The following is a 72089-nucleotide window of genomic DNA, read 5'->3' as shown; positions in this document are numbered from 1 at the left end:
AGGTGCAGAGAGGCTGACATAGACAGGATGGGCAGAGAGGCTGGTGCAGACGGCAAGGTCAGAGATATTGTAACACACAATCGGGCTCAATGATAATTATTAATAAACAAAATTCACAGAATAAAGGTTGTGTATATACACATATATGTGTAAAAATACACAAACATATAGATAATTAGCAATATTTAGCCCCAGCTCAAATTACACTAAAATTAAATAAAGCAGCTCCCTCTTAGTACATGCAATACTAAAGTTCTCAAATATATTAGAAAAAATCAATAAAGAGAAATTATTACATCTATTAAAACAATTAACAATAAAATAATTATATGTATATACAATTATATTTATATCTATATGATGTTGTTGCCACAATGATAAGTCTCTTAATGCGAAATCCGCAGGCTTGAGGGCTATAGATTAGTTTGCATTAGGGACCAGCATCCTCAGTGTATGTTAGAAACCATAAAACAGTTCTTAGTAATAGGTATAGATGCAGATGTAGTTCAAGAGTATAATCACTTAAAGCGCTATGCTCTACCTCCAAAGTGAATGTCTCACCATGTGTTATTGCAAGTTCTTTAGTGCTGAGAGATATGTATACAGGAATAAGCAGCAGGCAGGCACAGTTCTCGGCACAGCTTTCAGTCCGTGGCTATTAGTGAGTATTATCCACGCTTAATAGTGGTAGATGTTTTCCCGGGGACCTCACCACCAATATAAGCCAGCAGGCAGCTGGCATCTAATGCAGCACTTTTTGAGCAAGTTGTCAATCATGGAGTGAGGGCGCTTTGTGAAGATTCTGCATGAACACTGTCCTTTACAAGGCATGGATCAATAAAGAGAAATAGAGTAAATTCCTTAATGCATTTCTCCACTGTTTGTTGTTAGTGGTTTCATAGTGGGCTGTATTTTGGGGGGCATAGGGGTGGTCTTTTTTGCATAACAAACATTTTTATTGGTTATTGCTCTAATACTGTACATAATTAATTTGCAACACATTTTTAACTAGAAAAGAATACAATGTTAATACAATAGCCAAGGATTACTGGCATGGGTTGAAGAGCAATGTTAATAGTTATGGATTCCTGACAAGGGTTGAAGAGAGCATAGGCTGATCAGCTGGCCTTGCTACTCCCCATCCTTCCTCATAAAATTTCTTAGTCAACCAAATAATAAAATGAAATTAACAAATCAATCCTTCCTTCCTTCCTTTACCTGCTTTCCACTACATATGTACATTCTCTACCTCCATTTATATGTACTGCCCTGGGGCATCTTCTTAACTTTCTTGGTTTCTATGGGATCATATACTGTAGTTTATTAAACTGCCATCCTGTGTGCCACAGCTGTATGGCAATGTTTCATATGTGCTGTAGTCTGAAATTATGCTGAGAATATGGGGCTGATACGGAGTTTGGAGGCATTTTTGTCTAAAACAAAGTAGACAAATAAATAAATCAATCAATTGCACTTATTCTGTATTCAAAGTTAGATGAATTTCAAGATGCATCACTTGTAACAAATGAGTATGGCCTCGTCTTACCTGTAGTTGCTAATAATCGTGGGTTGTTTGCCACAACTACAACAGGTTTGGTTTAAGCATATGCCAAATACTCGTACACCCAATTTCTTAAACATTTGTTTTGATGGTGAAATACACATTTGTTTTAGGATTGAATAAAATAAAAAACTCTAAAATACAACAGGTAAATGCTGCTTAAAAGGTGTTCTATTCTGCTGTGCACTAATAATTGCAAGCATAATAATTGGAACAAAAGTTGTTTTTGCTGTCTTAGTTTATTTAAATACATAGAACTATTTTCATATTATATATAGTTACTATGGCCTCAGCTGCAATAACATGTTTAGCTGGGGGGGTCATTCCATGTCAGTTCACCCAGGCATGACACTCAACGACCCATATTTTCATGATACTTTGCACACTTGATACTAACACATAGCTACTAACCTAAGTCAATTTTTTCTTCTCTAGGCCTTACAGTTTTTGAGATATAGGTGGTCAAAGTTTTGAAAAATTGCTTGGAAATGCCACTACTGATGCTCCATATTTTCTTGTTTGGAAAAAAATTAACATCTCAGTGCCTACTCCATGTTTCACTTTGAAATTTTGACCCTTACGTATTGAACCTTCTACAGTATAAAGAACAGTGACAATGTTACCCATTGCATCCAATCAGATGGTATTAGAGGCATCACAAGGGGGTTGTAGGCTGTACCCGGGGAGGAGCTGGAAGTGTATCCAGAGTTTCCTGGGGCAGCCCAGCATCTTATCTAGGAATGGTATGCATGCCCCTGGAGTGATTTAATGGTTGCTTCCCACGAGGCCATGCTCTCTTCCTGGATGCACATACAGAAGGGGGAATGTTCAATCACCTCGGTTCCTCCTCTGGATTGTAGCTATCATTTATTAAGTACTTTCTTTAAAATAATATCTGCTATCTGATTGGTCTCTATGGGCAACAACACCACTTGTTCTCTCCCCCTCAGTACAAATCTTCATGTATTTGCAGTTATGAACACATGGCCATAGTGTGCTGAGTGTCTACAGTAGACAGCTCTTTCCTTCTCCCTTTAAGCCTTTCTATTCATACGTACAGTCAGAATGTAGACTGCACAACACATTATTTGACTCCAATATAGGAGGAATACTCTTGAGAACCTTATGATCCATTGTATTTGAATGCAATTTCATTTCACCAATTTGGCAACGCCAAATCACTTTAATAATCAAGGACAGAGTTTATTAAACTACTAATTGAGGATGACATTGGTATAAAAAAAACTATGTCAAGGAGAAACTATCTGGATTCCAATTTGTCCATGTTATATCTTAATGTATCGAATACTAGTATGGACCTTAACAGTAACAATTAGATGTATTCTACTCTGAATGTTGCATATTGTGCCCACAGTGGTTGCGTACATATAAGCTGTAACAATTATAAAGACTTGGCGAGTGATAAATTGCACCATGATAAAGTAAGAGGGGGACGGTTTTCTTTAGCACCAGGACTTATTAACATCAGTAGTAGTTATACCCCTATAATAGTAATGTATTGCCAATAACATAAATTACAAGGGGTGCTGCCTCAGACCAATATTCACAATATAACAACATACAAGAAGAAAGCGTCTGAATCTGGTGCGCAAGGGAAACACAATTCTTAAAATTTACCTTTTATTATTTCATATTAAAATTCTGGATTTGTTCCAGAAACTCGAGACAAAGAATCAACAGCATAATATAGGTTAAAATCTTAGAGTGCATGAAAAGACTGAAAATAGTGTTAATAAAAATAGCTCAGCTGTGTACCATTTGTTGTGTCTGTATTTATATAGTATTGTTCTTATTATGTCGCCATTATAGTATCAGGGGCAAATGCAGGATTTACTGAGGGGGGTTTCCGTATGTAGTATAATATATATATATATATATACACACACACACACACACACACACACACACACACACACACATATATATTAGTGGTGAGCGGGTTCGGTTTCCGAGAAACCGAACCCACCCGAGCTTTACCTTTTTTACACGGGTCCGAGCAGACTCGGATCCTCCCGCCTTGCTCGGCTAACCCGAGCGCGCCCGAACGTCATCATCCCGCTGTCGGATTCTCGCGAGATTCGGATTCTATATAAGCAGCCGCGCGTCGCCGACATTTTCCACATGTGCATTGAGATTGATAGGGAGAGGACGTGGCTGGCGTCCTCTCCGTTTATATACTAGTTATATACTACACAGTTGATCTGATTGCTTAGCTTATTGTGGGGAGGATTGGGGAGCAGCTGTTAGGAGGAGTACAGTGCAGAGTTTTGCTAATAGTGACCACCAGTTTTTTATCCGTTCTCTGCCTGATAAAAACGCTCCATACCATATCTGTGCTCAGTGTGCAGTGCTGCATGATATATCTGTGCTGAGTGCTCACACTGCTTAATTGTGGGGACTGGGGAGCAGCTATAGCAGGAGTACAGTGCACAGTTTTGCTGACAGTGACCACCAGTATACGTTTGTCTGCCTGAAAAACACTCCTGTTGGGTCTTTTTTTTTTATACTATAAACGCAGTCTGCTGACAGTGTCCACCAGGTCCATTATACTGTATATAGCAGTACGGTAGGCCACTGCTGTACCTACCTCTGTGTCGTCACTCATCGTCCATAAGTATACTTGTATCCATCCATCTACATTGTATACCTGTGGTGTCTTTTTTTTTATACTATAAACGCAGTCTGCTGACAGTGTCCACCAGGTCCATTATACTGTATATAGCAGTACGGTAGGCCACTGCTGTACCTACCTCTGTGTCGTCACTCGTCGTCCATAAGTATACTAAGTATCCATCCATCTACATTGTATACCTGTGGTGCCTTTTAGTTGTGCGCATTAAAATATGGAGAACAAAAATGTGGAGGTTAAAAAAATAGGGAAAGATCAAGATCCACTTCCACCTCGTGCTGAAGCTGCTGCCACTAGTCATGGCCGAGACGATGAAATGCCATCAACGTTGTCTGCCAAGGCCGATGCCCAATGTCATAGTACAGAGCATGTAAAATCCAAAACACAAAAGATCAGTAAAATGACCCAAAAATCAAAATTAAAAGCGTCTGAGGAGAAGCGTAAACTTGCCAATATGCCATTTACGACACGGAGTGGCAAGGAACGGCTGAGGCCCTGGCCTATGTTCATGGCTAGTGGTTCAGCTTCACATGAGGATGGAAGCACTCATCCTCTCGCTAGAAAAAAGAAAAGACTTAAGCTGGCAAAAGCACAGCAAAGAACTGTGCGTTCTTCGAAATCACAAATCCCCAAAGAGAGTCCAATTGTGTCGGTTGCGATGCCTGACCTTCCCAACACTGGATGGGAAGAGCTTGCGCCTTCCACCATTTGCACGCCCCCTGCAAGTGCTGGAAGGAGCACCCGCAGTCCAGTTCCTGATAGTCAAATTGAAGATTGAAGATGTCAGTGTTGAAGTACACCAGGATGAGGATATATGTTGCTGGCGCTGGGGAGGAAATTGACAAGGAGGATTATGATGGTGAGGTGGTTTGTTTAAGTCAGGCACCCGGGGAGACGCCTGTTGTCCGTGGGAGGAATATGGCCATTGACATGCCTGGTCAAAATACAAAAAAAATCAGCTCTTCGGTGTGGAATTATTTCAACACAAATGCGGACAACAGGTGTCAAGCCGTGTGTTGCCTTTGTCAAGCTGTAATAAGTAGGGGTAAGGACGTTAACCACCTCGGAACATCCTCCCTTATACGTCACCTGCAGCGCATTCATCATGAGTCAGTGACAAGTTCAAAAACTTTGGGCGACAGCGGAAGCAGTCCACTGACCAGTAAATCCCTTCCTCTTGTAACCAAGCTCCTGCAAACCACACCACCAACTCCCTCAGTGTCAATTTCCTCCTTACCCAGGAAAGCCAATAGTCCTGCAGGCCATGTCACTGGCAAGTCTGACGAGTCCTCTCCTGCCTGGGATTCCTCCGATGCATCCTTGAGTGTAACACCTACTGCTGCTGGTGCTGCTGTTGTTGCTGCTGGGAGTCGATCGTCATCCCAGAGGGGAAGTCGGAAGACCACTTGTACTACTTCCAGTAAGCAATTGACTGTCCAACAGTCCTTTGCGAGGAAGATGAAATATCACAGCAGTCATCCTGCTGCAAAGCGGATAACTGAGGCCTTGGCAGCCTGGGCGGTGAGAAACGTGGTTCCGGTATCCATCGTTAATTCAGAGCCAACTATAGACTTGATTGAGGTACTGTGTCCCCGGTACCAAATACCACCTAGGTTCCATTTCTCTAGGCAGGCGATACCGAAAATGTACACAGACCTCAGAAAAAGACTCACCAGTGTCCTAAAAAATGCAGTTGTACCCAATGTCCACTTAACCACGAACATGTGGACAAGTGGAGCAGGGCAGACTCAGGACTATATGACTGTGACAGCCCACTGGGTAGATGTATTGCCTCCCGCTGCAAGAACAGCAGCGGCGGCACCAGTAGCAGCATCTCGCAAACGCCAAATCGTTCCTAGGCAGGCTACGCTTTGTATCACCGCTTTCCAGAATACGCACACAGCTGAAAACCTCTTACGGCAACTGAGGAAGATCATCGCAGAATGGCTTACCCCAATTGGACTCTCCTGGGGATTTGTGACATCGGACAACGCCAGCAATATTGTGCGTGCATTACATCTGGGCAAATTCCAGCACGTCCCATGTTTTGCACATACCTTGAATTTGGTGGTGCAGAATTATTTAAAAAACGACAGGGGCGTGCAAGAGATGCTGTCGGTGGCCCGAAGAATTGCGGGCCACTTTCGGCGTTCAGGCACCGCGTACAGAAGACTGGAGCACAACCAAACACACCTGAACCTGCCCTGCCATCATCTGAAGCAGGAGGTGGTAACGAGGTGGAATTCAACCCTCTATATGCTTCAGAGGATGGAGGAGCAGCAAAAGGCCATTCAAGCCTATACATCTGCCCACGATATAGGCAAAGGAGGTGGAATGCACCTGTCTCAAGCGCAGTGGAGAATGATTTCAACGTTGTGCAAGGTTCTGCAACCCTTTGAACTTGCCACACGTGGTCAATTCAGACACTGCCAGCCTGAGTCAGGTCATTCCCCTCATCAGGCTTTTGCAGAAGAAGCTGGAGACATTGAAGGAGGAGCTAAAACAGAGCGATTCCGCTAGGCATGTGGGACTTGTGGATGGAGCCCTTCATTCGCTTAACCAGGATTCACGGGTGGTCAATCTGTTGAAATCAGAGCACTACATTTTGGCCACCGTGCTCGATCCTAGATTTAAAACCTATGTTGTATCTCTCTTTCCGGCAGACACAAGACTGCAGGGGTTCAAAGACCTGCTGGTGAGAAAATTGTCAAGTCAAGCGGAACGTGACCCGTCAACAGCTCCTCCTTCACATTCTCCCGCAACTGGGGGTGCGAGGAAAAGGCTAAGAATTCCGAGTCCACCAGCTGGCGGTGATGCAGGGCAGTCTGGAGCGAGTGCTGACATCTGGTCCGGACTGAAGGACCTGCCAACGATTACTGACATGTCGTCTACTGTCACTGCATATGATTCTCTCACCATTGAAAGAATGGTGGAGGATTATATGAGTGACCGCATCCAAGTAGGCACGTCAGACAGTCCGTACGTATACTGGCAGGAAAAAGAGGCAATTTGGAGGCCCTTGCAGAAACTGGCTTTATTCTACCTAAGTTGCCCTCCCTCCAGTGTGTACTCCGAAAGAGTGTTTAGTGCAGCCGCTCACCTTGTCAGCAATCGGCGTACGAGGTTACTTCCAGAAAATGTGGAGAAGATGATGTTCATTAAAATGAATTATAATCAATTCCTCCGTGGAGACATTCACCAGCAGCAATTGCCTCCAGAAAGTACACGGGGACCTGAGATGGTGGATTCCAGTGGGGACGAATTAATAATCTGTGAGGAGGGGGATGTACACAGTGAAAGGGGTGATGAATCGGACGATGAGGAGGAGGTGGACATCTTGCCTCTGTAGAGCCAGTTTGTGCAAGGAGAGATTGATTGCTTCTTTTTTGGTGGGGGCCCAAACCAACCAGTCATTTCAGTCACAGTCGTGTGGCAGACCCTGTCACTGAAATGATGGGTTCGTTAAAGTGTGCATGTCCTGTTTATACAACATAAGGGTGGGTGGGAGGGCCCAAGGACAATTCCATCTTGCACCTCTTTTTTCTTTCATTTTTCTTTGCATCATGTGCGGTTTGGGGAGTATTTTTTTGAAGGGCCATCCTGTCTGACACTGCAGTGCCACTCCTAGATGGGCCAGATGTTTGTGTCGGCTACTTGGGTCGCTTATCTTAGTCACACAGCTACCTCATTGCGCCTCTTTTTTTCTTTGCATCATGTGCTGTTTGGGGAGTATTTTTTTTTCTTTCATTTTTCTTTGCATCATGTGCGGTTTGGGGAGTATTTTTTTGAAGGGCCATCCTGTCTGACACTGCAGTGCCACTCCTAGATGGGCCAGATGTTTGTGTCGGCTACTTGGGTCGCTTATCTTAGTCACACAGCTACCTCATTGCGCCTCTTTTTTTCTTTGCATCATGTGCTGTTTGGGGAGTATTTTTTTGAAGGGCCATCCTGCGTGACACTGCAGTGCCACTCCTAGATGGGCCAGATGTTTGTGTCGGCCACTTGGGTCGCTTATCTTAGTCACACAGCTACCTCATTGCGCCACTTTTTTTCATTGCATCATGTGCTGTTTGGGGAGTATTTTTTTGAAGGGCCATCCTGCGTGACACTGCAGTGCCACTCCTAGATGGGCCAGATGTTTGTGTCGGCCACATGGGTCGCTTATCTTAGTCACACAGCTACCTCATTGCGCCTCTTTTTTTCTTTGCATCATGTGCTGTTTGGGGAGTATTTTTTTGAAGGGCCATCCTGCGTGACACTGCAGTGCCACTCCTAGATGGGCCAGGTGTTTGTGTCGGCCACTTGTGTTGCTTAGCTTAGTCACACAGCGACCTTGGTGCACCTCTTTTTTTCTTTGCATCATGTGCTGTTTGGGGAGAATTTTTTTGAAGTGCCATCCTGTCTGACACTGCAGTGCCACTCCTAGATGGGCCAGATGTTTGTGTCGGCCACTTGGGTCGCTTATCTTAGTCACACAGCTACCTCATTGCGCCTCTTTTTTTCTTTGCATCATGTGCTGTTTGGGGAGTATTTTTTTGAAGGGCCATCCTGCGTGACACTGCAGTGCCACTCCTAGATGGGCCAGGTGTTTGTGTCGGCCACTTGTGTCGCTTAGCTTAGTCACACAGCGACCTTGGTGCGCCTCTTTTTTTCTTTGCATCATGTGCTGTTTGGGGAGTATTTTTTTGAAGTGCCATCCTGTCTGACACTGCAGTGTCACTCCTAGATGGGCCAGATGTTTGTGTCGGCCACTTGGGTCGCTTATCTTAGTCACACAGCTACCTCATTGCGCCTCTTTTTTTCTTTGCATCATGTGCTGTTTGGGGAGTATTTTTTTGAAGGGCCATCCTGCGTGACACTGCAGTGCCACTCCTAGATGGGCCAGGTATTTGTGTCGGCCACTTGTGTCGCTTAGCTTAGTCACACAGCGACCTTGGTGCGCCTCTTTTTTTCTTTGCATCATGTGCTGTTTGGGGAGTATTTTTTTGAAGTGCCATCCTGTCTGACACTGCAGTGCCACTCCTAGATGGGCCAGGTGTTTGTGTCGGCCACTTGGGTCGCTTAGCTTAGTCACACAGCCACCTCATTGCGCCTCTTTTTTTCTTTGCATCATGTGCTGTTTGGGGACAATTTTTTTGAAAGGCCATCCTGTCTGACACTGCAGTGCCACTCCTAGATGGGCCAGGTGTTTGTGTTGCCACTTGGGTCGCTTAGCTTAGCCATCCAGTGACCTCGGTGCAAATTTTAGGACTAAAAATAATATTGTGAGATGTGAGGTGTTCAGAATAGACTGAAAATGAGTGGAAATTATGGTTATTGAGGTTAATAATACTATGGGATCAAAATGACCCCCAAATTCTATGATTTAAGCTGTTTTTTAGGGTTTTTTTGAAAAAAACACCCGAATCCAAAACACACCCGAATCCGACAAAAAAATTTCGGTGAGGTTTTGCCAAAACGCGTCCGAACCCAAAACACGGCCGCGGAACCGAACCCAAAACCAAAACACAAAACCCGAAAAATTTCCGGTGCACATCACTAATATATATATATCTCTATATACTGCCAGCACTCACTGATATATCACAACCTGCTCCGGTGCCATATCTGATTCTCTATATATCCATGGGGGTCATTCCGAGTTGTTCGCTCGGTAAAAATCTTCGCATCGCAGCGATTTTCCGCTTAATGCGCATGCGCAATGTCCGCACTGCGACTGCGCCAAGTAAATTTTCTATGCACTTAGGATTTTTACTCACGGCTTTTTCATCGTTCTGGCGATCGTAATGTGATTGACAGGAAATGGGTGTTACTGGGCGGAAACAGGCCGTTTTATATGCGTGTGGGGAAAAACGCTACCGTTTCCGGAAAAAACGCAGGAGTGGCCGGAGAAACGGAGGAGTGTCTGGGCGAACGCTGGATGTGTTTGTGACGTCAAACCAGGAACGACAAGCACTGAACTGATCGCAGATGCCGAGTAAGTCTGGAGCTACTCAGAAACTGCTACGAGGTGTGTAATCGCAATATTGTGAATACATCGTTCGCAATTTTAAGATGCTAAGATTCACTCCCAGTAGGCGGCGGCTTAGCATGAGCAAATCTGCTAAAATCCGCTTGCGAGCGAACAACTCGGAATGACCCCCCATGTAAAGAAGACACTCAGGAGACATCAATAATGCAAAAATTATTCCATTGTATTAAGGTCGAGTACTTTCAGGGTCTGTGCCCCATCCTCAGGACCACACCAATACAGCAAGATAAAACAAACAGAACAATGTGCACACTTACCCACTTATACCCATCGCTATGTTGATTCCTCCTCCTCCACCGCCGCTCAGCTCCCGGGACCCGCAGGCCGGAAGTCGCTCACAGTGACGCACTTCTGGTAGTCACCGCGGCCATCACCATGGAAACTCACCTGCGTGCATTCCAATGACTGTGCCTTAGCATTCCATCTGTGCTGATCAGAGGGAACTTCCTGTACAGTGAGCCTGTGGAGATATGAGTGAAGCGGGCTTAGAGGCATGACAACAGTATATGTAAAAATACAACATATAAACATATCACATAAACAACAAATAAAATAGAAAACATCATTACATTATAGACCAAAACATATATAATCACGTACATATATATAATGCTCATATAAGATTTATCAGGGACACATACGTCTTCCACAGGGCAGCATAGTAAAACCAAATATATCCCTATACCATGGCAATCTAATTGATTTTGTCATTCAGACCTCCCGGTTTAATGGTCCCCAACCTCAAAATCCAGCGGGATTCCTTGATGAGCAGAGCTTTAGCTCTATCTCTACCCCTCAAAGATTCTGGGACATGGTCTATTATAAAATACGTAATGGAATCTAGTGGATGTTTACAATCCCTAAAATGGCATGGGGCTGGTTTATCAATATATTTTCCATTAAAGGATAAACGAATTGCCAATCTGTGTGCATTCATACGTTCCTTAAATTTCCGTGTGGTCTGCCCAACTTAGTACAGACCACATGGGCAAACCACCACATACACCACATAATAAGTGTTGCCGGTTAACACAAATCTAATAGCATACCTTTTTTCCACATGTGGATGTTTGAACTTCTTACAGGGGATTATAAACTTACACGTCGTGCAATCACTACATGAGTAACATCCCGCTGGTTTAATATATACATTAGGGGCCCTTGGAATGTTTCAACCTGAAATGTCAGTGTGTACCAATCGATCCCTCAAATTACTGCCTCGCCTAAATGCAGCAATAGGTCTCTCACGTTTGAAAATGGGCAGATCTTTGTCTGAGCCTACAATAGGCCAAAGAGCCGTAGTGGCTCTCTTAGCAATTGGACTGGCCACTGTGTAATCACTGCTCCATGGTAAGATATGTTCCTGGTCACGTTTTTTCGGTTCAATAAATCGACCCAAGACATACCAAGAACCTTCATTTTCTGGGCCTAAAGGAGCTTAGTATCATATCCTCTAGATGCAAATTTTGCTACTATCTTATCAATTTAATTTGGTACTTTGTCTATATTACTCGAGATACGTGCAACACGCATCATCTGCGACAAATGTAATCCCTTTTTCAGGGCAACAGGGTACTAAAGGTTAACATCCTCACCTGTGATCTGTTTGCTTGTAATCAGTGTGTGTATAAAAGGTCAGTGAGTTTCTGGACTCCTGAAAGACCCTTGCATCTTTCATCCAGTGCTGCACTGACGTGTCTGGATTCTGAGTCATGGGGAAAGCAAACGAATTGTCAAAGGATCTGCGGGAAAAGGTAATTGAACTGTATAAAACAGGAAAGGGATATAAAAAGATATCCAAGTTATTGAGAATGCCAATCAGCAGTTTTCAAACTCTAATGAAGAAGTAGAAAATGAGGGATTCTGTGGAAACCAAATCATGGTCAGGTAGACCAACAAAAATTTCAGCCACAACTGCCAGGAAAATTGTTCGGGATGCAAAGAAAAATCCACAAATAACTTCAGCTGAAATACAGGACTCTCTGAAAAAAAGTGGTGTGGTTGTTTCAAGATGCACAATAAGGAGGCATTTGAAGAAAAATGGGCTGCATGGTCGAGTCGCCAGAAGAAAGCCATTACTACGCAAATGCCACAAAGCATCCCACTTACAATACTCCAAACAGCACAGAGACAAGCCTCAAAACTTCTGGAACAAAGTCATTTGGAGTGATGAGACCAAAATTGAACTTTTTGGCCACAACCATAAATGTTACATTTGGAGAGGAGTCAACAAGGCCTATGATGAAAGGTACACCATTCCTACTGTGAAACACGGAGGTATATCGCTGATGTTTTGGGGATGTGTGAGCTACAAAGGCACTGGAAACTTGGCCAAAATTGATGGCAAGATTAATGCAGCATGTTATCAGAAAATACTGGAGGAAAATTTGCACTCATCAGCCCGGAAGCTGCACATGGGACGTACTTGGACGTTCCAACATGACAATGATCCAAAACACAAGGCCAAGTCAACCTGTCATTGGCTACAGCAGAATAAAGTGAAGGTTCTGGAGTGGCCATCTAAGTCTCCTGACCTCAATATCATTGAGCCACTCTGGGGAGATCTCAAACGTGTAGTTCATGCAAGACAGCCCAAGAATTTACAGGAACTGGAGGCTTTTTTCCAAGAAGAATGGGCAGCTTTACCATCTGAGAAAATAAAGAGGCTCATCCACAACTACCACAAAAGACTTCAGGCTGTCATTGATGTTAAAGGGGGCAATACACGGTATTCAGAACTGGGGTATGTAAACTTTTGATCAGTGTCATTTGGGTAGTTTCTGTTGTCATTATGATTTAAAAAGAGTAAACACAGTTGTTTGACAATAAATGGCTCCACCCAACCACTAACCATGAGTGAAAGAAAAGTTTGTGAGTTATCATTCATATTCTCTGACAAATGGCCAGAAAATCACAAATTCTGCTAGGGTATGTAAACTTATGAGCACAACTGTATATATACATGCACATATATATGTACATATATATGTACATATATATATATATATATATATATATATATACATGTATGAAATGCATATCCCTAATGATGGGGCTAGTCCCTGAAATGGCGTAGAATCGAATAAAATAAAAACACAGCGGAGCATACCCTGAGACGGTGATGTGTAACAAAGTAAATGGTGGCTGTCCAACAGTTTTTCAAACAAATTCCAGGACACACTCCTATGTGCAGAGACTGAACTCTGCCAACGAGAGATCCCTGCAGCAGCAGCTTCTGTGATCGCAGTAGCGGTCACGATCACAGTTTGTATTGAGATGGAGACACAGCTGTATCCGTCTCTGTTAAAAAGAATTCATCTGATCAGGGGGGTTTCTGGGTACTCAGAAACACCGCCCCAGCCCCCCCCACCCGTGCCACTGAGCATAGCCATAGAGATTAGAAGGCTTGGATTAGTAATAAGAAATTGAGACATACTGTAATAAAAATTATTTTCTGTCTTTTCACACACTTTAAGATTTTAACCTATATTTTGCTGTTGATTCTTTAGGGTCTATTCATGAAGCAGTGAAAAGTGTGGAGAAGTGAGACGGTGGAGAAGTTGCCCATGGCGACCAATCAGCTTTGATGTAACATTTATAATTTGCATATTATAAAATTATACAGAGCAGCTGGTTGGTCGCCATGGGCAACTTCTCCACTGGTTCACTTCTCCACACTTTTCACTGCTTCATGAATAGACCCCTTTGTCTCAAGTTTCAGGAACAAATCCGGAATTTTAATATGAAATAATAAAAGCTAAATTTTAAGAATTGTGTTTCCCTTGTGTGCCAGATTCAGACCCTTACTTCTTGTGTGTTGTTATACCATGATAAAGTATCAATCAATCAATCAATCAATCAATCAATCAATCAATCAGCTCCTAACTGTCATTTTTCAAACACAGCCTGTAACATGATAGTTAGGAGCTGATTGGCTGGTACTTTATCACTGTGCAATTTATCACCCTCCAATGCTTGATAAATCTAAGCTTTATTCTGTTGTAAATGTATACATAAAATTAACCTCTTGGAAAAAATGCAATTCAAAGACATTCAGTGATAAGGTATATAGGTCCAGGTTAATCAATCCTGGAAGAGTGATACATTTCACGGTGATAAAGTACCAACCAACCAGCTCCTGACTGCCATGTTACAGGTTGTGATCGAAAAATGACCATTAGTAGCTGATTGGTTTGGTACTTTGTCATTGTGCAGTTTATAGCTTTCCAAGGCTTGATAAATCTGGGCATTAAAATGATTGTTTCCTCCAATTACATTATACAGTACCTCTATATTGTTGCACAATACTACATTGTTCTTTAGTAGAGTGGATACATGTTTTGATTATCCAACAATTGTTATTATATTGCATCCATTTAAAACATATCAGTACTGTTCTATAGGATTCTACAGTATTTCAGTGCAGATAACCTATTTCTGTTCTCAGTGGGTGCTAATTTTATCTTGTGTGCAGAATATGACTTTGTTCCTTTTAGATGTGCACGGAACCTATATAACCCCTGGTATCTCAGTGATTGTTATATAGTCACATTCTATTGGACCTACATTTTTTTTCAGTGATGTATATTGCCTGATATCAGCTGGCTTTGAGCATGTGAATATACTGTATGTGTGCAGTGCTTTTACTTTACTTTTTATTTTAATTCCAGTTTCATCCCTTTCAGTATGTATGCTGTTAGATATAAAATCATATTTACCTTTATTCTTTTTCTATACAATGCATATGATTTTTTTTATGGCAAACTAAGGTCTTCTATTTTTAACTTTTACCGTTTGAATTTCTAATATTACACAATTAACTATTATGGGTGGGAGGTAATGGCACCAGAGATTGCGGGACGTGCGGGATGCTGGCCGATCTCTGACTTTTTTTTAAAGGGGTAATCACTTACAAGACATGGTTTTGATTGCCCCTTAAAAAAAATGTCAAAGATCGGCCTGTATCCCGCACCTCCAGGGATCTTAGACGCCATTACATATCGCCATATAAGTGACCAATAACACAATAGTTTATATTTGCTCCAGTAGTACAGTGTGTTGTGTCTACCTTAACGCTGTGAAAGTTTATCCTTGATATTTGTTATCATGACCGCTGTTCTTGCAGCAAATCATTGGTGCTCAAACTATAGGTCTATTCCTTCTCCGCTATTTCTTCTTTATCACTATGTGGTATAACATAATCTACATATAGATATTTCCTTTTGTTCTCTTTTGCAGTTTGATGTTTACATCCAGTGACAATGATAAAAGACTTTTGGATTTTCCCATTCATTCTGCTGCTGATATCAGCTGGATTTTTCTACAAAACAATCTACATAAAGGGCAGTGTTTCCTACTTGTCCTATATCTTCACATTGAACCAAAGCCATAAAGCCATGCATGAAAAGGTCACTAATGACAAAGGAGATATAAGTCAGGAGAATGCCAGCACAGGGTTAAACATCAAAGACAAGATACACTCTAATGGAGTTAATCTAGAAGCCATTCTGAGCCAAGGAAATGGTATCATATTTCTGGAGACCACCGACAGGATGAAACCACCATCATTGGTACTGTGTGCTATTGAGTCAGCAGCTCGTGTGTATCCGGACCGACCGGTGATCTTTTTCATGAAAGGGGTAACAGAAATGAAATCGGTAGATGATGTGAAGAGAGTACAGGGGCATTTCCCAACCTTTGCATCTCTGGATAATGTCCACATCTTTCCTCTTATAATGGAAGACATTTTCAATAGTACTCCACTTCTTCCCTGGTACAAGAAGGTAAGGTTTTGTACACTATTGCTTACAAACAGATACAGTACATCACATATATTCAGGAGTTTTCTTTGGGATTCCTTGAGAATATACTTTTCTGGGCTGTCTTTTCTACTTTTATTTCCTATATCAAGAACTCCATTTACATGCATTACTGCCATAAAGGTAAAGTCCATCTACAGAGAATCCCATTGTCCTTGCATATTTGGACCATGGGTTTATGGACATGATTCACATTGAATTACATCATCATAGTCCCAACCCAGTGCTGCATGCAGGGGGGGTTTCTGAGTATCCGGAAACAACCCCTGACAGATGTGAGAGCAGGCACCATATTATTAAGTCTCACACCTCTCTGCAAAATGCTAGGATTCGTGGGTCACTCTGGTGAACCAGCCAATGGAAGTCTAGGGCCGGGCTTATTGAAGATAGGCTGAGCACTGTGTTCCTCTGTCCCGTGCGTGCTGTGGCGGATGCTGATAACGTGCGGTGGGGTGATGCAGGTGAGGCAGAGACTTTCCTGTCATACTAACGTTTGTGCCAGAGATTTGACTGTACAAAGTAAATGAAAAATACAAAGAATATGTTTGATATATCTTCTTTGCATTATTCTAATAATTTTTATAGCCAAAACTCTGGAGTAAAAAGTCTATGGCAGGGGAGGCAGCAGGGCCGGTGCTAGGGTGTTCGGCGCCCCCCTGCAAACTATAAATTTGCGCCCTCCCATATTCGCGCCGGGAAAAGGGGTGTGGGCTCACAAGTAAGGGGCATGGCCACACAATAGTACCCCCATTTAAAATTACGCCACAATGTAGCACAATCTTATTCCTCTTATACATAATACCCCACCCGTAGTAGTAGCGTCATATGTAATGCACCCCAGTAGTAGTAGCATCCTTATACATAATGCCCCCCCAGTAGTAGTAGCATCCTTATACATAGTGCACCCCCAGTAGTAGTAGTGTCCTTATACATAATGCACCCCAGTAGTAGTAGCATCCTTATACATAATGCCCCCCAGTAGTAGTAGTATCCTTATACATAATGCACCCCAGTAGTAGTAGCATCCGTATACATAATGCCCCCCAGTAGTAGTAGTATCCTTATACATAATGCACCCCAGTAGTAGTAGCATCCTTATACATAATGCCCCCCAGTAGTAGTAGTATCCTTATACATAATGCACCCCAGTAGTAGTAGCATCCTTATACATAATGCCCCCCCAGTAGTAGTAGCATCCTTATACGTAATGCCCCCCCGTAGTAGTAGCGTCCTTATACGTAGTGCACCCCCAGTAGTAGAAGTGTCCTTATACGTAATTCCCCCCTAGTAGTAGTATCATCCTTATACGTAAAGCCCCCCCAGTAGTAGTAGCGTCATTACGCATAATGCCCCCCTGTAGTAGTAGCGTCCTTATACGTAGTGCACCCCCAGTAGTAGAAGCGTCCTTATACGTAATTCACCCCTAGTAGTAGTATCGTCCTTATACGTAATGGCCCCCCCAGTAGTAGCGTTGTTTCACAAAATGCCCCCCCAGTAGTAGTAGCGTCCTTACATGTAATGCCCCCCCCCCAGTAATAGCGTCATTATACGTAATGCCCCCCCAGTACTACCATCCATAAAGTGCGCGTACACAGACATACCTCACACACACACACACACAATTCACACATATATACACACACATACACACCCACCATATAAACACACACACCCACCATATACACACACACACACACCATATATACAAACACACACTTCTCTCTCACCCTCTACTTACCTAAGCCAGTCTCCCTCGGTACAGCAGCCTGGTCCGTGTAGCCCCGCCCCCTTCTGGACCGTTTAGCTCCGCCCCCTTCCGTCCCGTTTAGCTCCGCCCCCTTCCGTCCCGTACACAGCCGCTGCCACACAGGGGAGGGGAGGGAGGAGGCTTTTCACGCTGTAGACGCCGCTGCCAGTGACTGTCACAGTCATACAGTGACAGACACAGCAGCAGCAGCAGGGGACCAGGACGGCGCAGCAGGGAAGGAATGCAGAGCAGGGGGAGCGCCTCTCCGTCCCAGCGCCTCCCTGCCCTGCATCCCTTCGCTGAGCGGGTAGCGCCGGGCCTGGGAGGCAGACACATCTCTGATCAAAACTAACCAAATTTCCAGGAGTTTATACTGCTGCACCTGTGTATAATGCCCAGATGTACCATTTGGCTCATATATTGCATGTAAATCTGGCTCTGATGCTAGTCAGTGCCTCCTGAGCTATTTAGCTCACTGCATGTCCCTGACCAGAGTCAAGAAGCCAGCACATATGTTACATACAACATGACATGTATGCTTATATATGCTAGCCAGTTTCCCCCCCTGCAGCCGCGGCTGATTGTGAGAGATAGATTGTCAGGAAAGTTTGAGGATAGGTGTATGTGGACTAGTGATGAGCGGATTCGGTTTTACTCGGTTCTCAAAACCGAATCTTATTGGCTCACTGATGTCACGTGTTTTGGATAGCCAATAAGATTCGGTTTTGAGAACCGAGTAAAACCGAGTAAAACCGAATCCGCTCATCACTAATGAGGACACATCTGTAGTTTAATGTACTTGTTCCTGGACAATCTATTTCTTTTACTGCTGCTGTGCCACAAAAATCTAGCCATTGGATCCTTCTCTGCGAGATCATTATCTTCATGCTAAAGCATATACAGTATCTTAAAAAATTATCAAAGGCCAGTGAGAGAATATACTGTACAATATATCATGCCTCAGCACATACTTACTCAACCTCTCGTACATCAGAAGATAAAATCAGTCATGCAGGATTCTTTCTGTACAGTGATAATCCTGTTATGTTTGCCTTCAGTATATGGAATGCATCTAACACATTCATGAGAGGTGTGGTGGGAAATACCAGAACTCAGTTCTGTAAGTGATCACAATGATCTTTTTTTTAAATAAAGAGTTAAATAAATGTGTAGCAAAAAAATATTTATTTTGTAGCCAACAAACACAGCCAGTGAGAGGAACTGACTTCCTAGCGTTGGCTACTAAGAATCTCTGGAACCACCTAACAAATGCACTTCATGTCCAGTATATTTACTAAATATTGCTTGCACCCCATAAAGGTATGAGGCAAAATGAGTAAAGATTGTCTACTGTGATAGACAGCAATGTGCAGACATTTAGTACTATTGAACAGGGGTAGGACAGATGGTGTAGTGACTAGCAGAAGCGGATTCAGACATCATGGGGCCATAAGCAAGACACTGATTTGGGGATCCCCCTTCCTCAAACAATCCTTAGTGTGTGCCCCTCCTCCCATATGATTGTAGAAGGCAGACAGGCCCCCACCCAATCACTGTATGCCACCCCCAGTCAGTGTGTGAATCCTACCCCCCCTCCAACACCTCCCTCTCCGTCCCATTGTAGTAGGCAGTTTGTAATAGTACTAGTGTACTTAGAATCAGACTACAGGCACTTGGCACAGCAACTGGTGCACCAGAACATATACCTCACCCTCTTCACTCTTCTCTGGGCGCATCATGTGTCAGCTCCTCTCTAGGGCTATTCAGCCAGCCCAGTGCTCAGACATTTTTGAACGGAGCTTGCAATCCATTGTAAATCAAATATGTCTTCCCAGCTCCATGATTCAGCCCTGTCGGTGGGCCCCTGCCCCCTAGTACCCATTGTCAAAGGTGATTCTGGTGTATCTGGCTTGGGTTTATATACCATGTTAAGTGGTGCTATTGTTAGCACCTGTTGCTATGCAATCAATCCAATTAACATTAGTTGTTTCAAATTCATTCTAAAGCACAATTATTTTTTGTTTTTGGACACTTTTTATTTACAGGTGATGGGAACGGCCATGGGGACCAGATTTGCGCCAAGTTATGCTAACCTATATATGGGGGAAGTGGAGGACCATCTAATTTGGGGTGGTGACTTTGGCGTGAATCTGATCCTCTATGGCCATTATATTGATGATTAGTTATAATTTGGGATGGGGATTCATTTTCGGCATTATCGTTTGTTGATCACCTTAATACCAACCCATATAATTTGACTTTCACACATTCCCTTCACACCAGCCAGATGAACTTTCTGGACCTGACCCTAGAGGTGATAAACAATGTGATTGAAACAAATAATTATGTGAAAGAAGTGGGAACAAATGCCTACCTACATTATCAAAGCCAACATTATCCACAATGGAAAGCAAATATTCTGTAGGGGCAATTAACTCATTTAAGATGTAATTGTTCCAATCAAGAAAAATTTGAGGAGCAAGCAAGTAATATGCTGAACTCCTTTAGACAAAGGGGGTACCCTGAACCCCTATTGAAGAAAGCCTTTTCACAAACTTCACAGTTAGATAGAAGGGAACTTCTCCTTTCACAGAGGAAATTACCTATAGAAAAATTAGAAAGACCCATAGCTTTTATCTCCACCTATACTAATTATTATTGGCTATTAAATGCATTATTAAGAAAAATTACAATATCCTGAGACAAGATCCACTTTTGATAGATCATATACCCCTTAAACCTAATTTTATTTTTTAAAAACACCTCACTCAAAAATATTCTGGCACCCAGTCTTTTGAAGGTAGAACCTAAATTGAAAGAGGTAGATACATGTTTAAATTGTCTCCCCCCAAAACCAAATGTTTTTTTTAGGTGTGGGGGACATAATTGTATTACATGTAAACACATAGTAGATCTTAAAACACAGAGGGAAGCTAGGGAGAATAAAAAATATAAAATAAAAAGTTTTATAAACTGTAACACTACATATGTTATATATATTCTCAGTTGCACCTGCAACCTAATGTATGTGGGGAGAACAACTAGAAAATTAAGAATTGGGTTTTTGGAACATCACAGAAATGTTCAGAATCGTGTAATGACACACAGTGTGTCCAGACACTTTTCCGAACATCACAGAAGTGACCCCACAGGTCTTAAAATTGTGGGGGTAGAAACTATACAAACAATGAAAAGAGGAGGGATAGGTTTAAAAAAACTGTGCAAACAGGAGGTGTACTGGATGTATAAGGCGGGGCCTATGTACGTTACAGGTCTCAATGAAGCTATGGAATTAAATTCTGTTATCTGACATTCCCATCTAGTATCCCCCCTCCCAGCATCATTATATACTGCTCCCTCATACCCTTATATGTGAGATTTAGGTGTTTATATATGTTGTTTTGCCCTACATAGAGAAATTGGTTCATATTACAGTTATGCTGAGAATGGAAAAAGACCAAAAGCCAAGATTTTGAATTAGCCAAATGGTTTAATGGTAAATAATAATAGCGAAACATCTGGGACATCCTTTATATGTATGTAAAATGTATTAAATGTAGATTCCAGTATATTTCAGATATTGTGAATTGAATTATTAGAAAAAAAAAATTGGTTATTGGATTGGTTGCCATAACAACTGGATTGATATGGAAATGTGTTTTATGTAAGAGATGTATCCTCATATGAAAGGGTTTAGAAGAAATGTTGTAAATTGTATAATATTTGCTTAAATTATATTTTACCAGCTATTGTGGTAGTTAAAAGAAAGCCCAGCAATTGACATATCAACGCTATTTGCTTAGGTGTGCTAGCGCACATGCACACATATGTCCTGATAGAGGAGATGCGTTAACATCACTGGTTAATACGGCGCATGCGCAGGCGCTGTGGACACATGACCGGTGTCATCACAATCTGGTGATGTCGGGAACGTAGTCTCCGGAGGTCGCGCGCATGCACTGCATGTGGGTGATTGGTGACTGCAGTGTTCTGGGTGGACCCCATGCGGCTGGCGGTGGATACGGTGGGGCGGTTCTGCGCTGTCGGCGCCATCACATGGGGGATGACGCGGGCCACAGCGCCGATGATGCCACATATAGTGGGGATTACTAAGCCCACTTGGGTGCTAGTGCTTAATCATGTGACTAAACACATGACCGGACTAAAAATATATGATTGGGTGAACCAATGAGATGTGTGGATCAGCAGTTACTAAGCAACTGCTTTAAAAAAAACTGGTCCACCCATCTCAAAAAAAAAAAAAAAAAGGGAAGAAATGTGGTAATAATCTTTTGTATTCATTTGGAATTTTTTAATAAAACAGTGAGTAGTTGCATAGTATATTAATAGGTCTTCCTCCTACATTTTTACTAAGTATTTTTTAAACAACTAATGTTAATTGGATTGCATAGCAACAGGTGCGAACAATAGCACCACTTAACATGGTATATTATAAACCCAAGCCAGATACACCAGAATCACCTTTGACAAAGCTGCAATTTGGGGAAAAGTAGCGAAACATGTAAGGAAGACCCCACCAGCACCTTAAGAAGACTCCAAGGATTTTTACAAGAATCGTCCGAACCAGCACTGCATTTTATTCCAAATAGCTCCACTGCTTTGACAAATGGAATGAGGCTTGTGAAGCAATTTCCAGCAGATTCACATTCATCACCACGTTAATATACAAGCGGACACCTATGCTAATGGTGGACTGGTAAATATCATTGCTCATTTTACAACAGCCTGCCCGAGGAGAATAGAGCTTAAATTTAAGTGCAAAGCCCTTATAGGACCAGACTTTTACATTTAATCCTAGGAGCAGAGGTGCATAATACATGAATTTTTTATGTGTTTAAACTTTTATTCATTTTTATACTCTTATATTCATGGTGTATTAATAAAAACCTATTTTTACAGCTGTATTTTAATATTGTCCAGTGCTGCTAAATTGTGTTTATATATGTCAATGTATAAGGAGTAACTTTCCTTGTAGCAGCTGCTATTAGTGGATTACTCATTTATAGCGCCCATCCCATTTGTTTCCTTTTTTGACTCCAAGCACCGCCTGACCTCTTTATATACCGTATCTATTATTATTATGTGTGTGTGTATATATATATATATATATATTTATATATACACACACACACATTCATCCGCAGAATAATGGGCCACTCACCAATACAATAATGGTAATTTCTTCTTTATTAATCACGTCATAAAAGAGGCAGGTCGACGTTTTGGTTCTGTACGGACCTTTGTCAAGACAATCAAAGTCCAGGAGCAACAGCAGCAGCATATCTCACACTGCCTGTGGCACCATTAAATAGACTAAATAACTTTCGGACGCCACCGGAAATACCTGCATTCCACATACTGGAAGTATGCATTCCAACGGCCAGAAGTGCCCGTCAATAGCGCATAATCGCGGTCCTGGATCACAATATTAGAATAATAAATATCTATAAAATCAATCTATACAATCAACATGCACATATTAGTATCACTCATTGGGGGAGATTCAAATGTTTGAAAAGTCAGTTGGGAGTCTGTTTTTTTCCTATCTAATAGACAGGAAAAAACAGACTCCCAAATGACTTTTCAAACATTTGAATCTCCCCCAGTGTGTTCCACAATAAGTGTCTGTTATTCACCAGTACCCAATAATACACATCTATTCAATTATATATTATACAGCACAAGTCTGCCCTTAAACTACCCAGTGCACCACAGGTAGTGCAAGAAGCATCTCCATAGCATTATATCACATAATTTATTTAAAAAAAAAATTACAAAAGTTACAAAAAATACACAAAAAAAATTAGATCAGAAGACAGGGATATCAGGTTGGAAATAAACTAAATTTAATCACGTAGGAACATATTCAAAGAGTTATGCTCATTAAGGCCTTTTGGGGCTACTGTGTCTAATACATGTCTAATGATGTGAATGGGCAAATATTCTCTGTAAAGCGCTGCAGAATATGTGTGCGCTATATAAGTAACTGGTAATAATAATAATAATAATAATAATAATAATAATACATAAATCCACTGAGCCTTAAGTTTTTTTAGGGTCAATCCACGATTACCTGCTCTTGGTGGGGGAGGAACCCAATCAATAATACAACATTTTAGTGTCGAATTTTGATGTCCAAGACTTGCAAAATGCTTTTTCGCCATGCAATGCCTTCCTAATCGAGGTACGGTGGAAATGTGCATGTTGTCATGCCAAAATAAGCTAGTCCGCAAGGGCAAGATAATAAATATCTACAAGCTTCAAGAATCAGGGCTAGGAAGCACAATATGCACTTGGGTCAAAAACTGGTTAGATAATAGGGAGCAGCGCGTTGTGGTTAATGGATCTTTTTCAACTTGGACTGAAGTGATAAGTGGTGTGCCGCAAGGCTCAGTATTAGGACCGCTTTTGTTCAATATTTTCATTAACGACCTAACAGAAGGTCTAGAGAGCATGGTGTAAATTTTTGCAGATGATACCAAATTGTGTAAAGTTATAAATGCAGAGGGGGATGCTGAGTCGCTTCAGAATGACTTAGTTAAATTAGAAGCTTGGGCAGCGAAATGGAGAATGCGCTTCAATACAGACAAGTGTAAAGTAATGCACTGTGGTAACAAGAAGAAAAATAACACCTACCTACTAAATGGGGTAAAATTAGGGGATTCTGTACTGGAAAAGGACTTAGGTGTCCTCATAGATAGCAAACTAAGCAGTAGTACCCAAAGTAGGACTGCAGCAAAGAAGGCTAATAAGATATTAGCATGCATAAAATGGGGAATTGATGCTAGGGACAAGAGTATTATACTCCCTTTATATAAAACACTTGTGAGGCCACACCTTGAATACTGTGTACAATTCTGGGCACCTTACTACAAAAAGGATATCCTGGAGATAGAAAAGGTTCAAAGGCGGGCGACCAAACTAATTAAGGGTATGGAGATGCTGGAATACGAGGAAAGGCTTGCAAGACTAGGCATGTTTACACTGGAAAAGAGGAGATTAAGAGGGGACATGATCAACATTTACAAATATATAAGGGGACAATATACAGACAGATCTTGCGCAGGACCTGTTTTTGGTTAGATCAACACAGAGACAGAGAACTCATGGACACTCACTCAGGTTAGAGGAGAGGAGATTCTGCACAATACGGCGTAAAGGCCTTTTTCACGGTAAGGATGATACGTGTTTGGAATTCCCTGCCTGAGGGAGTTGTAATGGCCGACTCAGTCAACACCTTTAAGAATGGGTTAGATAAATTCCTAATGGATAAGGATATCCAGGGTTACGGGGCATAGTCACGCACTATAGTTTTTATAAAAAAGAGGGGTCATCAACTTCAGTCAAAATTTTATACAAAATAATCGTGCATAGGAGACCACAAATAGGTTGAACCCGATGGATAATTGTCTTTTTTCAACCTTAGATACTATGTAAATAGACAATATGATCCATCTGGCAGTGTAATCTATACATTATTCTTATTGCCACGCCTGTATGTGGGTGTGGGAAGTTAGGACCAGATAGCATTGAGCTGCACGTAACACACCTCACACATTTATAATAACCAGGTCTAGCCTTATGTAGCCAAGTATTTCCCATGGTTTCAGGTTGTTTCATTGGGCACATCAGGAGCTGTTTTAAATTGGGACCTCGCCGATAAGCCATTATTGGTGGTCCTGATAGTCTATCCTCAAACACAGGATCAGTCTCCATGATCTGCCATTTTTTCCATATAGTGTTACGTGCATTGGTAGCTGTGTCATCGAAGGTACTTACGAAGGTCATTCGCTTGTCCTTCAATTTCTTTTGACCATCGAGGAATCTTGACCTTGCCTCAGTCAGGCAGCCCTGTATAATCTTCCGTGAGTAGCCCCTTTGCTCAAATCTATTTGTCATCTCCTTGATTTGTATTTCAGCCAGCAAAGGATCTGAATTGTTCCTAATAACCCGCAAAAATTGCGAGATAAGTAAGCTATTTTTAAAGCTGGCGGGTGATTACTTGGGGCATATAGCATGGTATTTCTGTCCGTGCTCTTTCTGAATAACATAGTACACCGGCCATTTCCTTCATGAAAAATAGAAAGATCAAAAAAATCAAGAGTCTTTTTATCATAACTCATAGTCAGTTTTATGGAAGATTCCAATGCATTTAATGACTATCAACTGTGTAATGGATTCCTCCGTGTCACCCCTAATCAAAAAAATATCATCAATGAACCTCTTATAAAAATGTATCTGGTCTCCAAACTTTTGTAGCAAATACAAACTCTCATAGGAATACATAAAAATATTTGCATATGCGGGCGCCAAGTTAGAACCCATCACTGTTCCCACAATTTGCAAATAATAATCGCCACCATATATAAAAATATTATTGTTCAACGCAAACTCCAAAAGCTCCAACAGAAATTCTATAGGTGGACCAATAGTCTGTTTGGACATAAGCAAATACTACACTGCTTTAATTCCCAAATCATGGGGGATAATGGTATAAAGAGAAGAAACATCAAGAGATACCAGGTACACATCATCAGGTAAGTTGTCCACTTCCCCAAGCTTAGATAAGAAGTCACTGGTATCTCTCAAGTAACTTTGAATTTCAGATACAACAAGCTGTAGGATGCTATCCACAAAATGTGAAACTGGTTGGACAAGGAAATCCTTTGCTGTTATAATTGGGCGGCCAGGAGGGCACTATAGAGTCTTATGGACTTTTGGTAATGTGTAGAATATAGGACATACAGGATGTTCAGTTCTAAAGAAATCATAGATCCCCTTCTCCAGCCAGCCACATTCCAAGGCTCTAGACAACAACCTATCCAATCTTCTCTTTATACTCCTAGTGGGGTTACCAGTCAACTTAATGTATGTTTGACAATCGGACAATTGGCGTAATACCTCACTATTATAATCAGCCCAATCCTGTACCACGACCTTTTCCGTGGGGCAGATTGTGATAGAGGAATTGTTCATTAGTGAGTGTATTGCTTCCCTCTGATTGGGAGTCAAATTATCATAAAAAGGCTTATCTCTGCAACTACACATTAGAGTGGTGTAGGAAAGTACGTACACTATACTGGCATTTGAAGATGGAGGATCAAAAACTCCTGGTCTAAAAAAATCCCCTCTCACCATCTGTGTATCTGTACTTATTTTATAAGCAAAAAACTCTTGCAGTCACAATTTGCGACGAAATTTAAAAGAATCTACCACATATTCAAAATTGTCATGTTTAAAACTAGGAACAAATGACAAGCCTAATGACAATAATGAAATTTCTGCATCAGATAGTTTATATGATGAAAAGTTGACCACGAGATCTATGTATTCCTTTTCTGATCTTTTTTCTTTGCACCCACCGCGCCGCGGGTGTGGCATATTACCCTGCCATCTGGGCCTCGTTTGGCATTGTCCCCCATTCCTAAAAAAACTGAGGGTGGCAATGTGGTAGGGGTATCTGTCTCTGATGCTTATGTGCAGGGGTAATAGTCTAGTTTATATGTTGCACGTCTCTATTGAGACCGAGGAAATCTGCTATTCGTCTTACCACCTGAACTACCTGTGAGCCAACTAGTTTATATGTTGCACGTCTCTATTGAGACCGAGGAAATCTGCTATTCGTCTTACCACCTGAACTACCTGTGAGCCAACTATAGACTTGGTGGTTGGATTAATCACTGTTAACAATCCTCATCTTTGCCTCTTAAAGGAGACCAAATCTCTCCTATAGTTCTCAATTTGATTTTTTAATCTCTCACACCAGTCATTAATTTTATGTCCTGACAAAACAGGCAGTGTAACTGGTTCTAGATTATTAATTTCCTCATGAATCTTGGACAACTCTATCCCCACCTCCTCCACCACAAGCAAAATCAGATCAGATAAACATTTGTTCAGAACTCCGCACTATTTCCACAAAACATGTAATTATTTCTCTCAATCGTAGGGACGTTATTAATTCTGAAACCGCAGGGTATTTTTTTTAGATCTATAGTTGTCATATAAGAACTGACCATGCAGTATCAAATCCACTTCCCTGTGTTTTAATCTTAATATTTTATGGTAATTCAAGAGTGTTTGCTGCCGCTCCAGTCTTCAACATGCAGTTGCTGAATGTTGAGAATGCCCACAAATTTTTCTAGCCACCGACAGCATCTCCTACATGCCCCTGTCATTTTTAAAATAATTCTGCACCACCAAATTAATTGTGTGAGCAACGTGTTGAAATTCGCCCACATGTAAAGCTCTCACAATATTGGTGGCATTGTCAGATATCACAAATCCCAAGGAGAGTCCAAGTAGGGTAAGCCATTGTGCAAAGATTTCCCTGAGTTTTTCTAAAAGGTTCACAGCGGTGTGGCTCTTACTGAAACCGGTGATAGACAGAGTAGCCTGCCTCTAAATGAGTTGCCATTTGTGAGATGCTGCTGGTGCTGCTGCTGCTGTTAGTGCAGCGGAAGGCAATACATCTACTCAGTGTTTAAAGTACCAGGCAGGCGCTCAGAACCACAGAGGCTACCTAAATAAAAACACACTTTAATTATAAAGCAATAACAACAATAAAAATACTTCTACTCCTGCACCTTGACTGGCGGCACCTGCATCTGGCATTTTCCATTTCAATTGTGCTGCTAATACTAATACACCTAAGCTGACGGTGCTACACAGTGGTACCCGGCATTGACGTACCCGCTGCACAGCCAACAGCGGCTCTGTGCAGCGATTCCCTGCAGCCAGCTTCCGACTCGCTGAAGCCGTGCTCAGTGACTGCTCACTTTGTTTCATCAGCAGCTTACATCGACGAGCCTGCCGCACAGCCAACAGCGGCGCGGTGCAGTAACTCTCTACAGCCGGACTCTGGGGGTCATTCCAAGTTGATCGCTAGCTGCCGTTGTTTGCAGCGCAGCGATCAGGCTAAAAATTGGCAGTTTTGCGCATGCGTATGGGCCGCAGTACGCACGCGCAAAGTACTTTCACACAAAACTATGCAGTTTTACACAAGGTCTAGTGACTCTTTTCATTCGCTCGGCTGATCGATGAGTGATTGACAGGAAAGGGGCGTTTCTGGGAGGTAACTGACCGTTTTCCGGGAGTGTGCTAAAAAACGCAGGCGTGTCAGAAGATAACGCAGGCGTGCCTGGGGAAACGGGGGAGTGGCTAGCCGAACGCTGGGCATGTATGTGACGTCAAAAGAGGAACTAAGTAGTCTGCAGTGATCGCAAGGTAGGAGTAGGTTTGCAGCTACTCAGAAACTGCATGAATTTTTTTTCGAGCAGTTCTGCTAACCTTTCAGTCGCACTTCTGCTAAGCTAAGATACACTCCCAGAGGGCGGTGGCTTAGCATTTGCTCTGCTGCTAAAAGAAGCTAACGAGCGATCAACTCGGAATGAGGGCCATAGTTTACAGTGCTCATTGTACACTGAAAATATTTGGATAAATCAGGCAGAGGATCTATACACCTATTCACGGCCAACCCACATGGATTAAGGTGTCAGAGACTGACTGAATATTTCTGAGAGTCTCCACCTAACAGTATCACCAGTGGTAACTATGATTTATTACAGGATTGACCAGTTTTAGCATTCTGGGACTTCCAGGTATTCCTTTTATTTATGCAAATGTATGCAGTTATGTGTATTTATTGCAGATGCATATGATGCTGCTCACTAATTGAGATTTAACTGTTTATCTATTTTTTATTGTTGTTATTGTTTTATATTAAAAGTGTGTTTTTATTAAGGTTGCCTCTGTGGTTCTGAGTGCCTGCCTGGTACTTTAAATACTAGTGGTTGGTCGTTTGAGGAGGTTGGCCGCCCCCTCCCCAGGTGTCTGCTGATCCACAGGTGTCAACTTACACTGACATACACAGCGCCAACAAACCTTTCAGTTTTCTTACATCTACCCAGTGGGCTGTCACTGTCATATAGTCTTTAGTTTGCACTGTTCCACTTGTCGTCCACATATACGTGGTTAAGTGGACAGTGGCTACAACGGCATTTCTGAGGACACTAATAACACTTTTTTTAATGTCCTTGTACAGGCTGGGAATTGCTTGTCCAGTGAAGTGGAATCTAGATGGGATTTGCTACCGGGGACACAGTACGTCAATCAACTGTCTAAATCCCATAGCACTAATGGTGATACTGGATGCACGTCTAACACCGGCATAGTTGTTATGGCCTCAGTAATCCGCTCTGCAACTGGGTGACTGCTGTCATACTTTATCTTCCTTGCAAAAGATTGTTGAACAGTCAATTGTTTTGTTAAACTACAAGTGGTCTTCCTGGTCCCCTTCTGGGGTTAAGATCGACACCCAGCAGCAACAGCAGTAGGTATAGCATTCAAGGATCTTCCGGAGGAATCCTGGATAGGAGAGGAGTCAGTCATCCCTATGAAATTAGATACAGGACTACTGCCGATCCTGATTGAGGAGGAAATTGATGATGAGGGTGATAGTGGTGAGGATTGCAGGCACTTGGATCCAAGAGAGAAAAGGGAACTAGGTATCGCCGGACTGGTTACGTTCTTAGCCGAAGATTCTGAATGTGTCATCAACTTGTGATGTATGCGCTTCAAGTGGTGTAACAGGGAGGAGGTTCCTAAGTGGTTACTGTCCTTACCTCTATTTACAATTACTTTACAAAGTCTACAGATGGCTACATAGTTAGTGTCCGGGTGTGGGGAGGAATAAATCCAAACAGAAGGTGGATTTTTTTGTCTTTTGCCCAGGCATGACAATGGGCTTTTTCATACCATGGGCAACAACTGTCTCCACTGGAGCCTTATTTAAACAATCCAGATCCCCATCACCAAAATCCTCATCGTCAACATTCTTATTAGAGCAGAGCTACACCAATATCCTGCTCATCCTGGTGTACTTACAAAGTGACATACTCAATCTCAATGTCAGCATGTTCACTGGCATTGCTCCTCCCAACACTTGCAGGGGGCGTGCAAATGGTGGAAGAAGCATCCTCTTCCCGTACAGTATGGGAAAGGGCAGGCTTATACATCGCAACCGCGAACACACTTGGACTCTCCTTGGCGACTGGTGATATTTCTGAATGCAAAGTTGGTTCTTGTGCCTTAACAAGTTAAATTTTTTTAACTCTTCTACAAGGAGGAGGGCTTACATAATCACTATGAGACACTGCACCACCAGTCATTAACAGAGGCCAAGACCTTAGCCTTTCCTTGCCACTTCACATAGTGAATGGCATATTACCAATCTTACGTTTCTTGTCAGCTAACTTTACTTTTTTTATTTATCACCATAAAATATTGTTTTTTTTATTTTACATGCTCTCTATGCCATTGGGTGAGGCCTTAGCAGATGATGTTGACGTACTTACAGTGTCAAAGTCATGACGAGTGGCAGCAGCTTCAGAACTAGTAGTAGGAAGTGGTTCCTGATCTTTCAATTGTTTGTCCTCCATTTCTATCAACACGAAGTGGGGTACAGCAACAGTGTTGCACAAATGAGTCAGAAATATGTAGATATATTTTTAGTATCACACATCGGCGGTTACAGTGTCGCACAAATGAGTCAAAAATATATATAATAATTACACACTGCAGTTGACTTCTCTGACAGTGTCGCACAAATGAGTCAGAAATATGTAGAAGTGTTTTTATATCACACACTGGCGGTTAGAGTGTCGCACAAATGAGTCAGAAATATATCTAATAATTACACACTGCAGTTGACTTTACTGACCGTGTCACACAAATGAGTCAGAAATATGTAGAAGTATTTTTTATATCACACACTGGCAGTTACAGTTTCTCACAAATGAGTCAGAAATATATCTAATAATTACATACTGCGGTTGACTTCACCAACAGCATCTCACAATACATGTATGAGTAGGAAATAATATACTGCGGTCTGACCAACAGTGTCACAGTACTTATGAGCAAAAAAAATTGTATAGCACACTAGGGTCCACACAAACACAAAAAATATTTTTTTATAATTATAATTTTTGGCTTTTTGTTTTTAGCTTTTATTATTTTAATTTTACACTGGGGCAGAGGCCCTGGATGAACAGACAGATCAGCCCTTTCAGATGCAGCAGACAGAGCACCCCTTTTTCAGATACAGCAGACAGAGCACCCCTTTCAGATACCGCAGAGAGCGCACCCCTTTTCCAGATACAGCAGATAGAGAGAGCACTCCTTTCAGATACAGCACCCCTTTTTTCAGATACAGCAGAGAGAGGACCCCTGTTTCAGATATAGCAGACAGACAGAGCACCCCTTTCAGATACTGCAGAGAGAGCACCCCTTTTAGATACAGCAGACAGAGAGAGCACCTCTTTTTCAGATACAGCAGAGAGTACCCCTTTTTCAGATACAGCAGACAAACAGAGTACCCTTTTTCCAGATACAGCAGACAGAGAGAGCACCCCTTACAGATATAACAGAGAGAGCACCCCTTTTTCAGATATAGCAGAGAGAGCACCCCTTTTTCAGATACAACAGAGAGCACCCATTTTTCAGATACAGCAGACAGAGAGAGCACCCATTTCAGATATTGCGACAGAGAGAGCACCCCTTTCAGATACAACAGACAGAGAGAGAGAGCATCCCTTTTTCAGATACAGCAGAGAGAGCACCCCTTTCAGATACTGCGACAGAGAGAGCACCCCTTTCAGATACAACAGACAGAGAGATAGCATCCCTTTTACAGATACAGCAGACAGAGAGAGCACCTCTTTCAGATACAGCAGAGAGAGCACCCCTTTCAGATACAACAGAGAGAGCACCCCTTTCAGATACAGCAGACAGATATTGCGACAGAAAGAGTACCCCTTTCAGATACAACAGAGATAGCATCCCTTTTTCAGATACAGCAGACAGAGAGAGCACCTTTTTCAGATACAGCAGAGAGAGCACCCCTTTTTCAGATACAACAGAGAGCACCCATTTTTCAGATACAGCAGACAGAGAGAGCACCCCTTTCAGATACTGCGAAAGACAGAGCACCCCTTTTTCAGATACAGCAGAGAGAGGACCCCTGTTTCAGATATAGCAGACAGAGAGAGCACCCCTTTCAGATACTACAACAGAGAGAGCACCCCTTTTAAATACAGCAGACAGAGAGAGCACCTCTTTTTCAGATACAGCAGAGAGTACCCCTTTTTCAGATACAGCAGACAGAGCACCCTTTTTCCAGATACAGCAGACAGAGAGAGCACCCCTTTACAGATATAACAGAGAGAGCACCCCTTTTTCAGATACAGCAGAGAGAGCACCCCTTTTTCAGATACAACAGAGAGCACCCATTTTTCAGATACAGCAGACAGAGAGAGCACCCCTTTCAGATACTGCGAAAGAGAGAGCACCCCTTTTTCAGAGGGTCTGGGACTGAGGGTCAACAGCACAAAGGTCGACACACCTTAGGTCGACGCCAATTGGTCGACACACCTTAGGTCGACATGGACAAAAGGTCGACATGGACAAAAGGTCGACAGGAAGGTGTGTCGACCAATTGGCGTCGACCTAAGGTGTGTCGACATTTGTGTTGTCGACCTGGAGTCCGGATACCTTTTTCAGATACAGCAGAGAGAGGACCCCTGTTTCAGATATAGCAGACAGAGAGCGCACCCCTTTCAGATACAACAGAGAGAGAGCATCCCTTTTTCAGATACAGCAGACAGAGAGAGCACCTCTTTCAGATACAGCAGACAGAGCACCCCTTTTTCAGATACAGCAGAGAAAGCACCCCTTTCAGATACAGCAGACAGACAGAGCACCCTTTCTCCAGGTACAGCAGACATAGAGAGCACCCCTTTCAGATATTGTGACAGAGAGAGCACCCCTTTCAGATACAACAGACAGAGAGAGAGAACATCCCTTTTTCAGATACAGCAGAGAGAGCACCCCTTTCAGATACAACAGAGATAGCATCCCTTTTTCTGATACAGCAGACAGAGAGAGCACCCCTTTCAGATACTGCGAAAGAGAGAGCACCCCTTTTTCAGATACAGCAGAGAGAGGACCCCTGTTTCAGATATAGCAGACAGAGAGAGCACCCCTTTCAGATACTACAACAGAGAGAGCACCCCTTTCAGATACAACAGAGAGAGAGCATCCCTTTTTCAGATACAGCAGACAGAGCACCTCTTTCAGATACAGCAGAGAGAGCACCCCTTTTTCAGATACAGCAGAGAGAGCACCCCTTTCAGATACTGCGACAGAGAGAGAGAGAGAGAGAGCATCCCTTTTTCAGATACAGCAGAAAGAGCACCCCTTTCAGATACAACAGAGATAGCATCCCATTTACAGATACAGCATACAGAGAGAGCACCTTTTTCAGATACAGCAGAGAGAGCACCCCTTTTTCAGATACAACAGAGAGCACCCATTTTTCAGATACAGCAGACAGAGAGAGCACCCCTTTCAGATACTGCGAAAGAGAGAGCACCCCTTTTTCAGATACAGCAGAGAGAGGACCCCTGTTTCAGATATAGCAGACAGAGAGAGCACCCCTTTCAGATACAACAGAGAGAGCACCCCTTTCAGATACAACAGATATAACAGAGAGAGCATCCCTTTTTCAGATACAGCAGACAGAGAGAGCACCTCTTTCAGATACAGCAGAGAGAGCACCCCTTTCAGATACAACAGAGAGAGCACCCCTTTTTCAGATACAGCAGAGAGAGCACCCTTTTTCCAGATACAGCAGACAGAGAGAGCACCCCTTTCAGATATTGCGACAGAGAGAGCACCCCTTTTTCAGATACAACAGACAGAGGGAGCGAGCATCCCTTTTTCAGATACAGCAGAGAGAGCACCCCTTTCAGATACTGCGAAAGACAGAGCACCCCTTTTTCAGATACAGCAGAGAGAGGACCCCTGTTTCAGATATAGCAGACAGAGAGAGCACCCCTTTCAGATACTACAACAGAGAAAGCACCCCTTTTAAATACAGCAGACAGAGAGAGCACCTCTTTTTCAGATACAGCAGAGAGTACCCCTTTTTCAGATACAGCAGACAGACAGAGCACCCTTTTTCCAGATACAGCAGACAGAGAGAGCACCCCTTTCTGATATTGCGACAGAGAGAGCACCCCTTTTTCAGATACAGAGAGAGAGAGAGAGAGAGAGCACCCCTTTTTCAGATACAGCAGAGAGAGCACCCCTTTTTCAGATACAACAGAGAGCACCCATTTTTCAGATACAGCAGACAGAGAGAGCACCCCTTTCAGATACTGCGAAAGAGAGAGCACCCCTTTTTCAGAGGGTCTGGGACTGAGGGTCGACAGCACAAAGGTCGACACACCTTAGGTCAACGCCAATTGGTCAACACACCTTAATTCGACATGGACAAAAGGTCAACAGGAACAAGGTCGACATGGAAAAAGGTCGACATGAGTTTTTTATGTTTTTTTGGTGTCGTTTTCTTCGTAGAGTGACCGAGAACCCCAATTAGTGCACCGCGTCCCCTCGCATGGCTCGCTTCGCTCGCCATGCTTCGGGCATGGTGCCTTCGCTCCGCTACCGCTTCACTCGGCACACTTTACCGTTCCAATCGTAGTCCACGTGGATCGTTAAGTATGAAAAGGTTCAAAAAAAGAAAAAAATCGTGAAAAACTCATGTCGACCTTTTTCCATGTCGACCTTGTTCCTGTCGACCTTTTGTCCATGTCGACCTTTTGTCCATGCCGACCTAAGGTGTGTCGGCCAATTGGCGCTGACCTAAGGTGTGTCGACCTTTGTGTTGTCGACCTGGAGTCCGGATACCTTTTTCAGATACAGCAGAGAGAGGACCCCTGTTTCAGATATAGCAGACAGAGAGCGCACCCCTTTCAGATACTACAACAGAGAGAGCACCCCTTTCAGATACAACAGACAGAGAGAGAGCATCCCTTTTTCAGATACAGCAGACAGACAGAGCACCCCTTTTTCAGATACAGCAGAGAGAGCACCCCTTTCAGATACAGCAGACAGACAGAGCACCCTTTCTCCAGATACAGCAGACATAGAGAGCACCCCTTTCAGATATTGTGACAGAGAGAGCACCCCTTTCAGATACGACAGAGAGAGAGAACATCCCTTTTTCAGATACAGCAGAGAGAGCACCCCTTTCAGATACTGCGACAGAGAGAGTACCCCTTTCAGATACAACAGAGATAGCATCCCTTTTTCTGATACAGCAGACAGAGAGAGCATCTTTTTCAGATACAGCAGAGAGAGTACCCCTTTTTCAGATACAACAGAGAGCACCCATTTTTCAGATACAGCAGACCGAGAGAGCACCCCTTTCAGATACTGCGAAAGAGAGAGCACCCCTTTTTCAGATACAGCAGAGAGAGGACCCCTGTTTCAGATATAGCAGACAGAGAGAGCACCCCTTTCAGATACTACAGAGAGAGCACCCCTTTCAGATACAACAGAGAGAGAGCATCCCTTTTTCAGATACAGCAGACAGAGAGAGCACCTCTTTCAGATACAGCAGAGAGAGCACCCCTTTCAGATACAACAGAGAGAGCACCCCTTTTTCAGATACAGCAGAGAGAGCACCCCTTTCAGATACTGCGACAGAGAGAGCACCCCTTTTAGATACAACTGACAGAGAGAGAGCATCCCTTTTCAGATACAGCAGAAAGAGCACCCCTTTCAGATACTGCGACAGAGAGAGCACCCCTTTCAGATACAACAGAGATAGCATCCCTTTTTCAGATACAGCAGACAGAGAGAGCACCTATTTCAGATACAGCAGAGAGATAGCATCCCTTTTTCAGATACAGTAGAGAGAGCACCCCTTTTTCAGATACAACAGAGAGAGCACCCATTTTTCAGATACAGCAGACAGACAGAGCACCCTTTTTTCAGATACAGCAGACAGAGAGAGCACCCCTTTCAGATACTGCAACAGAGAGAGCACTCCTTTCAGATACCGCGGACAGAGAGAGCACCCCTTTTTCAGATACAGCAGATAGAGAGAGCACCCCTTTCAGATACAGCAGAGATCAAGAAAAGCTCCTGCCCCTGCGGCAGCAGACGCTGTGTGTCAGGTCTCTGGTTTTGACTGTCTCCGGAGGGGGCACTAGTGGGTCAGGACTGGTGTGGTGTATAAAACAAGGAGGCTGAATAAAAGTCCTGCACATATGCGCTGATGTTTATTATGTCACAGAGTAATGTGTTAACAGATGAGATGAAGGGGTCATTCCGAGTTGTTCGCTCGTTGCCGATTTTCGCTGTTCTGCGATTTGTTGCTAATTACGCATGTGCAAGGCATGCAGGGCGCATGCGCTTAGTTATTTAACTAAGAACTTAGCAGGGGGCGTGGCCTGGCTGGCATCTGAGTAAGCTGCACCCTGCCTGAGCTCCTGCTTGCCCGCTGCCTAAAAGACAGTTTTACCACCATTTGGAGCCTTTTCTCTACCCTGCTTGGGCACCCCAGCCCTTTACCTTGTGTCACTGAACCTGTGGGGGTGAGCTGCGGAGTCGGGAGTCTCTGCGGATTGCGGCCCTCCCGCAGAGCTGAGACCGGGACCTGTGGTTTGAGGGAGCTCCGGGTCGGACGCCGGAGCTGCTGGTGGAGGTCCGTGTCTGCTCTCCCCGCCGGACTGCTCATAGGAGCCTGCTGTCCTGCACGCTGCTCGGTCCTCCATCTGGCGGCTGTGCGTGGCGCTGCCCATGGCAGACGGCTGCCTGGCTGTGAGTAGCCCGTAGCGGCGGCCATCTTGTTTCTCCTTACGGCGGTGCGGGCGGGCTGCCCGGCACCGTGGAACACAATGTGCGCAGTGCACAACATTCGGCCTGCATTCCCCTCTCCCCCTCCAGATATCACGGCATCTGCTGTTGAGTGATCTTCTCTGCCTTTTACCTTCCATGCATACAGCTACCCACAATAATAGCACTACTGCTTAAATATAGCTGTTTTGCATGAATCCCTGCACTCCCCTCTCCTATCTGTATCACCCCAAAGCTCATTGGTGCCAGCCATCCATAGTGATATATTAACATCTTATCACCCCCCGCATCACCCTGTATGTGCCACATTTCTCTCCACTGACCACATTCCTATCCTCGCTCCTGGGGAGACGCTGCTGGTCAGGTCTTCCCGGTGAGGGGGAACTACATGCTTCTTTGTACGTGACAACCTCGACTGCTCATGTGGAAGTAATTATTATCTCATATTCTCCGGCACACAGTGGTGCTTCCGATAAGTGTCTATACCCCTGCTTCAATGTAACATATATGATGTAGTGATCCTGTACCCAGCGGTGACCGTGAATGTCTTTTGAGCTGAATACAGTACTGTAATACCTCTAATCTGCCCGCCTATTACTGACGGAGCTCCTTGAATGTGTTATCGACAGATTCCTTAGTGTGTCGACCCCTAAACCTCAACGTTTCCGGGTGGGTGGAAAGAGGTCTGCACCCTCTCCTGCATCTCCCCCCCCCCCTCCACAGTTTGACGTGACCCCTACACTACCGTCTGTTAGTCCGGACATCATGCCACCAAAAGCACCTCCCACACCTCCTTCCTATGCTGACACTGTAAAAGCTATAAAAGAAACAGTGGAGCCTGTGTTTCAGTTACAAGCCGACAAGCTTATGTCGGCATTCTCCGACATTAAATCAGAGTTGAACACCATGTCTCGCAGGATTTCCACTAATGAAAATCGCATAGGAGCTAACTTTCAAGAGATTGATGACCTGAAGCAACAGGTGCTACAGTTGTCGTCCTCCCGACAGCACATGATGTCTAAATTGGAGGATCTGGAAAATCGCTCAATGCGAAATAATCTGAGGATTGTGGGCCTCAAGGAATCTATCAAGGGCCCTGATTTACTTAGATTTCTACTTTCAGACTTACCTGGCTTGCTTGGGGTTCCTGAAGAACTATCATCTCTTGAAATTGAACGGACACACCGCCTGGGACCGCCGAGGGAATCTAATCAGGCCCGTCCTTGCCCAGTTATATTTCGTTGCTTAAATTTCCGACACAAGGAATTGATCTGGTCCACAGCTCGCTCCAAAGGTGCTCTCAAATGGGATGACCAGAGAAATTTCCTCTTTCAGGACTACTCGGCAGAGGTGTCCAGAGCTCGACGGGATATGTTGACTGTTTGCTCACAATTAGTGCAGTCGGGTACTAAATTTGCGCTGTTGTACCCAGCCCGGCTGCGCATATTCTTGCCACAAGGTCCTAAAGATTTTACAAATGTCGATGATGCCAAGGCGTTCCTGCTGCAACTGGCAGGACCCCCGGACTCTAACGCAATAGAACAGAGTGATTGAGTTTGCACTTAGATTACGGTTTCTCCTTACTTGTTTATGCATTTGGGGATGCAGTCCCTCATATGCTGTTTCATGTTTACTATGTTGAAGAGTTTAGAGTATCATGTTTCTTAGATACCTGGGGGTCCAGGGTGAGGTACTGATGCTATATTTCCGGATTTTACACTGGCAGACCCTCCGCATTTCTTTAAAATTTTCTAGACATATTTCTAGGGATTTCTCTATTTAATATGTTACTAGGACACACAATGTTGTACTGTATGTTTTCTTGTTTTCTCGTTCCCTGGTTTCTTTGCAGGAGAGTGTTCACGGTTGCCGCTGATATCTACATTATGGCTGTGAATTTACTGCTTCACAGTTGGTTCGTTTATCTCATGTTTCTTCATGTTTCCTTCTTCGTCTCTTTTTTCTTTCCTTCTATCTCCGCAATCTCTTCCCCTTTTCTTCTAGGGAGCTGGAGGGATTTTCCCACAGATATCACATTCTCGGTGCTTGTGAGTATGGTTTTACAAATGTCTTCTATTTGTTTGTACTGGTGTATAGGCCCTGGAGTTTATGCCATGCATTCGTCTCTTTTTACCATTAATTATGGCTGCTTCACTTAAAGTTTATTCTTGGAACGTGCGGGGCATACACTCCCCTGTTAAACGTGAAAGAATACTTACTTATTTAAGCAAGATCAAGGCGGACGTTATTCTGTTGCAGGAGACACATCTAACACCTGAGGAACACTTAAAGTTGTCCATGCTTCGTCAGAAGCTGGTTGCGTCATCCTCTTACACATCAAAAGCGAGAGGAGTAGCTATCCTCATTTGTAAAGCGATTGCTTATGAGGTTCATAGCCAAAACATTGACACCGAGGGTAGATATGTTCTTCTGGATATTACTCTGGAAGGTTCTAGATACATTCTATGTAATGTCTATGCCCCGGCTGTATATGACAAGTCTTTCTATATAAAAATAACTAATTTACTTCGGCCTTATAGTAATACCCCCATCCTTTTAAGAGGTGACTTGAACTTGGTATCCTCTGTGACCTTAGATAGGAAGGCGGCGTCTTCCCGCAAATACAGCCTCCTGAAGACCAACTTGAAATATCTCTCCACTCAGTTTGGTCTTGTGGATATATGGAGGCTCCATAACCCTATAGAACTTGAATACACATATTATTCTGCCACCATTAACTCATTCTCACGATCAGACTATTTCTTTGTCTCTGATATTCTATCAGATAAAATTACGGACACTAGTATAGAACCAATACCGATTTCTGACAATGCACTCATTTCCATAACTCTCCAAACTAAATACGTCCTAGGGTCCTCTTCACAATGGAGATTCCCTGCCCGCCTGGCGGGCTCTCAACAATTTCAAACCATGTTAAATACTGCTTGGGATTCATACCATTTTAACAACTCTGCACATGAATCAGACCCTGCTCTGTTCTGGCAGACAGCCAAAGCGGTATTGAGGGGGGATATTATTTTGTTTGTTGCTAAATTTAAGAAGGAATTAAACTCCACTTATCGTGCTGCCCAGTCTGATCTCACCTCTTCTTTTCAAGATTTTAAAGCTTCTCCCACCATGGCTAGGAAAATTTTATATGTCAAGGCTAAACAACACTTTGATCAGGTACTGACACAGCTAAGTAATACATTTTTGGATGCAGGCAAATATAACATATTCCGTTTTGGCAACAAATCCGGCAGGTTGTTGTCCAATCTTCTTAAGGCGGAGTCTGGTCCCCACCATATAGCAGCCCTGGGGGATGGGGAGGGGAATTGCCACTTTCATGGAAACAAAATTTCTGACATCTTTCACAAATTCTATAGAGATTTGTACTCTCAGGATTCTATTGACAATGCGGCTAAACATGACTTATGGGAAGGGGTATCGTTGCCAAAACTCAGCCCCGAAGATTCTGAATTACTTGTAGTCCCCTTTACCGCACAGGAGGTATCAGACACTATTCGTTCTCTTAAACACCTAAAAACTCCAGGCCCTGATGGTCTATCTGCAGAGTTCTATAAGATTCTGGAGACAAAACTCAGTGGCCCTTTGGTATCTTTATGCAACTCCATAGGCTCCCTTCATAAAGCCCCACAATATTTTAACTCTGCATCGATCAGAGTTCCTCCTAAGCCGGGGCGAGATTCGCTGTTGCCTTCCTCCTATAGACCTATAGCGTTACTTAACGTTGACTACAAAATATTCACGAAAATTCTGTCAGAAAGGCTGAAAAAAATGCTTCCGGGTCTAATTCATGAAGACCAAACCGGCTTTATATGGGGAAGGCACTCAGTGACCAATATCAGAAAGATTTTTGCCGTTATGCAGGCCTTGGAGTCCTCTCGGGCAGGTGGCCCCACTTTCCTACTGTCCTTAGATGCCGAAAAGGCTTTTGATCTGGTTACGTGGGATCACCTGTTCGAGACACTCCGGAGGTTTGGTTTCCCTTTAGAATTCGTTCACACATTACAAGCCCTCTATCATGACGCCCTTACCCAGATCTCTACTAACAAATTCCTTTCCGCCCCATTTTTTACCCAGAGAGGCACTAAGCAGGGTTGCCCGCTTTCGCCTCTCTTGTTCGCAATGGCCTTGGAACCCCTAGCTATTGCCCTTAGACAACTTCCCGCTTTTACTGGTGTTGTAATGGGTGATGCACACATAAAGTTGAGTTTGTTCGCGGACGACATGCTCCTGTTTGTCCGCAACCCTCTGTCTTCCATCCCGGCCATATTTGACATAACTAAATTTGGATCATTTGCAGGTTACCGAGCGAATGTTGCTAAGTCTGACTTGCTCCCCATAGGCCCTCAGGATTCCTCTGTGGATCTCGCTAACCTCATGCCTCAGTTTAAAATTAACACAAAATCACTAAAGTATCTGGGAATACATATCCCCTCACACACCTCACAAATTTATTCATGTAATTATCCGCCAATCATACAAAAAATTAAACTTCAATTGGAGAATTGGACTGACCTCCCCCTCTCCATCCTTGGCAGGACCATAGTGGTAAAGTCAGTGACCTTTCCAAAATTATCGTACCTGCTCCAAATGTTACCTATAATAGTATCTAGATCGGACACTATAGTCTGCTCTAGAATATTTTCCAGATTCATTTGGAAAAATGGAAAACCACGTATGCCCAAATCTCACACATACTTGCCTAAACAACAAGGTGGTCTGAGTGTCCCTAATGTTCAGTTGTTCGCTAGAACGGCCCTCTTCCTATATGCTTCGGATTGGATCTTAAACCAAGGCTCTTATGTTAATCTTTCCCTAGAGGAGACGCTTTTCTCCCCATATTCTCCGGCTGCGCTTCTGCACACCCGCCTCTGGGATATCCCGGCAGACATTAGATCTAATATCCTCTTCAAGGACACATACAGGGCTTGGGTGTCGATCCACAAAAATCTTAAATGTGATCCATACCTTACCCCCTACATTATTATTTGGGGGAATCCTAATTTCCTACCATCATTGCACAATAAAACGTTCTATACGTGGAAGTTACAGGGTATCAGTGTCATTAAAGATGTTTTTGACCCAGGCGGCCAACTTCTTTCTTTCTCCCAGTTACAAGATAAATATTCCCTGCCACAGAGACAATTTTTAATGTACCTTCAGCTTAGGCATTACGTTGCTACTCTTGAAAATCCTGTAGGCCCTGTAGGCATATAATATTGAATGTCCTAGCTCTTTGTCGCTCCTGCCCATTTAGAATTAGATATTTATATACAGATTTACTAGAAGCTAATGCTCCCTCTTGGACCTCGCTCTCTTTGGCTTGGAGGAAAGAACTCCCTGACTTTCCAGACATCATGTAAGAGGGAGGCGGTGCGTGTAGTGCCTGCTGCCGTGCAGGTGTAGGCTCACCACTTACCAGGCGCCGCACTACCTCACCTTCAGGTACTGGAACCTTCCACGGACCTGGAGAATCTTCAGTCGGACCTGGACCCGACAACCTAGGAGAAAGGAGATTGCTGAGAGCCGTCCTCCTGACTGTGGACCGAAACGCCCTCCAGAACCGAGAAAAATAGCGCTTTCGGGCTAGGTGAGGGTCATCCCAGGCATACGCCTCAGAGCCCGAATTTCACCTATTGGCACTCTCGCACCAGGTGGAAATTCTACCTTCCACCGGTGTGCAAGGCTCACCATTCGCCCTGAAGGAAGGGAGACAGATAGGGACAAACACAGAAGGAACACACAGACAGATGTTACTCACCGTCCTACGTCTTGCACTCCGATCTTCTTCACTTACAGGTCCCTGTAAGGAGGCAAAGAGAAAAACAGCCGTGCAGGGCCTCACTCTAACCTAGTGTGCATCCGCTACACTAAATACATAAACAAAGCCCTCAAACTGGCTCAAGTGTGGGTGGTGCAACACAAAACTATGCACAAACTTTAACACAACATTTTGCCCTGCACGGTAACAACACACATAACATCATCAGAGAACAACATCAAATGGTGCAGTTCCTTTATCTCCCTACCTGCACTCTAGGGGGGGGGGGGGGGGGGTGGACGCCGCACAGCCTTCCCACCTCCTATACCCTCTCTTCTATGGGGCACAGACCCAGCGAGCCTGCCTACCTATATCCCTTTAGGGTGGCCCAGGCCTAGTGCCCAGCGCCACCTTTATTCACCTTTGGTGGGGGGGGCACTTATCTACCAGGCCTAACGCCCCTAACTGTCCACAGGCCTGACTTTGTCCCTCGGGCCTAGCGGCCGCCTAACTTGCCACCCGTTGGGTAACCTGGGCATAATGCCCTGGTTCACCTTATAACCCTAGGCCAAAATGAACTTGGGCCTAATGCCCTCTACTGCTCCCCAGGCCTAGTGCCTGATCTTGTCCCCGGGCCTAGTGCCCGCCTACCGCGATGGTGGGGTGGCCTGGGCCTAACGCCCAAACCACCTAATCGAATGATGACTCCCAACAGGGCCACGGGCCGGGGGTAACCCCGACTGCACGTGCCCTCTGACCCAGAGGGCCCGATTAAATGCAGCCATGGGCTGGGAGGGCCCGACTAACTGCCCACAGGCCGGAAGGGCCTGACTTTGCCCACGGGCCTAATGCCCGAACACCCAGTGGTCTAGGGAGGAAGAGGCCTACAGGAGGGTGGTACAGGCCCAAGGCCTCTTACCCGGATCGGTGGGAGAGGCTGCAGAGGGGAGCTTCATCAGCTCTTTTGCTTCCCTCTCTCTGCAACACTCTCTGCCGGACCTCCGCTGCTGTGCTCCTGGCTCCGCCTCTTCGGTCTTCTCCGTCCCGCCTTCTGCCATCTTTCTTCTCAGACCGTTCTTCGGCCTTCTCCGGCGCCGCACCTTCTGCCGCTGCTGGTCTTCTTCCGGCATCTTCTGGAGCTCTTCTCTGCTCCGGCGCGCAACTGAACTCCGCCGCCGCCCAGCGCCTGATATAAGCCGCTGGGAGGAGGCGGAGCGCTGATGCGGCGGACTCCCATTGGTCCACCGCGACGAGCACGGGATTGGCCCATCGCGGCGGCTACTCATTGGGCGCCAAGCCGCGAGCCACGATTGGCTCGCGTCCGGCGCCCAGTTCAAATCCTGGGGCGCTGATTGGAGGAACCCTTATCCTCTCGGATCCTAGTTCCTCCCTACTTAGGCCCGGTCGCTGTGCCGCCGCCCACCGCCTCACATTTCCCCCCGTTTATCCTTTGTAGTCCTTACAAAAGGAAGACTGAGACCAGATAAAATCCGGGTCGGCATACCGAGGACCAGGCACACCGCGGCTGGAACGCTGGGATCGCCGAGGCAAAGGAGATACCACAGGCCTGGGGGCCTCAGCATTCAGGAGGCTATTGTCATGAGGCGGAACCACTGGGACCCACCAATCTTCGTCCAGGCCAGCCCCCGTGGGCGAAGATGCCAACACGGTGTCTTCCCCAGGCGATGGAGCCGTATTCAGACCGGGGGCACCTGCGCTCTCCGCGTCTTCTTGGAACCAACAAGGACGCAGCATATCCCGATGAAGGGTTCTCAACCGACCAGACCCATCTGTTGCTTCCACCTGGTTAACCGGACCCTCTTCAGTGAGGCGCCTTCGGACAATATAAGGCCGTACCTCCCACTTCTCCGCCAGTTTGCCGCCCGGCCGCGTCATGCGGACCAGCCCCCGCTGTCCCACGTCAAAAGGCTCCGCTCCTCGAGTTCTATGGGGTACATGAGTGTGGTCGGCTATCCTCCTCCGAGACACTTCGTTAGCCACTCTTAAACGCTGCTGATGTTCCGCGACCCAGTCTGCTGGCAACGAACCCCCTTCCTCCCGAAGTTCGGCCAAGTGCAGGTCTTGCGCTTCTCGCCCTGGGCGGCCAAACATCAAAAAGAAGGGGGAGAAACCGGTGGTGCTGTGAACCCGGTTGTTATAGGCCCACACCAGCTCGGCCACATGCTCGGGCCACCTCCGTCTCTTGGTGTCTTCCAGGGTCCGCAGCATCTTGAGCAAAGTCTGATTGAAACGTTCACAGGCGCCATTTCCGTGAGGATGATACGGAGTAGTACGGGACTTCTGCATCCCATAAAGTCGACAAAGCTGTTCCATCAGTCTCCCCTGGAAACAAGCCCCTTGGTCTGAATGAATCCTCTCGGGGCACCCAAACTGCCGGATAAAATGCTCGACAATGGCCTTGGTAGCGGACTCCGCCGTCTGATCTCTGGTGGGGACCACGACCGTGAACTTGGTGAAGTGATCAGTCATGACCAGGGCATATTGATGGCCACTAACGGACTCCCCAATCAGAACGTAATCAATCATCAACAACTCCAGGGGACAATTCGTCTGAACGGTATGTACAGGTGCATGCTGTTCGTTCAGTTTGACAACCCCGCAACTCCGACACTCCCAGCATACTTTCTCCACCAACGTCCATAACTGAGGGGCAAAAAACTGGCGCTGCATCCACTGAAAGGTTTTTGCTGCCCCCAAATGGACTCCACCATCGTGCGCTTCCGTCACCAGAGCTTTGAGGGCTGCTTCCGGCACCACAATCTGTTCCACCATCCTGAGTTCGTGGTGGAGGTACACCTGTCGACGCAGTGTTCCGGCGCAGACGAGTAATCGGTCTCAACTCCGCAGGACCTTTCGACAATAGAGAGTCAGCCGACTCCTCTCCCACTGGCTAGACCAATGTCCCTTCTGTCTCCATCGCCGAATGACGCTCAGTCCCGAGTCACTCTGCTGTAATGAAGCCCACTCTTGTTCCGTGCTCTGGAGCAGAGCAGCGCATTCAAATACTTGTGGCCCTGCCAGGCTAACAGGGCATTTAATCCTGGTCAAGTCCGGGACCTCAGTGCTCTCGTCCTCGAGGTACCTCGAAGTCGGGGGCATGGGCATAGGAAATCGCGACAGCGCATCCGCGTTCCCGTTACTCTTCCCTGGCTGATAGTGTATTTTATAGCTGAATTTTGCCAACCGGGCTACCCAACGCTGCTCCAGGGCGCCCAGTTTTGCAGTTTCTAGATAGGCCAGGGGATTGTTATCCGTGTAGATTTCCACATGGGTAGCGGTCAGGTACTCGGCGAACTTCTCAGTCACGGCCCAGACTACAGCCAACAGTTCCAACTTAAAAGAACTGTAGTTGTCCGGGTTCTGCTCGTTTTCCCTCAAACTTCGACTACCATAGGCGATCACTCGTTCTTGGCCATCTTGTACTTGTGAAAGTACTCCTCCCAATCCCTGTAGGCTGCCATCGGTGCAGAGCATAAATGGTTTCTCAAAATCAGCATATCCCAGAACCGGAGCCTCCGTGAGCATTTCCTTCAGTCGCCGAAATGCCTTCTCCTGTGCCTCACCCCAGGCTATTAACTGCAATTTTTTTGTAGTGGGCACTCCTCGAAGCAGGGCATGCAACGGTTCCGCGATTTTCGCAAAGTCCTTGATAAACCGCCGATAGTATCCAACCAACCCCAGGAAGGCGCGCAGTTCAGTGGTGGTGGTGGGCGGCGTCTTCCAGTCCTGGACTGCTGAAATTATGCCGGGCGTAGGGCAGACTCCTTCTCTGGATACCACATGCCCCAAGTACTCCAAGCTCGACTTTAGAAGATGACACTTGCGGGGCTTGAGCTTCAGCCCATACCTCTCCAGATGCTACAACACCACATCCAGGCGCGCCAAATGTTCCACTAGAGTGGGAGCAAACACGATGATATCATCCAGATACATCAGCAGAGCTTCAAAATTCAAGTCTCCCAAACATCTCTCCATCATCCGCTGGAATGTAGCCGGGGCATTGGTGAGCCCAAAAGGCATGCGCAAGAACTCAAACAACCCCATTGGAGTTGTAAAGGCGGTCTTCTCTTGATCCGGTGGGTTAACCGCCACTTGCCAATACCCACTGGCCAAGTCCAGCGTGGAGAAATAACGAGCATTCCCCAGGGCCGCCAAAGACTCCTCTATTCTAGGCAACGGGTAGGCATCTCACACGGTACTGCTATTCAACCGCCGATAGTCCACGCAGAATCGGATGGAACCATCCTTCTTCCGTACCAACACAATGGGCGCAGCCCATGGACTTTTACTCTCACGGATGACCTGATTGTCCAACAGCTGCCGCAACATCTTCTTGACCTCCTGATAGAGTTTGGGTGGGATGGGACGGTATCTCTCACGGATTGGAGGACTCTCTCCAGTACGTATCTCATGCTTCAAATCTTCAGTATATCCGAAATCCTCCTCATGCCGGGAGAACACCTTCCGTAGTTCCCACAGCATATGCTCCAACTTCTGTACCATAGCGGGGCTACATTCGTCCAGACACACATCCATCTGTTCTCGGATAACCCGGCCGCACCAATCCGTACTGGGTTCCTCATCCCTATCCAGGCTCACCGCCATTGACCATGGTCCTTGTTCGTCAGTATGCAGCAAGACCTGTCGCCCCCCTGAAACTCTGTCTCGGGTGACGGCCTTTACATTGGCAATGGTTGCTCCTGCCGGAATTTTCTTGGTCTCGTCCAGTAGATTACACAGCCGAACCAACACCTTGCCGTCCCTTACTACAGCCAGGGTTCGGGCTAGGATGATTCCAGAGTCTATTCCGAGGTATCCATTGGGTTCCACCATCACTTCAAATCCCTCCAGGCGTTGGTGAGTACGCACCTCGAGGGGAAGGATTATCTCCTGGCTGGGAGGTAACTCTATCTGTTGCCGATGACTGGTCCGAATTGCTCCCAGGGATTCTTGCAGATGTCCAGACTCACATATTCTTCCCACCTGCTGGAATGCCTGTTGCACCGGCCATTGAACACCCAGTTCTTTCCAGTACTGCGGACCCCTTTCCTGGAACAAAAGCGGATTGAGATCTTGTAGGACGTTCATGCCCACAATCACTGGCCCGTGACTCAAACCCAAGCTTCCCACGACCAGTATTCCTTTCTTCCCTACTGCCTGTCCATAGATCGAGATCTCCATCCACACCACTCCGACAACTGGAATAGGAAGGTTGTTGGCAGCCGTAAGGGTAACCCAGCTTTCCAACACAGAATCCTTCAGATGAGAATAATGCTCCAGGAAACAAGCCTCAGACATGGTGGTGACCTGCGAGCCAGTATCCAACAGGCATTTCTGCTCCTTTCCCCCAAGACACCCAACCACAATGGGACACTCACCCACTATATCAGCCGAATCCATTACAGCGGTTCCTCCTCCGCTCATCTCCCCCGCGGGTGGTCCCGCTACCGCGAGGGACTCTAGTTTAACGAATGGTCTTGCCTAGGCTCACTACATTCCCGGGCAATGTGTCCAAACCTATTGCAGCGCTAGCAATGGGGACCCCTGCCTTCCCTGGGACGAGCGCCCCCAACGTTGGCTCGCGATTCCCTTGGCAGCCTGTACGACGCCCGCTCTTCCAACCCACCATGACCTCTCTGCCTATGAACCTCGTCTCGCAATTGGGAGATCTCTGCTTTCATTTCCAGAGTGACTTTGGCGAACGCCGCCTTAAGATCTTGGACACAGGCCTCCATGGGGCTGGGTTCTCTGCTGGCCACAGGAGCAGACACAGGTGTCAAGCATTGTGGGGCCATGGCATAAGGTCCAAAATTGGCATTGCGATCCCTAGCAACCGCCTCCACTTGAACTTGACAGAAGGTCATCTTCTTGTCGTTGGCAATCTTATCTAACAGGATCTGTCGAATGGGGATACTCCGTAGGCCCAGCGCAAACTGATCCCTCAGCATCACGTTGGGGTTAACCAGGGACCCCAAACCTTCTGGGTCACGCCGCGTGATTTCGCTCAACATTTCTTGCAGTGCATTGGCAAACTGGGGAATAGACTCGTCCTCTCTCTGGAATCGGTTGAACAATTGCTGACGCAGGGTTCCAGCAGAAGCAGTGTTGCCATAGGCACCCTCGAGGATCGTGAGTACCTCTTCCAACGTCTTCCGCTCCTCTTCTGGAACAAGGATCACGGACCGCAAGGCTTCTCCATCCAGTGTATTCAATGCCAAGTGCAACTGCATTTCGGGGGGCACCCTATACAGCTGGATGATTCCATCAAGTCTCTTCTTCCAGTCTGCCAATGGCATATTCTGCCCATCGTACCGAGGGGTATGCGTCAATGTCGGTCCAAAATTGAATTTCCTCTCCGTTTCCGGAGAGGCGTTGTTTTCTGTGTCCGACATCCTGCCGACTATGCCAAAATGTAAGAGGGAGGCAGTGCGTGTAGTGCCTGCTGCCGTGCAGGTGTAGGCTCACCACTTACCAGGCGCCGCACTACCTCACCTTCAGGTACCGGAACCTTCCACGAACCTGGAGAATCTTCAGTCGGACCCGGACCTGACGACCTAGGAGAAAGGAGATTGCTGAGAGCCGTCCTCCTGACTGTGGACCTAAACGCCCTCCGGAACCGAGAAAAATAGCGCTTTCGGGCTAGGTGAGGGTCATCCCAGGCGTACGCCTCAGAGCCCGAATTTCACCTATTGGCACTCTCGCACCAGGTGGAAAATCTACCTTGCACCGGTGTGCAAGGCTCACCGTTCACCCTGAAGGAACGGAGACAGATAGGGACAAACACAGAAGGAACACACAGACAGATGTTACTCACCGTCCTACGTCTTGCACTCCGATCTTCTTCACTTACAGGTCCCTGTAAGGAGGCAAAGAGAAAAACAGCCGTGCAGGGCCTCACTCTAACCTAGTGTGCATCCGCTACACTAAATACATAAACAAAGCCCTCAAACTGGCTCAAGTGTGGGTGGTGCAACACAAAACTATGCACAAACTTTAACACAACATTTTGCCCTGCACGGTAACAACACACATAACATCATCAGAGAACAACATCAAATGGTGCAGTTCCTTTATCTCCCTACCTGCACTCTGGGGGGGGGTGGGGGGTGGACGCCGCACAGCCTTCCCACCTCCTATACCCTCTCTTCTATGGGGCACAGACCCAGCGAGCCTGCCTACCTATATCCCTTTGGGGTGGCCCAGGCCTAGTGCCCAGCGCCACCTTTATTCACCTTTGGGGGGGGGGCACTTATCTACCAGGCCTAACGCCACTAACTGTCCACAGGCCGGAGGCCTGACTTTGTCCCTCGGGCCTAGCAGCCGCCTAACTTGCCACCCGTTGGGTAACCAGGACCTAATGCCCTGGGTCACCTTATAACCCTAGGCCAAAATGAACTTGGGCCTAATGCCCTCTACTGCTCCCCAGGCCTAGCGCCTGATCTTGCCCCCGGGCCTAGTGCCCGCCTACCGCGATGGTGGGGTGGCCTGGGCCTAACGCCCAAACCACCTAATCGAATGATGACTCCCAACAGGGCCACGGGCCGGGGGGAACCCCGACTGCACGTGCCCTCGGACACAGAGGGCCCAATTAAATGCAGCCACGGGCCGGCAGGGCCCGACTAACTGCCCACAGGCCGGAAGGGCCTGACTTTGCCCACGGGCCTAATGCCCGAACACCCGGTGGTCTAGGGAGGAAGAGGCCTACAGGAGGGTGGTACAGGCCCAAGGCCTCTTACCCGGATCGGTGGGAGAGGTTGCAGAGGGGAGCTTCGTCAGCTCTTTTGCTTCCCTCTCTCTGCAGCACTCTCTGCCGGACCTTCGCTGCTGGGCTCCTGGCTCCGCCTCTTCGGTCTTCTCCGTCCCGCCTTCTGCCTTCTTTCTTCTCCACCCGTTCTTCGGCCTTCTCCGGCGCCGCACCTTCCGCCGCTGCTGTTCTTCCGGCGTCTTCTGGAGCTCTTCTCTGCTCCGGCTCCGGTGCGCAACTGAACTCCGCCGCCGCCGCCCAGTGCCTGATATAAGCCGCTGGGAGGAGGCGGAGCGATGACGCGGCGGACTCCCTTTGGTCCGCTGCGACGAGCACTGATTGGCCCGTCGCAGCGGCTCCTCATTGGGCGCCAAGCCGCGATTGGCTCGCGTCCAGCGCCCAGTTCAAATCCTGGGGCGCTGATTGGAGGAACCCGGATCCTCTCGGATCCTAGTTCCTCCGTACTCAGGCCCGGTCGCTGTGCCGCCGCCCGCCGCCTCACACATCACACACATATTGGGTAATACGAAACGGGCTCTTCAACATTTGAAGCCAGCTAAACTGCAAGAAATTCACATCAAGACTATTAACAGAATGTATGTGTCTCCTGCACAGAGGAAACATTTTAACACCTCTGAATTAGGGTTATGTGTTAAATGTTCTATGCTGAATGCTAATCTTGCGCATAGTTTGTGATCTTGTTGTAAGATCAGGAAATTTTGGCACAAATTGTGCGCCTATTTTAACAACCTGTTTGCGCTGTCTTTACCGTTAAACATTCGAGCACTGTTATTTGCAGACTTTTCAGATTGGTTGGAGATCTCTGACATTACCCAGATAATTCCTGCCTTAACGGTCATGATAACTGTGGCAAAGCAGACGATACTCTCCCATTGGATATATCCAACAGCTTTGATGATTCAAGAATGGGAGACTGCTTTGTTAGAGGTTATTTACCACGAACGCCGCATGACAACTTTGCATGCTATTAATGGTGTTCGACTTTTTGATAAAAAATGGGGTTTAGTTCTAAGTAAAATCTCCTTGCCTACACGAAAGCAGCTACAACGACTTTTTGACCCTGTCCTATGGCAGGGGCAACCGTCTCCTCTTACTTAATGGGTCTGATACAGTACATGTTATATACTATTGAAACTTTCAGTCTGCTTTTCTAATATTTTCAGAATACCGAATTGAATTTTTAGATTCCTAGCATTGGAGGATACTTCGGCTCCCTACCCCCTCCCCTCTTTTCCCCCTCTCCCCCCCCCTTCTCATCCCGCTCCCCCCTTTCTATTCTTTTCTTCTTTCCTCTATTCTAACCTGTTTTCTATTTTCTTTGCATAATTATGAAAAAAAATGGATCAGCCGTTGGTTTGCTCTGTTGATTTCTGGACTGGTATCATATGATGTCTTTTGTTGGGTTCACTACGATATGCCGGCGGTCGGCTCCCGGCGACCAGCATACCGGCGCCGGGAGCCCGACCGGCGGCTTACAGACAGTGTGGCGAGCGCAAATGAGTCCCTTGCGGGCTCGCTGTGCTCCCCACGCTACGGGCACGGTGGCGCGCTACGCGCGCCACACTATTTTATTCTCCCTCCAGGGGGGTCGTGGACCCCCACGAGGGAGAATAAGTGTCGGTATGCCGGCTGTCGGGCTCCCGGCGCCGGTATGCTGGTCGCCGGGAGCCCGACCGCCGGCATACTGAAGACCACCCCTTTTGTTAATATGCATTTATGTAATCTCCAGATTCCTGGTTGTTTTCATATCTGTAATCTTGGTGGTTCAATAAACAGAATTAAAAAACAAAACAAAACTAAGAACTTAGCAGATTTGCTGTGGATTCTGCGGCGCTTTTCAGTCGCTCTGCTGATCGGTGAATGATTGACAGGAAAGGGGCGTTTCTGGGTGGTAACTGAGCGTTTTCCGGGAGTGTGCTAAAAAACGCAGGCGTGTCAGGGAAAAACGCGGGAGTGTCTAGAGAAACGGGGGAGTGGCTGGCCGAACGCAGGGCGTGTTTGTGACGTCAAACCAGGAACTAAACGGACTGAGCTGATCGCAATCTGTGAGTAGGTCTGGAGCTACTCAGAAACTGCAAGGAATTATTTAGTAGCAGGTTTGCTAATCTTTCGTTCGCTATTCTGCTAAGCTAAGATACACTCCCAGAGGGCGGCGGCCTAGCGTGTGCAATGCTGCTAAAAGCAGCTAGCGAGCGAACAACTCGGAATGAGGGCCGAAATGCAATGTATGATAACTTTGGAAGCCAATAATAATAAAAGTCACTGGTAACAGAAATAGGTAATAATAATAATGATGGATGCAAAACGGTACTGTAATTATAGTTGAAGAAAAGCAGAACTCCGGTATTTTGTAAAAAGCACACAGTCTCTATAGCATGAAAGTATTTTTGCCTAGCACGGCCCAGGCAGGAGACAGTACTACTCAGCAAGAGTGTTAAATGCTGGATACAATGCACAGGATGAAATGCTGTTAATTAGGTGCACAGGTTTAGCAAAGAGTTACACCTGAGGAAAGTCTCTTACTGCAGATGGAAGTAGTGATCTGTGGCTGGAGTCTGAAGCAGGCTGGAAGAATGAGAACTGAAGACTTGAACGATGAAAAGCACAACAGGGGATCCACTTGGAGACAGGAACACGGGAACCAGGAGCACTAGTACACCGAGTGTGACTCGTTGTCCGAGGCGATGAGAATGAGCCAGGAACTGGAGTTTATACCCCTTGCTCTGTGATGATTGGATGTTGAATCTCTGTGGGAACACACCCCACTGTCACATTTAAAAAGGCATATTCCACATACACCAGAGGCCCACAGCCAAGGGTGTAGCTACCATAGGTGCAGAGAGTGCAGCTGCTATGGGGCCCAGAGCTTGCAGGGGCCCTCCTTCCCTGTCATAGTTACATGTGATATATACATTTTTCACCATTGGGCGGTACATAGGGGCCTTTCCAAACTTTTGACTTGGGGCCTACAATATATCTAGGTATGCCCTTGGACCTGTTCATTTTAATGTTGTATAAAATTAACTGGAGGGCATTGTAATGTTACATAATATAAACTGGGACACTGTTATGTGGCAAAATATGAAGTGGAGTACTATAGTATGGCATAATTTAAAGTGGGGGCACTGTCATAATGTGAATTAGGGATACACTGTTGGTTAATGGGGGACCATTCGAAATGTTGCTATGGGGCCCACAAACTTCTGCCTATGCCCCTGCCCACAGCAGCCCACCACGATACATGACCTCTGCCGTTGGGCCCATGGCTGCCATCAGTTCTGGCGTACCCTGGTAAAAAGAGCATCTTTAAAAAAAATAATAATCATCTGTTCCTTGCTGCCGCTGCCTCTCCCCAGCTCAGCACACAGCACTGAGCAGCATGTGCTGGACTGGGGAGAATGGCTGCGGCAGTGAATTCTCCCTCTCCCTGCCAGCTCTCTGCATTGAGGAGGTGGGGGAGAGGCAGCAAGACTCGGGCTCATCCGACAGGCCCAGACCTAGATAAAGAGTACCTGCTCTCCCCCCCTCTTGGCACCACTGGTTGGGCCTCCCTAAAGTGGATGAAGGGGATCATGGAACATTTTGGTGGCATACCAGATGAATAGCACAAAATAAACACAATAAAATAAAAAACAAGGGAGAGAAGAGAAGCAGAATGCAAAAAAAAAAAAAAAATAGACTTATAAAGAGAAGTAAAAAAAATACTGAAGAAGAGGGGAAAAAAGAATACAAGTGTGTCCTCATATACTATGGCTTCAGTTGGGACAAATCCCCACTCCCCCCGATGCACCAGGTCCCAGGTGACTCAACTGCACTGGGCATCTTTTTCACTTGAAATGTGTGTCTTATCCATACAAATAAAACAACCGAGACCAACAAAACTACTTTGCTAGATTATTTGATGCATGGCATTTGTACATTTGTGTGTGAAAACTGTGAATGAGTCTGAATCTGTCTGTGAAGTCCTGCAATGTTTTAAGTATATCCATGCTTGGCCAAAGACGACTTAACAAGTACCTTAATTTGATTAACCATCTGTGCTGAGTCAAGGATATCTTTAAAACATGGACCGTTAGGGTGTCTTGAGGAACGCGTTTGAGAACCTCTGCATTATACTTTGTACAATGCCATATTGTTCCCTAGTGGCAGATTTTGGAACTAAACTGTTTTTCACTTAATCATTCACCTGATGCTACTGTACTTACTACATCTGGTGGCATTCCACCTATTAGCGCTGCAAACAGCTCTGAGTAGGGAAACTTTAATTATGGTCACGTTATATGTCATGCATAACTATTTCTGAAAGAAGTGGCTTGTGTATACATTATGAAAGGTTAATTTATCACATTTTTTTTATATCGTAACCTCTTCACTACTGAGGTACAGTATTATTTTTTAGATTTGCTCTTGTCTCATTCCAACATCAATAAAAAAAAATCTGCATTAATTACACCTTATTTTTATCAGAATACTTTATATTTTCTTAAAATAACAATTATTTTAACTAATTGTAATTAACTTTTTTTTAACCCAAATGGTCAGAAAATCTTTTTATTATAATTTTGAGAAAGGGAACCAAAAGCAAACATGATATTTTTTTTTTACCATTTTATAAACACCTTCTATAAGGGAAATTTACTAAGATCCCAATTTCATTCGAATTTGCCTTTTCATACGAAAATGCAAATCTTGTAATTTAATAAACAGCAATCACTGCAGAGTTCTAACAATTCGCATTGAGATACACAGCCGTCCACACAAATATGAATCAATAGACCATTGGTCAAACACGGTAGTTTTTTCACATACACCTCATAGAACACAGGAATTTTGTGCAATGTGTGTCATGTGGTATATATTGTGTTTCTTGTTGTTTTTTCTTATTTTTTGTGTCCTGTATTTATTGTAATATTTATTTTGCTGTGGAACTACAGGTACCAGCGGGCCCTTCAATGCCCTGCATGCTGGTATTTGAGGTTTTCCATGTTCCAGCATGTGGGGTAGGCTTGTTGGGACTTGTAGTTCCACAGCAACAACAAGATTAACTCTTATTGTTACAATTTTAATTGCTATCAGCCCTTCATCCACAGCCCAAGGATGGTAGGGACAGTCCTGGGCTTCATCCATGGCCCTTGTGTGCCTGGAGGGGGGGATTTATTGGGGGTTCCCCACTCCCTCAGGGAACCCCAGCCAGGGGCTACTTGTTTAGGACTTAATGCTATATCCACAGGGACCTATAGAAATGTGTCCCCTGGTTGTAGCATTATATCCTTGAATAGTGGAGCACACGGCTGGTTTTAAAAAATATGGGGGACCCCTACATACTTTTTCCACCGTATTTTTGGAACCAGGACCGGTCCAAGAGCCCGGTGCTGGTTTTACAATATTGGGAAACCCTACGCATTTTTTCTGGTATTCTAACAACCATGACCAGATTAAAGAGCCAAGGGCTGGTAATATTCAGGAGGGGGATCCCCATGCAATTTTTTTTTTATCTAGTTAAATACTGTATGCAATGAATCCCTGCACGGATCTCACTGATCTGGCCTGGCTACATTGTGTAATTTCTGGAAGTGTTTTACTAAACTCCCCCGTAAAACACTGCCCGGCAATACAAATGACATCAACATTGGTGAACTTAAATTGAAAAAACATGGTAGTTTAGTAAATTACCGTGTTTTTTTTTTCAAAAACTTCCAACCTCAAATGGCCGATGTCAGCCGAGATTGATCTCTGCTGAAATCAGCTCAATCATGATTGTTAGTAAATTTAGCCCTATGTGTAGGTTTTGACAAAACAATCTGCACTTGAGATGAAAATTTATTTTTTTCATATTTTCACTGTATTAATTTAAACGCTTTGTATGTGTAGGGAGAATATGATAGCCCAACATGGCATACCATTTTTAAAAATTGAATAACCTACCACATTAAGGGGGACATGTACTAAGCAGTGATAAAAGTGGAGAAGTGAGCCAGTGGAGAAATTTCCCATGGCAACCAATCAGCTGCTCCGTACAATTGTATAGTATGCAAATTAGAAATGTTACGTCAATGTTGATTGGTTGCCATGGGCAACTTCTCCACTGGCTCACTTCTCCACTTTTATCACTGTTTAGTACATGTCCCCCTAAATGAGAAACACATTTTTTTAATTTGACACAAGATGGGGGAGATAACGGGGTATATTTACTAGAGATGTGCACCGGAAATTTTTCGGGTTTTGTGTTTTGGTTTTGGATTCGGTTCCACGGCCGTGTTTTGGATTCAGACGCATTTGGCAAAACTTCCCTGAAAATTTTTTGTCGGATTCGGGTGTTTTTTTTCAAAAACCCCTCAAAAACAGCTTAAATCATATAATTTGGGGGTAATTTTGATCCCATAGTATTATTAACCTCAATAACCATAATTTCCACTAATTTCCAGTCTATTCTGAACACCTCACAATATTATTTTTAGTCCTAAAATTTGCACCGAGGTCGCTGGATGACTAAGCTAAGCGACCCAAGTGGGCGGCACAAACACCTGGCCCATCTAGGAGTGGCACTGCAGTGTCAGACAGGATAGCACTTAAAAAAATAGTCCCCAAACAGCACATGATGCAAAGAAAAAAAGAGGTGCACCAAGGTCGCTGGATGGCTAAGCTAAGCGACCCCAGTGGCCGGCACAAACACCTGGCCCATCTAGGAGTGGCACTGCAGTGTCAGACAGGATAGCACTTAAAAAAAATAGTCCCCAAACAGCACATGATGCAAAGAAAAGAGAAAAAGAGGTGCACTGTCAGGGCCGGCTCCAGGCATGTTCCAATAGAGCGGCCACGCAGGGCGCCACCCTTAATGGGCGCCGCGCGCTGTCACCGCCATATTGGAGCCTGGAGCCTGGTCCTGTGTGCCTCCGTCCCCGGGCCGCCTCCTAGTCCCACTCCCAGCCAGCAGTCAGTGGCTGCCTCTGTGCTGTGGGCGGGACTATGTAAAATTACTCAGTGTGCGTGCGCGTGGCGTCAGGTGCTGGCGCCGCACAGCGCGCGCTGAGTTTCCAGTGCTAAACTGTGTGCCCACCCGCCGGAGACAGGGGAAGGAGAGGCGCATGCTGCGGTCTCCTCCCCGTCCTCACACAGCAGAAGCAGCAGCCGCCTCCGCTTCCTCCTCCTCCCCGCCCAAGCGAACCATCGGCAGCAACAGCAGTGCGGTGAGCAGCACGGGGCAGAGGTGTATCTGGCACTTGGGGTGTATCTGGCACTTGGGACACATCTGGCGCCTGGGGCATATCTGACACTGTGAGGCAAGTGTATCTGGCACTGGGGGCATAGCTGGCACTATGGGGCAGATGTATCTGGCACTGGAGGCATATCTGACACTGGGGCAAGTGTATCTGGCACTGGAGGCATATCTGACACTGGGGGCATATCTGGCACTGTGGGGCAGGTGTATCTGGCACTGAGGGCATTTCTGGCACTTGGGGTGTATTTGGCACTTGGGGCATATCTGACACTGTGGGGCATATCTGACACTGGGGGCATATCTGACACTGGGGGCATATCTGGCACTGTGGGGCAGGTGTATCTGGCGCTGGGGGCATATCTAGCACTGTGGGGCAGGTGTATCTGACACTGGGGGCATATCTGGCACTGGGGGCATATCTGACACTGGGGCATGTGTATCTGGCACTGTGGGGCATGTATATCTGGCACTGGGGGCATATCTGGCACTATGGGGCAGATGTAGCTGGCACTGGGGGCATATCTGACACTGGGGCAAGTGTATCTAGCACTGGAGGCATATCTGACACTGGGGGCATATCTGGGACTCGGGGGCATATCTGGCACTGTGGGGCAGGTGTATCTGGCACTGAGGGCATATCTGGCACTTGGGGTGTATCTGGCACTTGGGGCATATCTGACACTGTGGGGCATATCTGACACTGGGGGCATATCTGGCACTGTGGGGCATGTGTATCTGGCACTGGGGGCATATCTGGCACTGTGGGGCAGGTGTATCTAGCACTGGAGGCATATCTGACACTGGGGGCATATCTGGCACTCGGGGGCATATCTGGCACTGTGGGGCAGGTGTATCTGGCACTGAGGGCATATCTGGCACTTGGGGCGTATCTGGCACTTGGGGCATATCTGACACTGTGGGGCATATCTGACACTAGGGGCATATCTGACACTGGGGGCATATCTGGCACTGTGGGGGCATTTATCTGGCACTGTGGGGGCATTTATCTGGCACTGTGGGGGCATTTATCTGGCACTGGGGTATTTATGTAGCACTGTGGGGTCATATCTGGCACTGTGGGGGCATTTATCTGGCACTGTGGGGGGCATTTATCTGGCACTGTGGGGACATTTATCTGGCACTGTGGGGGCATTTATCTGGCACTGTGGGGGCATTTATCTGGCACTGGGGGCATTTATGTAGCACTGTGGGGTCATATCTGGCACTGTGGGGGCATTTATGTAGCACTGTGGGGTCATATCTGGCACTGTGGGGGCATTTATCTGGCACTGTGGGGGCATTTATCTGGCACTGTGGTGACATTTAACTGGCACTGTGGGGGCATTTATCTGTCACTGTGGGGGCATTTATCTGGCACTGTGGGGGCATTTATCTGGCACTGGGGGCATTTATGTAGCATTGTGGGGTCATATCTGGCACTGTGGGGGCATTTATGTTGCACTGTGGGGTCATATCTGGCACTGTGGGGGCATTTATCTGGCACTGTGGGGGCATTTATCTGGCACTGTGGGGACATTTATCTGGCACTGTGGGGGCATTTATCTGGCACTGTGGGGGCATTTATCTGGCACTGGGGGAATTTATGTAGCACTGTGGGGTCATATCTGGCACTGTGGGGGCATTTATGTAGCACTGTGGGGTCATATCTGGCACTGTGGGGTCATATCTGGCACTGTGGGGGCATTTATCTAGCACTGTGGGGGCTTTTCTGTATCTGGCACTGTGGGGGCATTTATCTAGCACTGTGGGGGCTTTTCTGTATCTACATATCTGGCACTGTGTGGCCATTTATGTATCTGGCATTGCTGGGGGGCATGTCATGTGTTGCTGGCACTGCTGGGGGGCATGTCATGTGTAGCTGGCACGGCTGGGGAGCATATCATGTAGTGTTCCCGCTAGGCGTCTGTGGCTAGGCAATGTGTCTAACGTGCTCTGCCTGGCGCAAAGTGTCTAACGTGCTCTGCCTGGCGCAAAGTGTCTAACGTGCTCTGCCTGGCGCAAAGTGTCTAACGTGCTCTGCCTGGCGCAAAGTGTCTAACGTGCTCTGCCTGGTGCAAAGTGTATAGGAGGTTCTACCTGGTGCAGTGTGTATTAACTGCACTACTGTGTGGTGTAATGCGAATTGCCACTATTATGTGGCCACGCCCCTTCCCCACGAAGCAACGCCCCTAAATTTTTACTGCGCGCCGAAGGCGCGCACTGTCCATACTTTCCCATGTAGGTAGATGAGCAACAAGCATTACAGTATGTACATCATTTTGCCCTCCTAACTTCAAAATGTGCCCTCCCTGCCCTAAAAAGTGAACACTATCGTGTAGCTGGCACTGCTGGGGGGCATATTGTGTGTAGCTGGCACTGCTGGGGGGCATATCATGTCTATCTGGCACTGCACATTGTGTATCTGGCACTATACTGGAGACATTATGTGTATCTGACACTATACTGGAGACATTGTGTGTAAGGGACACTACTGTGGCTGTTATGTGTAAGGCTGCTAATTGTGTGCGTAGAGGGGGTGTGAAAACATATTTATTTATAGTCTAATAATATGAAGTTATGAGGCCACGCCCACTTTCCAAGAGGCCACACCCACTTTTCCTGGAGCACGCATTCAGCGCGCGCATGGGGGGGAGGGGGCGCTTTTACATGTTTTCGCTCAGGGTGCTAGTAGGCCTGGAGCCGGCCCTGTGCACTGTGGTCGCTGGATGGCTATGCTAAGCGACACAAACACCTCAATATCACAGGAATTATTCGTTCTAATCAATGGTATTATTGGTCCAAATCACTGGAAGAAAATGACAAAATCACAGGAATTATTCATTCTTATCAATGGTATTATTGGTCCAAATCACTGGAAGAAAATCACAAAATCACAGGAATTATTTGTTCTAATCAATGGTATTATTGGTCCAAATCACTGGAAGAAAATGACAAAATCACAGGAATTATTTGTTCTAATCAATGGTATTATTGGTCCAAATCACTGGAAGAAAATTACAAAATCACAGGAATTATTCGTTCTAATCAATGGTATTATTGGTCCAAATCACTGGAAGAAAATTACAAAATCACAGGAATTATTCGTTCTAATCAATGGTATTATTGGTCCAAATCACTGGAAGAAAATGACAAAATCACAGGAATTATTCGTTCTAATCAAGGGTATTATTGGTCCAAATCACTGGAAGAAAATGACAAAATCACAGGAATTATTCGTTCTAATCAATGGTATTATTGGTCCAAATCACTGGAAGAAAATGACAAAATCACAGGAATTATTCTTTCTAATCAATGGTATTATTGCTCCAAATCACTGGAAGAAAATGACAAAATCACTGGAATTATTCATAAACATTGTAGAAAGTCGCTGCTTTCTGATTATAGAAATGCTCAGATATTCCTGCGAATCCACAATCCCTTCCCAGAGGAAAAAGAAATTGAGAAACCGATATTTGAGAACGTTTGTTCTCTTTCCCTTACAAAGGAACAAACCACTTTCCAAGAAGACTGACGTTTTTGGGATTATGGAGACATAATGTTTTTGAATATAAATCCTAAAGCAGGTGGTGTATTAGAGCAAAAGAGTGCAAGAGACCAGCCATGCAGTTTCTGAAATATTATGACAAAATGTTACTGTATTTCATAAGCACTTATTCCTAACTCTGCTAAGTACTGTTTGGTATACTGTATCTGGCTCCCATGAGGTAGTTGTCCATTATTTCAGCTTCCATTGACCTTTTTGAAAGAGGTAGAAGTTATCGATTTATTTTTCTTTCTATTTTTAATTTTCTCCTGCATAGCCCAGTAAAATGTTGCAATGTTAAGTATTGACTTGTGCCTTCTGGGGGTCCACTTCTTCACCAAACCTAGCCAAATCTCATCCTAACCCTCTGTTCCATGTTCTCTATGTACCCCATCTGTGTCACCCATGTCTGTCTACCCCTCCCCTTTAGATTGTAAGCTCACACGAGCATGGCCCTCTTCCCTCATGTGCTTATCCTTTGTCTTACTTTAATAATCTTCAACTGTACCACATCCAACAGTCTTCTGCCACCTGATACTTATTCCAGTGTCATCTGCTGATGTAACTATGTTTATTTACCCTGTACTTGTCCTATACTGTCATCAACTGTAAGTTGTTGTTTTTCTGTTTGATTATTTATGTACTCTGTAATTGGGCGCTGCGGAACCCTTGTGGCGCCATATAAATAAAGGATAATAATAAAAATAATAATATAGGGTATATAATCCCCAGGTGTATCTCACACATCGCTCAGTACAGATTACAGGATGTATAAAATCACCAGGTGTATAACACACGTCGCACAGTACAGTATACATACTGATCACAATAATTCAGCACAGAGATAGTATACTTGACACAGAGCTGTAAAATACACAGCAATGGCCTACTGTACTGTACTATATATGTATACTGCTGGTCACCAAAATGCTGCACTGTCCTACTATATACTGGTCACAATAATGCAGCACAGAGATAGTATACTTGACACAGAGCTGCAAGATACACAACAATGGCCTACTGTGCTGTACTATATATGTATACTGCTGGTCACCAAAATGCTGCACTGTCCTACTATATACTGCTCACAATAATGCAGCACAGAGATAGTATACTTGACACAGAGCTGCAAGATACACAGCAATGGCCTACTGTACTGTACTATATATGTATACTAAGTGCAAACAAAGGGTAGGGTGATGTGCAAACTGCGCAATCTGGTCAGCCTTGGCGAACCAGTTACCCAATTAAGGGGTATATGCAATTAGCGGCGAATCGCGGCAAATTATCGCCATTTTTTAATTCGACACAATTCGACAGGTGAATTCCGGCAGGTGGCTTCCGGAATTCACCATATTCAATGAAAAACGGATTCGACAGTCCCGCGGGCGAAAAACGTCCGATTTGCCGGATTTTGCCGTGATTTAAAAAAACGGGGAAAAACCCGGAAAAAAATGGCGTGGGGTCCCCCCTCCAAAGCATAACCAGCCTCGGGCTCTTCGAGCTGGTCCTGGTTCTAAAAATGCGGGGGAAAAATTGACAGGGGATCCACCGTATTTTTAAAACCAGCACCAGGCTCTGCGCCTGGTGCTGGTGCAAAAAATACGGGGGACAAAAAGAGTAGGGGTCCCCCGTATTTTTTACACCAGCATCGGGCTCCACTAGCTGGACAGATAATGCCACAGCCGGGGGTCACTTTTATACAGTGCCCTGCGGCCGTGGCATTAAATATCCAACTAGTCACCCCTGGCCGGGGTACCCTGGGGGAGTGGGGACCCCTTCAATCAAGGGGTCCCCCCCCCCCAGCCACCCAAGGGTGAAGCCCGAGGCTGTCCCCCCCATCCATGGGCTGCGGATGGGAGGCTGATAGCCTTGAGTAAAATGACAGAATATTGTTTTTACCAATAGTACTACAAGTCCCAGCAAGCCTCCCCCGCAAGCTGGTACTTGGAGAACCACAAGTACCAGCATGCGGGAGAAAAACGGGCCCGCTGGTACCTGTAGTACTACTGGGGAAAAAATACCCAAATAAAAATATGAGACACACACCATGACAAGTACAACTTTATTACACACTGCCGACACACACATACTTACCTATGTTGACCCGCCGACTGCCACAGTCTCCGACGATCCGGGGTACCTGTGAAAAAAATTGGACTCACCTCAATCCAGTGTCCGGGAGATAATCCACGTACTTGTTAAAAAAAGAAAACAAACACGCATACCAGCGGACTGAAAGGGGTCCCATGTTTACACATCAGACCCCTTTCCCCGAATGCCGGGACACCACGTGACTCCTGTCACTGAGGTCCCTTCAGCCAATTAGGAAGCGCTACTTCTGTGGCGCTCACCTGATTGGCTGTGCGTGTGTGACCTCAGACAGCGCATCGCAAAGCCTCTCCATTACTTTCAATGGTGGGAACTTTGCGGGTAGCGGTGGGGTTACCCGCGGTCAGCCGCTGACCGCGGGTGACCTCACCGCTGTTGCAAAGTTCCCACCATTGAATATAATGGAGAGGCTTTGCGATGCGCTGTCTGAGCTCAGACGCACACAGAGCCAATCAGCAGAGTGCAAGGACGTTGCACTCGCTGATTGGCTGAAGAGACACTTCTGTGACAGCTGTCACGGGGGTGTCTGCATTCGTGGAAAGGGGTCTCATGTGTCAATATGGGACCCCTTTCAGTCCGCTGGTCGGGTGTTCGTTTATTTGTTTTGCCAAGTACGAGGATTTATATCTGGACACTGGATTGAGGTGAGTATAATTATCTTTTATTTTCAGGTACCCGTGGATTCTACTTCGAGAAGAGGACCGACTGCTTCGTGTCAACATAGGTAAGTAAGTGTGTGTCGGCAGTGTGTAATAAAGTTGTACTTGTCACGGTGTGTGTCTCCTGTTTTTATTTGGGTATTTTTTCCCAGTAGTACTACAGGTACCAGCGGGCCCATTTTTCTCCCGCATGCTGGTACTTGTGGTTTTCCAAGTACCAGCTTGCGGGGGAGGCTTGCTGGGACTTGTAGTACTACTGAAAAAAAACAATATTCTTTCAATTTTGACAAGGCTATCAGCCCCCCATCCGCAGCCCTTGGATGGGGGGGACAGCCTCGGGCTTCACCCCTGGCCCTTGGGTGGCTGGGGGGGGACCCCTTGATTGAAGGGGTCCCCACTCCCCCAGGGTACCCCAGCCAGGGGTAACTAGTTGGATATTTAATGCCACGGCCGCAAGGCACTGTATAAAAGTGACCCCCGGCTGTGGCATTATCTGTCCAGCTAGTGGAGCCCGATGCTGGTGTATAAAATACGGGGGACCCCTACTCTTTTTGTCCCCCGTATTTTTTGCACCAGCACCAGGCGCAGAGCCCGGTGATGGTTTTAAAAATACGGGGGATCCCCTGTCAATTTTCCCCCCCGCATTTTTACAACCAGGACCAGCTCGAAGAGCCCGAGGCTGGTTATGCTTTGGAGGGGGGACCCCACGCCATTTTTTTTCTGAATTTTACCATTCCATCTAAAAAAAAAAATATATATATTATTTTAAAAAATATATAAATAATACTTGTGCCTCCAAAAAAGACAAACCAAGTACCTAATCCCTTCTAATATAAATAGATATGCTATTATCAATAAAAAAAACACAAAAAAAAACATGTTTAATTTTTTTTTATTAGTTTCACCCACCAAAGTGTGGCGGATTGAAAATGTCGAATTTACTGTCTAAAAGTACTGTTGTCGAATTTCCAAACTTCAATTGAATATACTTTGGTCGAATTGCAGCACTTGTATCATTGCAGAAAAGTCGAATTTGACAAAAGTCGAATTTCAAAAAGTCGAATTTTGAAAGTCCGTTTTTTGGACGGAAAGTACTGAATTGCATTGACAATTTTTTTTTTTTGGGCGAAAAAGTCCCGAAAGTCGACAATTTCGGGAATTCGACCGCAATTGCATATACCCCTAAGTGTCTCTCCCAAAACTCCAGAATACAACTATGTAAAAAGGAGTGTGTAACAGTAATCGACAAGGCGCCTCAGATATAGGATGTATAAAATTCACGTGTACATTCCTTGTTGACGAATGACAATTCCTCCTTTGCAAAGAGATCCTCCAATAGTGATCAACAGCACATGTAGAGAACAGAATCTCATCATGTGTAGTAATAACATTTAATGATACATCACAGATCACAATAAAACAATTGACATACAGTGTTTAAAATAAAAATGAAGAGGTCCCCCTATGTTCCTGTGCAATGGAAAAGAGGGGAGCGTAATTACCAGAAGGTGTTGAGAACTGTTGAAAAAGCAGCCTACTGTACTGTACTATATATGTATACTGCTGGTCACCAAAATGCTGCACTGTCCTACTATATACTGCTCACAATAATGCAGCACAGAGATAGAATACTTGACACAGAGCTGCAAGATACAGCAATGGCCTACTGTACTGTACTATATATGTATACTGCTGGTCACCAAAATGCTGCACTGTCCTACTATATACTGCTCACAATAATGCAGCACAGAGATAGTATAGTTGACACATAGCTACAAGATACACAGCAATGGCCTACTGTATTGTACTACTATAATACTGGTGGTCCCCAGTCCCCACAATGCAGCACACTGTGCACAGATATTTGCAGCACACTGAGGGGGTAATTCTGAGTTGATCGCAGCAGCAAGTTTGATAGCAATTGGGCAAAACCATGTGCACTGCAGGTGTGGCAGATATAATATTTGCAGAGAGAGTTAGATTTGGGTGGGTTATTTCGTTTCTGTGCACGGTAAATACTGGCTGCTTTATTTTACACTGCAATTTAGATTTCAGTTTGAACACACCACACCCAATCTTCAATGCACGAGTGGAAAATGGCGGCGACGCGCGGCTCTTTATATAGAATACGAATCTCGCGAGAATCCGACAGCGGGATGATGATGTTTGGGCGCGTTCGGGTTAACTGAGCAAGGCGGGAAGATCCGAGGCTGCCTCGGAGCCGTGCAAAATAGATGAAGTTTGGGGGGTTCGTATCTTGACGAACCGAACCCGTTCATCTCTAATATTTACTAATGTTTGATTTTGTGTTTGATTAAATTGACTGATATTAAATCAAATTGACATTCTTTTTCACTCATCAAATCCGACATTTACTAATATTTGATTTTGATATACATTTAAAAATTGAATTAGATGTTTTTAGATTTTGACTAGTGATTTTGTGGCACAGATGCTGTCGGTATGATGGCGGTCGGGATCCCGGCGCCGGTATGCTGGCCGCCGGGAGCCCGGCCACCTGCATACCATACTACACCCAAGAAATATGATAACTGGATGGGGATAGCATTAGGGGAACATGGCAGCTGGGTTGTCAGTAATAGAGGTGGGAAACATAACAGCTGGGGGTAGTAGCAGTACAGGAAGGAAGACAGATGTCAGCTGAGGAGGGGTCAGCGTCAGCTGCAGACACAGTAGTCATCCTTACAGCACAGTGACATGGCAGTGTGCATTACTCACTGAGTTGTGGTGTTGGGCATCCAATAAGAGGATGCAGCGTAAGACTTCATTGTCAGAGATCATTACAAACAAGGTGCAGGAAAGGAGGAGAGTGGGCACTGAGTAGTGACTGTAAATCAGTTGTCTGCCCTTTGCAGACTCTGCTTATAAGGTATATATAACAATTGATTGAGTGGTATTAAGTTGAGTACACACTGAGGGATATGTCATCCGATCCACCGGATCGGACCAACATATCACTCACATTGGTGCATATTGGGCAGTGTGTATGCCCAGTATCCGGGTGCCAGTAGTCACTAGTGACGTCGTCAGGTTTGATGTGCTGTACATCAAAACTGAAGATATTGCTAGACACAACATGTATGCTAATGAAGGACAGAACGGTGATTGTTCCGTCCGTCATTAACATCACTCAATGAGCACCCATGTTCCAATATACTGGCCTGGTGGGGGCTCCAGTGTGTACCCAGCTTAACATTGTACTCAGAATAAAAAATATATATTTTTTTTTTTCTCACACAGATGATAGTATAAAGGAGATTGATGAATGACTTCTGGGAGACTATCTCAAATCACATTTCAAAACATTTATTTCTCTCTATTCTTGACTCCTTTTGCTCTTAGGGCCACTAAATGTGTTTGTTTTGTTACTAAAATTAGCTTCCAGGTCTTTTAACTCATGTTGTTTTGTATTTGTAGATTAATCCTGAGCATGAACAGCACTGGGTCCATGTCAGCTCTGATGGCTGCAGGCTGGCCCTGATCTGGAAACATGGTGGCATCTATATGGACACTGACATCATCTCCATTCGGGCCATCCCAGATAAGAATTTTTTGGCTGCACAATCTTCTCATTATTCTAGTAACGGTGTCTTTGGGTTCTCTTCCCGCCATTATTTCACATGGAAAAGTATGGAAGATTTTGTTCAGAATTATAATGGTGGACTATGGGGACATCAAGGACCACAACTCTTTACCCGTGTTCTACAGAAGTTCTGTAGCTTACCTGAATTTAAAGGTGTAGATGATATCATGTGTGGAAACATCTCTTTCTTGAATCCACAACACTTTTACCCCATTCCATACCCAGCCTGGAGACAGTATTATGAGGTTTGGGACAAATTGCCAACTTTCAATGACTCCTATGCTTTACATCTCTGGAATTACATGAACAATGAGCACAGAACCATGGTTCCTGGTAGTAACACATTAGTGGAGAACCTCTACAAAAGGCATTGTCCTTCCACATATATTGCTCTTAAGAAGAACGAGAGCATTTATCTGCAGTGACTCAATTTTAAAGTAATCAAATGTTTGACAAAAATTAAAATACAATGCAATAATATGAGATTGCAATACAGTAAACAGTGTGATCCAAAAGGTCTGTTTAGACTATAGAGCAAAACAAGATATTGTCTCTAAGTTTTACATAATAGGAATTGTAATCTTTGACAGAACATATATTAGCTTCCAAATTACTATATTAGTAAATGACATATTTCTACAATTATGTGTATATTTATACTGATTCATTAATCCAAACCCTTTTTCTACAACACTAATAATTCACTGGTATTATACTATGCATCACACTGTCTCTGTCAGCTTGCCTTTTTCGCTTGTGCACCCTGGTGCCATCTCTTCCTTGGGTAAACTACACATGTGCACCCCTGGCCTTCCACATGATGTAACAGAAAACGCCTCCGCCACCACGACCACTATGTCTCTCTCTTTTTTCAATTCCCTGCTGACATTTTTCTGTTTTATCCCAATATATTGGTCTAATACCATGATTGATTTTTGTGTACATACATATGTGCATCTCTATAAATGTCAGTCTGATCTCTTGGTGTGCTGTAGATCAGTGGTTCTCAACCTTGGTCCTCAAGTACCCCCAACAGTTCATGTTTTCCAGGTCACGTAGCAGGTGTATTCATTACTCACTGACACATTTTAAAAGACCCACAGGTGGAGCAAATTATTTCACTTGCAATCCTGTGAGGAGACCTGGAAAACATGAACTGTTGGGGGTACTTGAGGACCAAGGTTGAGAACCACTGCTGTAGATGACGTACTCTACTGGCCACTAGATGGTGCTCTAATATAATGTTTAAGAATCTCCTGTCTGACCACTTACATTGACTGTACAAATATACAATATGGAAAGCTAAACTATCAGCTTACAATTTAAATTGTATAATTTAATTCCTATTTAGTAGTCTTTATAACTAGTGCAAAATAGTCAAGCTATTATTATTATGATTATTATTATTATTACTATTTTTACTGTATATAGTGCTTTTGTCAGGCAGTACTCAAAGTCACTCTACTGACATCAAAAACATAGGGGGTCATTCCGAGTTGTTCGCTCGTTATATTTTTCTCGCAATGGAGCGATTAGTCGCTAATGCGCATGCGCAATGTCCGCAGTGCGACTGCGCCAAGTAAATTTGCTATGCAGTTAGGTATTTTACTCACGGCATTACGAGGTTTTTTTCTTCGTTCTGGTGATCTTAGTGTGATTGACAGGAAGTGGGTGTTTCTGAGCGGAAACTGTCCGTTTTATGGGTGTGTGCGAAAAAACGCTACCGTTTCTGGGAAAAACGCGGGAGTGGCTGGAGAAACGGAGGAGTGTCTGGCCGAACGCTGGGAGTGTTTGTGACGTCAAACCAGGAACGAAACTGACTGAACTGATCGCAGTTGCCGAGTAAGTCCCGAGCTACTCAGAAACTGCTAAGAACTGTCTATTCGCAATTTTGCTAATCTTTCTTTCGCAATTTTGATAAGCTAAGATTCACTCCCAGTAGGCGGCGGCTTAGCGTGTGCAAAGCTGCTAAAAGCAGCTTGCGAGCAAACAACTCGGAATGAGGGCCATAGTACATAGTATAAATCATTTTGTATTACAGCCAGTAGAAAACCCACATACTGTACAATAGAAAAAATAAAAAATAACAAAACCTATAGAGCACCATAAGCATAATGCAGGGTTGGTGCAAACCTTGTGGGTAATAATGTCCACTCGTTGTCTATTTCACCCACGAAAGGTACCAGGCTGGGCAGCCATCTTGGGCGCACTACATAGGATTACCCTGGGTGAAATGGGTCACACCTAGAAGAGATGGCACAAAATGGGGTGGCTGCAGTGTCCTAATACTAGGAGTAGGGTACCAACCTAACCGTCAGGTCTATATATTTTTCATTCCCATCCGTGAGCGTACCAGGTGAAGCAGACATGTTTGGACATGACAAAGGTTACACTGTCTGAGATAAGTCATACAAGTACTCAAGACATATTTGTGAAAACTCAGACTGTATAAATAGATCCACGTGTAGTACATCCTGCCCATGGAGGAACCATCCAAGGCAGATATCTGGGGCGCACAGCATAGGTTGCTGCTGGCAAGGTGTGCGTATACCAGAGGTATAGTATACAGTGTGTATGGGCGCACAGCACAGGTTGCTGCTGGCAAGGTGTGCGTATACCAGAGGTACAGCATACTGTTTGTGTGTGAAGTGGGGTATACAGAAACTAAATAAAGATATCACACACAGAAAAGGGATCATATTGTTTGGCCAGATATAGAAAGAAATGTATAGCAGGCAGATGTACATGGTATTAAAAAAAAAAAACACAGTAGAAAGTGAGGTGACAGAGTACATAATTAGTGGGGACAGGCTAAAACCAACAGTGTTAAGCAGTGATTCAAGTAATCATTTCTTAGTGGTACCGAGTGCCGAAAAATGGGCATGGTCATGTGTTGTGAGGGGGCGTGACCGCATGCCACTAAAGGGAGTGGCTACATGACACTAGCGACATTGCCACATGACACATCCCCTTTTCTTTGCACTCTGGAGGCAAGGCTAGAAATATATAGTAATGCCTCCAGTATAATAGAAATATATAGTGATACTCCCAGTCTAATAAATATATGTAGTAATGCCCCCAATTTAATAACATTACATAGTAGTGCCTCCATTATAACAGGAAATATACTGTAGTAGTGCCCCTGGTATAGCAGAAATATATAGTTATGTCCACATTACAATAGAAATATATAGTTATACCCCCATAATAATAAAAATATATACAGTAGTAATACCCCTATAATAATAGAAATATATAGTTATGTCCACATTACAATAGAAATATATAGTTATACCCCCATAATAATAAAAAATATATACAGTAGTAAAACCCCTATAATAATAGAAATATATAGTTATGTCCACATTACAATAGAAATATATAGTTATACCCCCATAATAATAAAAATATATAGTAATACCCCTATAATAATAGAAATATATAGTAGTGTCCACATTATATTAGAAATGAATTACCCTACACAGTGAAGCCAGAAACAGGCCCAGCAGCCCAGCCCTTGAAGAACAAATGCCGCTCAGTGCTGATGCATCATACGAGCCGAGTGAATGGAAACAGCTGCACTGCTGCTCCCAGCAAGGGTAGAAGTGTAATCAGGCTCCTCTCTTCACGCCAGCCACAGACGCCAGAGGAGGAAGCGTGATGTGACACCATGATGCCACCGTCCTGCCCCAATCACCCTGACAAAGTGAGAGGCTCCATCATGCTGCCAAGCACCATGGTCTTGTTGCTTTGTGGAGCATTATAATTGTGGTAATGGCGGTCACGGATGCAAAGTGTGTAGCAGGTGGTACTGAGTACCCACTGCCAAATTCTTAAGGGT

The 72089-nt window shown here is 45.1% G+C and overlaps 1 protein-coding gene across 1 annotated transcript; it reads left to right on the top strand.

Moving 5' to 3' along the window:
- The first annotated feature begins 15737 nt into the window (after positions 1-15737).
- On the top strand, positions 15738-68673 carry LOC134911215 (alpha-1,4-N-acetylglucosaminyltransferase-like). The gene is made up of 2 exons (XM_063919525.1): positions 15738-16025; positions 68083-68673. Exons 1-2 carry the CDS (start codon positions 15795-15797, stop codon positions 68671-68673), a joined length of 822 nt encoding a protein of 273 aa, XP_063775595.1. The 5' UTR covers positions 15738-15794.
- The last annotated feature ends 3416 nt before the right edge of the window (positions 68674-72089 follow it).

The sequence above is a fragment of the Pseudophryne corroboree genome, chromosome 4 (genome assembly GCF_028390025.1).
Source record: "Pseudophryne corroboree isolate aPseCor3 chromosome 4, aPseCor3.hap2, whole genome shotgun sequence".
Classification (NCBI taxonomy): domain Eukaryota; kingdom Metazoa; phylum Chordata; class Amphibia; order Anura; family Myobatrachidae; genus Pseudophryne; species Pseudophryne corroboree.
Note: the sequence above shows the minus strand (reverse complement) of the source record. Positions and strands in the feature narration are given on the sequence as shown.

Bases quoted from the DNA above. Each gene is read 5' to 3' on its own strand.
- LOC134911215 (XM_063919525.1), top strand. From the start codon at position 15,795: ATGAAACCACCATCATTGGTACTGTGTGCTATTGAGTCAGCAGCTCGT. The intron at 16,026-68,082 runs GTAAGGTTTTGT...TTGTATTTGTAG, and splicing joins TTCTTCCCTGGTACAAGAAG to ATTAATCCTGAGCATGAACA.